Below are 72,089 nucleotides of genomic sequence, written 5' to 3'. Positions count from 1 at the left end.
TCCACCCATCTGTGCAAATTGTGGTAGCCCGACTTTCAATTCTCCATTGATGAAAGCTCAAAGAGCTAAGAATAGCTAAGAATAGTTTGGACATGATGGTGGTTCTAACTTCTGAAACCATGAAATCCATCGATTTGGCAATATTTAACGGTACTTTTTGGGCTTCAGTCCCTTGACATGGGGAAGATGGGATCTCCGTTTCTTCAATAGGGTCAGGTAATCCCTATGTAAACAATCTCTCCAACAAGAAGGGAGTACGCCCACTTTACCATGATTTAAAGTCACTTTCTTCTTGGATGACACTAGGTATGGCTAGTGGTCTATGGTCTTTGTGAGGTTGATTTCTTGCAGGGAACATTGTGTCAGTAATCTAGATTTGCCTAGGTGCTGGCTCTAGATCTCTTAGGGTCTCTTCTACCAAACTCCTTAATTGCTTGACTCGCTCGACCTCCTCTGTAGGGTTTGGGTAAGTTACTATCTTCTTCTTGGGTCCTGGCCGCTGTGGCTCATGATGATCTTCCTTGTTTTTTTTCTTTTCTAGTGGTCGTTTTAGTCTCCATGGTTTCACCTAAATCAGAATCCTCCTTAACATCGTTCATATATATGGGGTCGTCACCAATCCCTATGTTGGTCTTCGAACTGGGGTTTGACTTCGCATCTTTTTGTGATCTCTTTCTTTGTGTTTTCTGAGATTGGGCAATTGATGTTGTGTCTCTTTCTTCAAGAATATAATTTTGGTTTTAGTGCATCGATCGTGTGAGTACATTTACTAGTACCACATGCGTACTTTGTGTTGGCTCCTCAGAAACCTCAATTAAAATAAATGGTGTTATCTTTGGCGCATTTGGATTATTCAGACATTGGGAAATCAATGGTCTATGCCACATCGATTACACATGAGTATCGACATTGTAGACGTGCTCGCTTGATTGGTTTGCATTAGTGTTGCATTCTTTTGTAGTCTAATGGGACGTTCGGCTACACGATGTGAACCTCCACACTCATAGCATTGAAGAGGTGGCCTCTTGCTGCAAGAGCAGCTACTTGATAGATACGTTTGACTTATCTCCAATAGTCCTCCATGTAGTATTGTGGACTTTCTTCAAGTGCATCAATCCCATAGGCAATATTAGGGTCTATATCTTCCTACAAGCTTTCCAAACCAACGATAGATGACTCACAACCCACTTGATTCACAGAAGTGATTCTTGGATTTGGTGGTTGCGGTCCTAGCACTGGAGGTGGTAAGGGTGTTGTTTGAACAACATTTTGGGCCCTAGGGACCATGTGTTGTGATGTTTGTTCAAAAGGTGGGGGCGGCATCAATGCAGGCACTCGAGGTGTGCCCGTTCATGCTAAGGTTGGTCTATTGGCCATTGCACGTTTAAATATTATGCAATCCTTGGCTTGATGACCATACTTACCCCAAGCATTATAATTCCCATTAAATTTTGCTCTAAACGTAGGGCATTCACTGGTACTATGCGGACCATAGAAAACTGAGCACCATTGTTCCTCCCTTCTTGGATACATATGATTGTTTTGTGGAGCACAATTGTCTCTATGACTCTCTTGAATGGCCTTGGTGAGATCTGCTAAAGTCATCTTAGACATCTTTGGCTCTTTAGCAATAGGCTTTATGGTCACTGGCTCATGCCTCGATGCTTACGAGCCAGTAGATTTAGGCTCAACCGACACTCTTTCTCCTTGAATCATTAAATTATCCTCCAATTGGATCGCATTGGTGGTGACTGCTTCCCCCAAGTGGTGATACCTATAATGACTAGTCCATCGTAGATATCCTCATGTCATAATCCCCTAATGAATCTATTGAGCAATTGCTTATTATTGAAGTGCTCATTTGGATTACAAGAAGAATTCAAATGCTTCAAGCAACTAATAAAGTCTCTCACGGACTCTCCTTCCTCTCATTGGGCTTTTTGGAGCTGAGATGCTACACCCCAAAGTACTCCCTCTCATGTACTCTTTCAAGAACAGTCTCTTAAGAGTAGGGTAAATCATTTTCTCTTCCATCCTTAGGGTTCTATACCAATCCCCAGTCTTTCCATTCAAGGTCAGGCTTACAACATTACTCTTATGTAGGTCATTGTGTTCTCCTAGGGAATCACATATTTGTTCAAATACTTAGATATGCTTTCTCATGCTGGTGCAGCCAAAGTTGGTCCGAGCTAGAAAGTGGTCTATGCCTGGCAGAGGTTGCAGGCAAGTGCAGTGCAGAAGGCTAGGATAGGTACCAAAGTCCTGAGCAGCCAAAGGGTAGCGGAAATGTGTGCTCAATGCGGTTTTTTCGGCCAAAAGAGCTAAGGGTTGGCTCAATTGGGATAGCAAATGAAGGTGTCTGAAGTGCCAAGTGAGCGCTCTGGAATGTAGTGTTTGATGTGCTCTAGAAGCTGGTCCAGACGGCTCGTCAAACGGAGCTCTGATGTGCAAGTTATTGAAGTGCAAAGATAGAAAGTGTTGAAAATCCCCGACGGACAGGGAAAATGGGGACAGGTGGCCCAGGCTGGTGTTAGTGGATACATGTGTAGAGCTCAAATTATGGAGCGCGCCTGTTTTCTCGGATTGCGAATCGGAGCTCCGATTAGCAAGTCATGGCCATCAGAAGTTTTTTTGGGGACCAGTTATGGGCCAAGTCGATCGCACTGAAGGATGCACCATCTGCATCTTTTTGGCCTCGCTAAGGTTTCCGTGATAGTATGCTTTATGTGGAGATGATAGGAATTGACTGCGTATCGATTGGATTCCCGGTTAGCAGGCTATGACAGGTCAAAGTTGAAGGCTAGTGCCAAGCAGGTGAATGCAAATGTTTTTCCTAATTTTCAGGTTATTAGTTCAAGGCCACGGTGAAATCTAAAGATAACAAGATCTACGAAGGTTCAGAGCCAATGTGGTGAGATTTTGGTCCAGCTTTGCGGCTCAAAAAATCGGCCTCTGAGCAAGATATGGCGGAGCATCCAATGCAGGCAAAAAAAAAGTTTTTTTCAGTTAAAATGGGGGGAATTTTGAGGAGCTTGGAAGCCTTCAAAGGGCGAGGCTCCACAAGCTGCCACGTGGCGGGTCCGTTGAACCCACATGGGGGATGGCGTTAGCGAGTTTCAGACTATTTGGGTCAGGGCGTGAGCCCATTGGAGAAGTGTAAAGGGAGAGAAGCTCCCAGCGGGTGCGTGGCTATGGTGTGCGCTATGCTGAGTGCTGCTTGCGGTGGTGCGAGGCGGCCCATGGGCGCGCATGTGGCGGTTTTGGCCAGTGTAGTTGTCGGAGTCGGTGAGACGGCGCAAGGTGCTCGTGGGGTCAACTGATGATGTGGCTGCCCGAAGGGGCTGGTCTCGTGGCCCTTGGGGCCCCAACCCTTTTTGAAGAGAAACATTCCCCCCCCCCCCTCATTAGCGAGGTTGCCAATGCTTGAGGGCAGGGGATGGTTCACACAAAGACAAGGAGAAAGGGAGTGTAGCCAGCTGGGCCACTCCAATGCCGAGCCCAAAGGTGAGAAGGAGGGGTTAGAGAAGAGACCGTCAAAGCAAAGGCCGAGCAAAGGCAAAGACAAAGAGAAAGAGCCCGAAGGCCGCAATGTGAAAGCAAGGGCAAAGGCAAGGCTAGGACCAAAGAGAAGGAGAGGAGAGAGAAAAGAGAGAGAGAGAGGAGGCAGGTATGAACCGGACAAGAGGCGGTCAAAGGGTAAAAAGAGGTGCAGTGCAAAGTTAAGCTCCCTAGAAGGGGTAAAAAATGAGGGAAAAATAAAAAATAAAAAGAAGCCTAGGGGCAATAGCGACCTTGCTAATGCCCCCCCCCCCCGCCCCCCCCCAAGTGTAAAGAGAGAAAGAGAGTGCAGAGGAAAAAAGTAAAGCGGTTTCCCCCTTCCAAAGGATGCCAAATCAAGGTGCCAGATGGACCAATCAAAGTGTAAATTCCAAAATTAAAGCCCCCCCCCTATAAAAGTCAAATTTTAATCAATCAGGGGCTTTTTTCTGGGCTTTTTTGTGCCGTTTGAAGCTGCAAAGTGGAGCTCTCTGACAAAGGAGTGTGTCTGTCAAAGCCCTTTGTATTTTCTCGTGAAAATGGTCATGGTGATGGCAGTGTGAGCCTGTGTACATGTTTTGTGAAGTGCAATCAAGCCACCATTGCCCCCTCTTGCTGTTGTATCCCCTTCCCCCCTTCTCTTTCTCTTGCTTTCATGTTTCCCCTCGGTGCCGACAGTGTGAAAGTGTGTGCCCCCCCGTACCGACGGTATTTTGTGTGAGAGAGTGAGATTGAGCGTCTGTGTGCGTGTGTAAGGGTGGAGATAGACCTTAGCGGCAGATTTGTGTTGTGTGGTGGGTTCGTGGAGTGTGTGGGCAGTGGAAATTGGGCAGGCAGTGGCCTGCTAGTGTAAAGTGTGTTTTTGAAGGTGTTTTTGAGAGGATAGGGGTGTTGTGGATACCCCGAGCTATTGAGAGGCCCTTGTGTTTGTGCCGAGCGTGTTCCCCCATTCCCCCTCTCCATCTTCTCGTGTGCTGATGCTCCTAGTTGAAGTCAAAGCGGTGATTTCGGTGATGCCAAAGGTGCGGCCTTTGAAGAGCAGGTGCTGCTAGTGATGGCTTGGGCGGGATTTCCCATTTTCAATGGGGTTGAAGATGCGGAAACCTGGCTTCAAGACTATGGATTGTTCTTGTTGGAAAGCGGTCTATTGAGAGAAGACGGTGCAGTACAGGTGTTCCCGCTCTTGGTTCAGGATAAAGCGAGGCTATGGTTTGATAGCCTTGGTGATGAAGAAAAAGCAAATTGCAAAGCCCTGGAGGTGGCTTTTCGAAGAAGGTTCTTTGGCTACAAAGAGACAGGGTAGTTCCTATGCCGAAGATGCCGGCTAGAGCGGTTCCAAGGGTGGAAGAAGTGCAGGTGATTCCAGAGTGGACAAAGAGTGTAATGCCAATTTCGAGTGCGGTTGTTGAAGCTCCATTGAAGTGCGGTGAAGGCCAAAGAGTGCGGTTTGCAGACAAGGTTGAAGTGGTAAAGCTAGAGGAGATTCCCAAACTTGAAACAAAAGAGGAGACTGGGTCGAGTGACAATAGCTCAACGGATGCAGATACGAGCTGGGAGACCGAATCGTCTCAATCCAGGTATGATGAGATCGATCTCTTACATGTGAGTGGAGAAGCAGTGAATGTGTGCGAGAAGCAGCATGAAGTGCAAGCCGAAGTGCCTAGTGGAGATCAAGTGGAGCAGCCAAGGCCTACACGTGGTGAAGAGCAGGCAAAGCTGCTGTGTGGTGTGATCCTAATGGCCATGTTGATGAAGATAGCAGTAGAGGATGCCATAGTGGTGCAACAGGTGCAAAGTTTTGCTAAGAGGAAGAGCAGCCGTGCCCATGGAAGAAGATGAGGGTAATGCAATAGAGAATGAGTTTCTCTCTTCTTTAGTGGAGCTTGATGCAATGGTAGAAGGGCAGGTGATTGTAGCCGATAAGCAAATGGTGCTTATCGACCTTGAAGGGCCAGTTGAAGAAGAGGAGCTCGATGATGCTGGAATTGAGTGCATGGTAGGTGAGAAGGACAATGCGGAGTCAAAGATAGAGGTGCTTCCTATGCAATCGGTGCACTCTATGACAGGTGATACAGATTCCAAGGCGGTGTCCAAGATTTCTAAGGAGGTCTTTGAGTGGTGGTTGAAGGGGATGCTAATAAAGGCAGTTGTGCAGTATGCTGTTGAGCAGGTACATGATATGCTAGATGAGGATCTAGCTTTACATGGTTGGAAGGGTGGGTTAGGTATGTTAGATATGTTAGGTCTGTTTGGTACGAGTGATGGTGCAAGTACATCTTTGAATGGTGAGCATGATGGTGCTCTGTTTGGTGTTCTTGGAGGCACTTTATTGCGAGTGGGCAGTTTGCGAATAAGTGCTTGTAGTGGTGGAAATATGATGCTGGCAGTTTGGCTATGAAGTTGGTTGTGTGCCTTGGTGTGGCACTATGCAAAGTTGTTACAGGTGGATGGAAGAGACCAATACAAGGTGTTTGACCCAGGCAGTTGATGACAGATAAAGTAGGGGGTTGGGCAACCCGCATGAACAAAGACAGCGGGTTACAGGTGCCAGTTTTGTACATATGTTAGGTGTTTTTGTGGTGTACAGAGAGTGTTCTTTGGATGTGTGTTTTTTCAACGAGAGGGTGGGAAATGATGGTGTAGCCAAAGTTGGTCCGAGCTAGAAAGTGGTCTATACCAGGTAGAGGTTGCATGCAAGTGCAGTGCAGAAGGCTAGGATAGGTACCAAAGTCCTGGGCAGCCAAAGGGTAGCAGAAATGTGTGCTTAATGCGGTTTTTTAGGCCAAAAGAGCTAAGGGTTGGCTCAACTGGGATAGCAGATGAAGGTGTCTGAAGTGCCAAGTCAGTGCTCTGGAATGTAGTGTTTGATGTGCTCTAGAAGTTGGTCCCGACGGCTCGTCAAATGGAGCCCTGGTGTGCAAGTTATTGGACTGCAAAGATAGAAGGTGTTGCAGATCCCCGACTAACAGGGCAGATGGGGACAGGTGGCCAGGCTAATGTTAGTGGATGCATGTGTAGAGCTCAAATTATGGAGCGAGCCTGTTTTTTCGGGTTGCGAATCGAAGCTCTGGTTAGCAAGTTATGGCCATCAGAAGTTTTTCTAGGGGCCAGTTATGGGCCAAGTCGACCGCACTCGAGGATGCGCCATCTGGCATCTTTTTGGCCTCGCCAAGGTTTTTGTTGATAGTATGCTTCACGTGGAGCCGATAGGAATTGATTGCGTGTGGATCCGATTCCCGATTAGCAGGCTATGACGGGTCAAAGTTGAAGGCTAGTGCCAAGCAGGTGAATGCAGATGTTTTTCCTAATTTTTAGGTTGTTGGTTCGAGGCCACGGTGAAATCTAAAGACAACAAGATCTACGAAGGTTCAGAGCCAATGTGGTGAGATTTTGGTCCAGCTTTGCGACTCAGGAAACCGGCCTCTGAGCAAGATATGGCGGAGCATCCAATGCAGGCAAAAAAGTTTTTTTAGTTAAAATGGGGGGATTTTTGAGGAGCCTAGAAGCCTTCAAAGGGCGGCGAGGCTCCACAAGCTGCCACGTGGTGGGTTTGTTGAACCCACATGGGGGATGGCCTTAGCGAGTTTCAGACTATTTGGGTCAGGGCGTGAGCTCATTGGAGAAGTGTAAAGGGAGAGAAGCTCCCAGCGGGTGCGTGGCTATGGTGTACGCTATGCTGAGCGCTGCTTGGGGCGCGAGACGGCCCATGGGCGCACGTGTGGTGGTTTTGGCTGGTGCAATAGTCGGAGTCGATGGCGACAGCGCAAGGCGCCTGTGGGTTCAACTGATGACGTGGCCGCTCGAAGCGGCTGGTCCCGTGGCCCTTGTGGCCCCAACCCATTTTGAAGAGACCCCCCCCCCCCCATTAGCGAGGTCGCTAATGCTCGAGGGGTAGGGGATGGTTCCCACAGAGACAAGGATAAAGGGAGTGTAGCCGGCCGGCGGGCCACTCCAAAGCCGAGCCCAATGGTGAGAAGGAGGGGTTCGAGAAGAGGCCGTCAAAGCAAAGGCGGGCAAAGGCAAAGACAAAGAGAAAGAGCCTAAAGGCCGCAATGTACATGTTAGCAACAAGCTAACACGGATACCATTCTCTTTGTAAAACACTTATTATTTTGATAAATCGCGAATATTGTAAATCCTATTTTCTCGGATAAACTTTGTAATTAATGCGTAGGGACTACAAGCTTCCATATTGTATCAACCTCTCATTACCTAGCTGTGATAGAACTCCAGATTATTAGTTTTGACCACCCAAAAACCTTGACTAAGGTATAAAAGCCAATTTTTGTAAGTTTTTTTTAAGTTTTTGGACAAGAAATACACAGCGTGAGCTAACGGTGCTCACTCCTCTCCTTCTCGCTCTTCTTACTCCCTCCCCGGTTGTCACATTGCAGTCGTGTTTGTTGCATTGCAACCGCAGGTAAGAGCTCTACGCATTGACGTAAGCAATTCACAGTATTTCGTAGCTTTTGGCGTCGCCCACCCGCGGCCTAATTTCATCATAACTAAGGAATTTACACTTTCAAATAAAAAACTAAGCATAGGCGAGGTATTGGGACATCCTTGCTAAGCATTTAGATGCACTCTGGGTTGAAAACGACTATGTCAAAAATCCACTTTTGTTAATAATCACGATTTTGGAACTTGACCTAAAGTGGGGTTTGAAACCATAAGCATGTGTGCTTAGGTCTTATAAACACGTCCTAGAAGTTTCGCTACGTTTGGATGTCATTTGATGCTATAACGGATGTGATTTGTTTGTCGATGAGCGATTGGCTTTTGGTGAATTCAGTCACTTGAGTGTAGCTTGAGTTAGATGCGAGTGTTACTTGTTTTCTGAGAGATTGACATCCTCTTGGAGCGTCTATGTACTAGTCGAGGCAGCTTCGTCTCATGATTTGACAATTTAATCGTGGATCTCGCTACTACTGCAATATGATAGGATGGTGAGGCTAGACATGCGTTCCACATTCGGCGCCACTCCCGGGGATCGAAGAGACCTAAATTAGGAAAAAACATGAGCGTCTTGTGAAGTTATCCTTTAACTTCCTCTAGGTTCGCCTAGAGTTCAAAAATTTCTTTTAGCAACCGTCGCAGCTTAAGATTGTTGTATTTTGCTGTGTAGAGGTAGCTTGGAAGTAATCGTACTTGGTGAGTGCCTTTATGATTGTAGGATTGTAGAAATAGATTAGGATTTTGAGAATGATTGGTAGACGAAACAAGTCTTAAGATCAATGCTCAGAAAAACATAAAAGACAAGAAAACGAGTGTTTGTGGAGACTTTCCACAACCCCATTGCATGAGAATTTAGGAGTAGGGTAAGTAGGATCCGAGGTAGATTTCAGAACATTGCTCCCTCTGAAAGAATCAAGTGTGAGTTGTTATTGGAAGTTGCAAAATTTTAGGTCTACAGCTAGAAATAGCTCGAAAAGACTTGAAACCACTCAATCCGACTGGAGAGTAAGCTTAAGAGTTGTCTGAACCAGTTGGTAAGCTCAAAGACACTTCGAGGTAAAAATTTCAAGAGTTGGCCAAAACTCAGATTATTTACTTTTTCTTGACATTTTAGGACAAATTAAGTTTTAACTTGATTCATAGGCTTAAAATAGCTCAGATAAAGACTATCTTTGAAAAAATTGCAAAAAAATGTTCATTTCAAGGCTGAAGTTAATAATTGTGATTATCAACTTTCTGCTCTAAATTGACCAAGGTTCATACCATTGACTCATTGCATGTTTACAAACAACGTTTGTAAAGGTTCAAAAGATTTGGATCACCAAACTGACAAAAAACTATGTAAAAACTAAAGTTTGTTCTGACTTTTTGAATCTTGAGTGTAAATTGGGAAAAAATTTGTCCAAATTTGTTGAAACTTGATTCATAGGCTTATATTGATGTGACAAACATGTGTACATGCTTAGTTGACCAAGAAATTACAAAAAGTTATCATTTATAAATAATCGTAATTATTTACATTTGCCCGAATTTTCTACTTTTTTGACCAAGTCAGCATACCACTAGTTTTACCATGTTGTAATAAGCCCACAAACCAAATTTGGATCACTGGATTGAAAATTGTGACCAAATTTGCAAAGTTAGTCCGTGGACAAATAATTGATGACCATTTGACCAAAAATTGTCCAAACTTGATGAAACTTGGCTAGTGACCTTAACTTAAGGTGCTTAATAGATCTGTGTCTAAGTGGGTGCAAGAAGTCGCAAAAATATACCTGGAGTAAATAATCACGATTATTTACATCTGCTTCAAAACTTGATAATTTTACAAATGTGAGTATACCATGCACATCAAGTAGACTTCACAAATCAATTTTGGTGAAATTTGGATCTAAAAGTGAGACTTAAGCCAGATTCTCGAAATCAGAGTCTGTGGACACAAAACGGTTGATAAACTTGATCATATTTTGTCCAAACTTGTTGAAACTTGTCCAGGGACTTTAAGAAGTTATATACTTGCCAAACCAATCCAAAAAGTACAAAAAAACTTACAAAAGTAAATAATCGCGATTATATACTTCTGCTATCCAGAGACATCAATTTTGACTTTTGAACTTATATAGTGTTAGACCAGCATAATATAAAGCCACCGGGCAATTTTGGGTTCAATTGGATCAAACTTGGTATATGTTCACTCAGTTTTCAGGTTGCAGATTAGACCTTTGATTTTTTGCTAAAAGTCGAATCTGAAAGTCAAATTTTGATTTCCATAGCTCGGTTTGAAGTGATACACATAGACCAATCACGAGAGTTAGCAAAAACTCTACTGTCTTTATAGAAGAATAGCTAACTTGATTAAATTTGTACAGGAATCAGGTTGAAGACTAGGAATCAGTAACTTGACAGAAAGTTGCAATCGAATCAAGTGGAAATTGACGACAAGTCAATCCAAAGGTGAGTACTCTATCCATGGCTTCATAAGTCTATATGAACCTTATACACTACCGAAATGGAAACCACGGAAGAGGATGGCAAGGATGTAATGAGTGTTCCATCCCATTACAAAAAGTATACTCTCCAAGATCGAAAAATTATAGTCGAACAACCTGTTAGGGAACTACGAAAACAGGGCAAGTCTTACAAAGGGCCTGCAAATGCTAAAAAAATAGACTTGGCTGAACCAGGAGAAGAGCCTAGACCGGCTTACATTGCGAATGACCTAACAGAAGAAGAAGAAGAGCTCTTGCTGATCCAAAAATCTGTCAGCATACCATACCGATGAGAGATGATGCGAAACCAAGTAGACAAAAGCCATACACGTATAATGAAACATTTGCCAGGAAGATAAAAGAAGAGATCAAAAAACTAAAGGAAGCTGAATTCATTTACGAAATTGAACACACGGATTGGGCATCTCCAATTGTGATAGTACCCAAGAAGAATGGAAAATTACGAGTGTGTGTTAATCTCAAAAAAGTGAATGCAGCTACCATTAAGGACAACTTTCCTCTTCCAATCACGAAGCATGTTTTAGAACAAGTTGCAGGAAAAGAAGCTTACAGCTTCTTAGACGGCATTTCGGGATGCAATCAACTTTTGGTTGACCCAAAAGATCAGCATAAAATTGCTTTTGCTATATTTGCCTGTTGGGTTATGTCGTTTGGGTTAACTAATGCTCCAGCCACATTTCAAAGGTTGATGAGCCATGCTTTCAAGGAATATCTTAGGAAATTCTTAGAAGTATATATGGATGATCTATGCGTACATACGCCAATCTGGGATGATGATTTTGAACACGTCAAAAAGGTATTTGAAAAATGTAGGCTTTATAGGATTTGCTTAAATCCTGAAAAGTGCACATTCATGGGTAGACAAGGAAAAATTCTTGGACATATAATGTCTAAAAATGGCATTGCTACTGATATTGAAAAGATTCATGTCATTGCTGATTTGCCTAGACCAACAACAGTAAAGGGGCCTTCATGGGACATTGTGGATATTATCGACGGTTCATCTACATGTACGCTATAATTGCAAAATCCATGTATAGCTTGATTACACACTTTGAATGGACCGAGGCATGTGAAGAATCCTTCATGAAGCTTAAGCAAGCTCTCACCTCAGCTCCAATATTGAAAGCACCAGATTGGAATAAGGTATTGCACGTACATGTAGATGCTTCCAACTTTGCTATCGGTTGTATACTAGCTCAACCAGGAGACAAGAAAATTGACTTTCCTATTTCTTATGCTAGCCGACAGTTGAACATGGCAGAAAAGAATTACACCACCACCGAAATGGAAGGATTAGGATTTGGTCAACAAGCCATGCAACACAGGAAGAATAGTGAGATGGTTTATCATTCTTCTTGAATTTGATTTCACTGTGGTTGTAAAAAAGGGCACTACACATCAACAAGCAGATCATTTGTCAAGGATTGTTTCATGAGAATCACCTAAAGGGGTAGACGATGATTTACAAGATGCCTATTTGTTCTCCATGGAAATGATACCTAGGTGGTCAGAAAACATTGTGTCATTGATGACAATAGCCCAAGTGGATTCACAAATACCACTTCCTATTACGATCAGATGAATCGAGCAATCGGCTATGTATCAACTACTAACTGGAAGGCTATACAAAAGAAATCGAGACGGGATATTGCTCTTATACATTAATTCTGAAGAAAAATAACAGTACCTAAGTCAAGCACATGTTACCATAGTAGGACTTCACTTTGTGGAAGACCAAACTATGCAACGAATCTTGAGACTTGCAGTATTTTGGTCGACTATGAGGAGAGATGTTCATTTTTTTGTAAAGGATTGTCCTCAATGTCAAAAGAAAACACCCATACCTCATGTAACATTGTTTCAAATGTCACATGTTCCTAGGTGGAGCAACTATCTAGTTACTTACTTATCAAGCTGAACATTTCCTGAGGATATGAGTGAAGGCTGTCAAAGAGCAATTGAAACTCAAGCTAGAGACTATGATCTTATTGGGAACCAATTGTATCGGAGAGGTATAGATCAACATTTGCGTCACTGTGCAAATGAAAACGAGTATATTCCGATTATAAAACAAGCACATACTGGATTAGCTGGAGGTCACTTTTCTAGTGAGACCACCGCAAGAGCAATCTTGATGGTAGGCATATGGTGGCCAACACTTTTTGCAGATGCCAAAGAATATGTTCGAAGGCGTGATGCTTGTCAACGAGCAAAAATTCCAACACGTGTAGATAGCATGCCCTTAAGACCAATGATGGGGGCTAGAGCTTTCACAAAATGGGGTATAGATTTTGTTGGATTAATACAACCACCTGCTTATAGAACCCAAAATCAATATATCATTGTAGCTACGGACTATTTGACCAAGTGGGTTGAGGCTAAAGCAACTCAAAAGAATGATGCTAGAACCACTGCTGCATTCTTATATGAGTATGTGTTCACGAGATATGGACTACCAATAGAAATTGTCAGTGATCACGGAACTCATTTCCTCAATGAGGTAATCGAGTATGTGCTTAATGAGTTTATGGTCATCCATAACAAATCAGCTCCTTATCACCCACAAGCAAAGACAAGCTGAGCATACGAACAAAATTCTTAGCTCAGTGCTGACTAAAGTGGTTAGTTAAGGAAGAACATATTGGGAATTGAATCTCCATGCTGCTCTATGGGCTTATCGAGTTTCATTCAAAACAGCTTTAAATGCTACACCCTTTAACCTTGTTTATGGTCTTGATGTCATACTTCCAATAGAATTTCTATTGCTGACATTAAGGGTAGCACAGAATCTTGAGTGGACTAGATATGAATTGTCAGAAAGACTTGAAGATTTGGAAAAGGTAGATGAGCAAAGGCTAACTGCTGTAGCTCACATCTATGCACAAAAGCTGAAACAAAAACAGTTTTTGGATTCCTACTTAATCACCAAAATCTTCAAGAAAGGGGACTTAGTTTTAGTCTATTCCCTTAAGCAACACATTCCCAAGTTAAAAAAAAGGGAAACGGACCGTTTATCAATGAAGATGTATCTCCAAGTGCAGTAGTAAAATTGTCCACACTAGATGGTGAGCCAATGGCTAATTGGATTGGTGGATGTCGTTTAAAGAAATACAATTTGCCGCTAACCAATGAATTGCAAAGAATGCATGCAGCCAAGCAAAGGAAGATGAAACGACAGCAGATTATGGATGAAGCCCAAGAGGAAGCTCGGCTTCGGGTACTCAAGCAAAAAGCTGCTCTCAAGAATCAATAGATGCCGATTCCCATCAACATTCTGGAAATAGATGATCGACAATGGGAATTACCTAAAGACGAAGTTTCAACAGATGATGACCGGTTAGACAGAATGGACGTACACATCAAAGTACAGGTCAAAAATCATAGCACCAATGCTTTGGTCGACACAGGAGCTAGAGTAAATGCAGTAAGTTATTCCACGTACAAGAAGGCAACAAGTCAAGCATTAACAGGAGGAATAGCGACAATTAAAGGATGCAACAAGAACCCAACTCCAACATTGGGATGTTCATGTCCTCATCAATTTGTATGCTTACCAGATGAACACATGAATGAGACGATGATTCTTGGAATTCCCTGGATGCGGACATACAAAGCAGTACCAGATTGTATACAAATAAGCTAAAGCTATCACCTAAAGGAGGGCAACTCATTGTTCCAATTGCACTAAGCAAGGAAGAATGAAAAAGAAGCAATCAGCAGACCAAACCACAAAGTAGTCAATCTTCTCCATCCCCTCGACAAGCAAATGCTACAAGTAGCATGCAAGGAGTCGAGCAAATTTGGGTACCAAAAACACAGCTTAAGGATAAACTGATTCAGATCTGGGTGCCTAAAACTTCACCGACAAAAGAAAAGGAGGTTCCAAGGGTTGAGAAACAGAGACGAGTATCTCCAAACAAGGAACCTAACATGAAATTGGTTTGGAAGAGAAAAGAGCACTTATCTTCTCCACAAACCGTAAAATCAATCAAGCAATGGCGAATTAAGTTTCAAAAGACTTCACCACACCATACAGCACCAAGTAAACCAAGCTACCAATGCGAAAAAAAGCTCGACAACAATCAATAGTGCTACCAACATCTCAAGCAATTAGTGTGCTAAAGCATCCTGATGGTACAATCAAACAGAAAGCACACAAGCTACAAGATTTGCTCTTTGGAAGACATCAGTAGAAAACCTCGACATCAGAAACCCTTGAGTTAATTACTCATTACCCAACTGTTGCACAACATAATGGTTTGAATTGCATTGATCTTCAAAGCATGGTAGAGCCAACCACGGCTATGCATAGACACGATTGTTCAACCCATGCACGCAGTCATCTTGGAGTACGCCATCTAGGAGGGGTGGAAGGGCAATAAGTTCTAAGTAATTAAGGGTAATGTTTGAAGAGGGAGGAAAAAAGTTCGATGTTAATGTGTGATTTTTTTACAAAATTACCTAATAATGCCCTTATAATTCATCATCAAGGAAAAATTCACTGATAATATCTTCCCGATGAGTGTAAATAGTGTATATACTAGCAGAAAATCATCAAAAATAGTCCTTTTTTGGATATCTTTCATCATTTCTATTGATAATAAGGCTTAAAAATAGAAAAATCCAACAAAAAACAATAAAGTTGTGTTTTTCAATGGATTTTCTTAATTATTGGATTTTCAATTTACTGTTTTGGAGCATTTTGCTATTTTCTTTGATTTTTTCAAATAAACAGGTCAAAAATTTATTATAAATAGCATGGAAGCTCAGATGGAAAAATGAAAGACACGATGGTGATAAAAAAGACAAGGCAGACAAGCACAAAAATTTTCAATGAAATCAGAAGATGGAAGTGGGAAGCCTAAATCAGGCGGCCAAGCCTACTTTTGCAAAATGAGCTACAGGAATCCGATCAGGGAAATTTTTGAGTCTAACATAGATTTCATGGCCTAGTAGGACTAACGGGGGATTTTGAGGAAAATTGGTTCGGGAAGTCCGGGTATAGATATCCAGGGTATGATAGAACCACCTCATTTCCACTTGCAGCTTTTGCAGAGAGAGATTTTGACCTCTTTCGTGCGACTTTTTCGGAGCCCACAGTTGACCATTTTCAACGCCATCTCACACGAGATATGAGGGGTAAGTTCTTTACTCGTCAATGATCCATTTTGTACGGCCGGTAGCTAGTCTAAAGCCCTAGAAAAAACCCTAGAAACCGAGCAGTGCACGAAGACCTACGAACAAAAACTAACCACAGCGGCCTGTCAGCTCGACCAAATCAGATGGGATTTGAACCATAGCATGCCCTAACATAATAGAACCTTTCTATATCATCAGTTGACCTTTCGGCAGGGGTCGAGGGGGTCCCCAGTAGAAAAGCTAGGTTTTTGGCAAATGCCAGGATTCCGATCTGACTCCACAGATGGCTTGCGTATGAGGTCCATATACAATGTATATGATTGGTTTGGTGAAATCAATCAAGCAAAGCCCTCAAAAAGCAAAAAATAGCTCGAATGCTACAAAGCGTCAAATTCGACATACGAGGTCAACCTGACTCCAAATGAGCCAGAATTGAACAAGTTGCTTCATGACTATGTTGCGGACAAGTCCAAAGCCTCAAAGTTGACTGACCAACCCAACAGACAGTGTAGTCACAGAAAACGGTGATTTCAGAGTCGACAAAGCACAAAGTGATGCCGGCATGAACAAACTTGACTAAATTCAATTTAAGACTTGTTTTAGGTGTATAGAATATGTCTAGGTCAAAAGTTGTAAGTTTTGCAAAGAATTTGTCACTGTTGTAAATAATCGCGATTATTTACTTTTGCATTTTTCTTTTTTGCTTGAAAATTGTCATCTACCTCACCCATCATGTGTACACACCTATTACATGCCAAAAATCAAGTATGAGCCAAAATGAGCACCCATAACTTGGAAAATTGCCAAAAAGTGCAAAGAAGTCTGTGCAAACCAATTTTTGGGTTATGGTTAACAATTCTTGATCCAAATCACCTTATATCTCATACACAGGGTCTATACAATGCCTAGAACCAGTTTGTACCAAAAAATGTAAATTTTGGAAGAAAAATTAATAATTGCCATTATTTACTTTCTAGCCAAATTTGGTTTGTTTTGATATTTTGCCATCATACATCCAAAGTACATGATGTGTTAAGCCCACTAGTCAAGTTTGAACCAATTTGGAGCTCAAAATCTCAAATTTCCTTTATATCTACTGTTTCAGAGACCTTAAGCCAAAATCTGGTACCATTTTCACCCTCTGCATCCAATTGAGCCCATATTTCACTCAGAGCATGTATTTGGTATATACTTCAAGCCTATGAAGCCAAGTTTGCAAAAAGTTAAAAAATTTGCTCAGCTATAAATAATCGCGATTATTTACTTTGGTTGCACTTTACAGTTTTGTTCCTTGCAGGTTTTTTTGCATCTATGCTTGTTCAAAAATTGATTTGAAGCAAATTGGACCAAAATTGTCAGCATTACAGACTAAAGGACGTTTTAGAGAAAATTTCGACAAATCTGCTAACTTTGCACTCTATTCACTGAACAAGAGCCATGCAAGCACTAGAGAGGGCCAAGAAAAAGCTCAACCAAAAGGAAAAATTGCAAGAATTCCCCGCTTATCAACTAGACCCGGATTCAGTCAAAGCAACCAAGGCAGCATACCTTTCCAAAGAACAACTAGAAGAGCATCATACCACAGTCTTCACTGACAGATTCAAGAGTGAAGAGGGACATTAGGTGGAGTTGCAACTCCTACCTAAGGAAGTATATGATGTTGCCGCGACGCCAGAGACCAAAGAAGCTAACCGCAGGCTAGCACTCAGAGACTTCTACGAATAAGAGCCTTGCGGAGTGGATTTTCAGAAAGCTTACGAGCTTTTGTCCACAATTAAAGAGGATGGAATGGCCCAAATATTTGACTCTCCGGGAAACAAGGTCGAGGTGGTCATAACCAACGATATAGTGGTAGAGGCACTCAGACTGCCCACAGAAGGAATGACCATGAGAGCCAGGGACAGGAAAATAGTAGGGACTTGTACCAAAGAGACCGTCACGGCTACCTTTGCAGATTTGATTCACAAACAGGTGGAAGAGCCATCCAGATTATACCATCAACATCTTCATTTCTTGGCAAAAAGGCCACCAAGATACACCACGCCAAATCACGTGGTTCCCACTACTTTTACACATGTTCTCAAATCAACAACGAGGCAACCAGTGGACCATGCTCAGTATATCTGACCACCTTGAAGGGCACCAAGAAAGAAGGCAAGATCACTTACTTGGGTGCACCATAAGTTTTGACAAGGATAGCATACCATGCCATTGGCATGGCTGACAATCTACCACCTGCTCTTGATCACTGCTCTTGATCAAAATACATGGATATTGGCAGCACAACCGTCTCCGAGAGCTACAAGGTCAGGAAAAAGATCTTATAAATCAGATGAAGAATCAGCTGAAAGCTCGCTGGAAAGGCACAATAGCGAGAGCTCTGAAAACGAGGAGAAGAGAGCAAGAAGAGAAGAAATGAAGAGAAAAGCTGTGGTCACCCACCAAGAAGAGCCCGCACAGAAACAAGCTCACTTTGAAAGAGAAAAACACGCCTACCAGCGCAACAGACAAGCACAAGGGAAGGACCCAGAGAATTGGGTGCCTAGTGGACTTAAGGGCCCAAGAACGAAGCATCACACGAGAAAAGAGACTGAAGATCCGACAGAGACTTTGGAGAAGATGTACCAAGAAGCTGAAGCCCTCAAGCTGAAAGAAGCCGAAGAAGCGGCTAGAAAAGCCAAAGAGGCAGAGGAACAGAGACAAGCTGAAGAAACAGTAAGGGAAGAAGCCCAAGAACAAGGCTATGTGTCTCCCAGACCCACCTCACCACCTACACAACAACAGGACACAAGCCCACCACCATTACCAACTAAAGAAGCTGAACTTGAAAAAGAGAGAGCCAAGGAATCTGAGTCCACCAAAGAAATAGAATCTCCAAAAAAGGCTGACCAGCAAGAGAAAAAAAAGAGAAAGAAGCAGAGCCGGAAAAAGAGGCTACCACTGCGCAAGAGGCCACTGCTACACAAGAGCAGCAACAACGGAAAGAACTTGAGCCGGAAAAGGAAGTGAGCCCTGCAGCTGAAGAGACTATACAGTCTGAGCCAGCACCCTCTACTTCCACTCAACATGAAACGGCCGAGGCATCAAAGCCTCAGAAAGACAAAGAAAAAGAAGACCAACCTTCTACCTCCACACAAGAAGAACCAACAGCTATGACACAACAGAAGAACATACCAGAGGCTGCAGGTACATCAACCCAACTGGCAAGACAGGAGGATTGGCATTCAAATGACGAGGTAATATTGCAAGTAAACAAATATGCAAGGCATATGCAAGATATGACGGAGTGACTCCAATCAGTAGCACTTAGCCGCAACACAAAGGCTAAAGAGCTCGAGATGGTGATTGATGCTCTCCAAGGAGAGTTAGAAGACAGAATAACTGTCATCACCAATCTTCAGAGGCAAGTGCAGGAGATGAAAACCGAAGCTGAACAATATCAGCTAGCAAGAGATCGTCTGCAGAAAGAAATAGAGGAGTTAGGTGATCAGTCACCAAGTTATCTGATGCTTGCAAGGCAAAAGACGAACAATTGACAGAGGTTACAAATGAACTTCTTACGACATCCCTGTCAGCTCAAAAATTCAAGTGCAATTGGATGTTGCAAACGCTTCCTTACAATACTATGAACAAAGAATAAATGATCATGCAATCTTCTCTTGGCAAATAAGAGAAAATCCAGCCGTGGCCTTGATCAAAGGGACTGATAAAGTATACAAGGTACTAGAAAAGAAGAACAAGGACCTCGAGTTAGAATTAAAGCTGGAGCTATCACAGCGAAGGGACCTGGCATTGATGCGGGTCCAGAGAGAAAAATAGCTCCTCAAAGAAATAGCAGAGCTTAAAAGAGTTAATCAGCTCCTCAGAGAAGGAAAGCTAGAAACGCAGGAAGAGGCAGCACTTCAGAGTCGCTGCAGATAGACATACCCTTGGTCTCATTTGCTGAGTTTGAGACACAGTCCACGCAGAGCCGAGTGGTTAAGAGGATTTTTAGATTAACATCACAGATGCAGACATAATGCCTATGGTCCAGCTATCAAAAGCTGAGGAGGATGCACTGAAAGAGAAGATCACCCAAGAGGTGGATGAGCAGTGGAAAGCCACAACGGGTTGGGAGTTGAGAGTTCTACACTCTGTCAACGTCACTCAACTCACTCTCAATCAGATCAATGCTCAATGGCATCAACAATCCCTGCCATACCCTCTCATAAAAGTGGAATTACTCCAGGTAAAAGAGAGGCTCTACAAGGACATGCAAGAAGATGGCACAGATAAAGACCATTCAAAGTGGAGGTTAAGCTGGTTGAACAAGAATTCGTGGTATTTGATTCTATTCACAAGAGCACCTGCAGCCCTTCAAAGAGATCCAACATTTTGTCATGTACCAAGAGTAAGGACATGGCAAGATGGCTAAACAAGAATCCTAGATACCTGATTCTGTTCACAAGAGCACCTGCGGCACTTCAAAAGGATCCAACTTTTTGTCCTGTACCAAGAGTAAGGACATGGCAAGCACATGAGGCAATCACAAAAAAGCGGCCTACATGGCTAAATTATCCGAGATTGCCAGCTCTAGAAAAGGGAACGCCGACAGAGGACTACATGGTGAAAACCCTAATGGGGGCCATGTCATTCTTCAAAAGTCTACCTGATCTTTCATGTGCTATGATTTATAAAATTTGCCAAATGCTGCTCACCTGCATTGAAGTCTTTCATGAGCCAGAGCAAGCAGGAGCCACGTGGATGTCATTCCTCGAGGGCAATAAAGGTTTATGCTACAATCTTAGTGGCCAACCTTCCGAAGAAGTCCTCTATGGCTTCTAAGTCCGCTGCATGTTCTTACCTTCTCATAATATGTTGGTGTTTGAGGAAGTGTTCTACACAAGGTTTTTCACTTGGCAAACGAAGATTTTTGGGCGAGTGATCAACAACCTAACTTCAAGATTCGTTGGCTACTCCGGTGTCAAGCTTAAAAACAGAGTCACTATGCAATTTTTGCAGGTGCCACACAAAGAGAGAAAGATCATATATGAAAAGGCTCTGCATGCACTTAAAGACCGCCTCACTAGCTATCAACCCAAAGACTATTTCAGCCCATAAGCTGTGTCAAGGGATGACACAGGCGAGGAGGGGGGAATGTTAGCAAAAAGCTAACTCAGATACCATTTTTGGAGCTCTCATTGTAAAAACGCTTAATATTTTGATAAATCGAGAATATTGTAACTCCTATTTTACGGATAAACTTTGTAATTGATGAGCCGGGGCTATGTGCGCTCCTTGCCGCACTGTCGAAGCAAGGGACTTGCCAATACACCGTATGCGAGCCACAAACGGCTCCAAGCACACAACAAGCCTAAACTAGCAAGCTCAAGAGAACAAAGGGTGTGTCACTCACCGCTCTACGCTCGCCTTCGTGGTGGATTCCTCGCCGCGATGAAGAAGAAGCTGCAGTCGTGCCGCGCTCAACCGCTTCGCCGCCGTCGTGCCTTCGTAATGCTCGATCGCACACACACTCTCCCTCTCTCTCTCTCTCTCACACACACACACACACAAGGAGGTGAAGAAGAAGAAGATGGAGATGGAGCAAGAGCACTCTTCAATTGCACAAATGAGAGAATGAGTAAAAATTAGGTTTAGTTGGCTTTTATAGGAGCTCACCCCATTCACACTTGGGCGCCCATGCTTAACCAACTAATCCCTTGAATGTCCAAGTTAAAGTGCGCCTCTCATCGGCGATCACTCTACCTTTCCCTATTGGACCGACAAGCCCGGTACCTGACTCTACCAAATACATAATACACGTCCGTCGTAGGTGATGGGGTGTCCGTGAGCCATGAGGGTTAACATGCCCCCCTTCCTGATGTAGATTCCGTCCTCGGAAGCTATTGAGTTGAAGCTGGTTCGTCGAGGTGGAAGAGCATTTGAGATGAATGTCCTTAGCCTTCTTCAGTCACTGCAAAATCAAACAACATTGGCACAGTAATGGCATTCTCTTAAAAAGAATATGCAGTTTTAGGTAGAAAAATTGATTGGTAAAAGAATTTCAAACAATTTGTCAGCAATGAACATTAAATTGCAATGTAATCAAATGCATAAACAGATGTAAAGGTAAAAAATTAAACAAGTCTGGGTCGCTAATATGACGGTCAAAAGGCACTAGAGATCGAATATTAATACCATGGGTAAGCTTCTTAATTTTCTGTGGTCAATTAAGTTGTTTAATCGCGAGAGCCAAGTATTCATGTTCGAGGGCTGACTAGAGGCTATATCTAGAAAACCTTGTAGTTAAGCTACCATAAAAGGAATTTCTCATGAAATCATCGCCTGACTGATTACTTTTTCTTTGACCCCCCAAGGTCTTTTCACACTGATTCAATTTTGAAGTGGGTGCTTATTTTGTATGCCTTGGGTTTTTTGCTTTTCAAGAAAAAGCGCCCACGCTGGGAACCTCTAGGGCTCTAGTACCATAGGCGATACATGTGAGTGAAGTACCAAATCAAGCTGAGATTTCTCTTCCAGCTTAAAATTTTACATTGTGGCACTTTGATTTTTTGCTTGTTCATTTTCAGCATTTAAATTTTGTAACTTTGGGGGGTCATATAACATTGTTACCCTCCCCAGGCTCATCACATTAGTAAACTCCCTTTATAATACTTAAGCTAAAGGTCGATAGGGTTAAGCCCACTAGAAAGCCCTAGTACATTTCATACAATGCTGCCTAAATCGGATTAAGAACCTAAGTAACCATTGCTTATTAGGAAGGCATTCCCCATGGTATTAAGAGAAGATTTCTAATACCTAGCTTGGTCAAACTAGCTTAGTCGGACTGCTTGATTTTTAAACCTAAACAAGTGATTATGACAAAACATTACATTGAATTAAATGTTTGATACTAAGCAAATGCACTGAATATTATGCTACCAATCACAATCAAAGTAGACAATCATAGATGCAAAAAGATAAGGGCAATGCTAATGGACAAGAAACACCTGTTTGTGTTGATGGTCGCGCTTGATTTGAAGTGTGAACGAGAGAAAGATTCCATGAAGGTCCAAATCCTATCAATAGCAACACACTCCTGTACACACTATGAAACACAAACAATACCTCTAGGAGGCACATCAGTGGGAAAAGAGAACTTTTCTAATCACTCAACTCTAAAACAGAAACACTCCTATCGTACTAATCTTACCTACCCTCCATCACTCAAGTGATGAGGATCAAAGGTGTTTTATGGCATAGGTTTCTGCTTCACTGTACCAGATGTGACATGTGTAGGTCTGAGTCAATGTTTTGACTTTAATGTGCATACTCGTTTGCTAATTGCTCTTGCTCTTTATTTTTTGTTTTTGTGAGTATAAAGCTTTATATGTACATTCCCTAAGATTGGTGATTGAGAGGTCAGGGAAAAAGGTTGAGAGGGAAGCAAGTGAATGATGGATGTCAGCAAACACTCCCCCCCTTCCTTGGGTAGATCATACCGTTTGAAATGAGCTTGTCACCCTTTGAAACCAATTGTTCCAGTTGGTAATAGGTGAGGATTTTTGCCAGTAGTTTTCTATTACCCTAGGTGCCTTGTCAAGCTGCAAGGGTGGTAAGGTACTCTCCCAGGATCGAACTTGAAGTGGTTCATCAGGTGATTCTTGAACACTGAGAGGTGTGGATTCTTTTGTAGCTTCATGGAGGTCCACTACTATAGATGGAGGCTGTGTAGAAGCTTTTACCTCTATGGATGTATTACATGAGGAGCTAGAAGCTTCATGGGACTCCCCCCTTCCTGAGCTAGGTGGAACAAATCGTTCTTTCTTTGGTACCCAAACTAGCTCGGGAGCGGGTGTGTAGCATTCTGTGATTTTTTTCTTTCCACGATCATTGATTCGTTTTGGAGCTACAGGATTGGGCTCACTTGGGTCAGGTGATAGGTAAGAGCACAATCTACGTTTTGGCACCCAGATTTGATCATTTTCTTGATAGTAGCCTTGGGCTTCCAATAGTCGTTTAGGGATCCATCGCAACATTTTCTTACTTTTCTTGGAGCAAGTGGTACGTTTCTTACAAGGCTTCTGTTTTTTAGCACTAGCTATGGTTACTAAAGAAGCTTTAGGGACCCACTTGTATGTTTTCTTTGTTACATTAGGATGAGTCTTGTCGGAAGCGATATGCATTGCTTGTAGCATATTTAAGGGTACAGGAATTTCATCCCCCTCAGGTGTTACCCAGGTCGTCCCCCTATTTCCCCAAGTGTCTATGGTTGATGCTAGGTGGACCCAATCCACATTGTCTGATTCCGTCATACCCGGTAACACATCCATGTAAGGAGAATCTTGGCCAATGTCTGTATCCTTCTTACAAGTGTAACAATATTGTAGTGGGGCCGAGTGAACTGTGGTGTCAGAGCGATGATCAATAATGGTTTTACTCCCTAAGGGGTGTACCTTACCAGTCACCAAATCCACTCTAAGGACAGAGTCTTGGAATTGCAAATAGACATGATTTTTAGACCAATCATGAACCATTTGTGCTTCCCTCATGAATGGTCTTCCTAAAATCATTTCATATGACATAAGGTGTTTAGAGAAATCCATTACAATGAACGTATGTCGTACCTTGTGTCCTAGAACTTTGATCTTAAGATCCTTGAGCATCCCCATAGGTTTGGCTATGGTACCATTTGCCATCTTTACCACAATGTTAGTAACACTGAGGCGGGGTTTTCCCATGGATTCCCAACAATCTTTTGTAACTATGCTAACTCCCGCACCACCATCAAGAATTCCCTTTATAGTTAATCCCTTGGTAGTGATGGGTAGGGTCGCATTAGACTCGTCGCCTTCAAAATACTGCCCTAATTCGTTAATGGGTACCTCAATCACAGACTCGTGTCCATCTAAGTCAAGTGATTGCACATGATTTTCCTCATCAATCATAATCGAGTCAGGCCTATTTGGTTGCGCAAACTGCGGTAATCCCGTTCGTAGCTCTCCGTTAAGGAATGCTCGAAGTGCAAGGAATAACTCAGGATCTCCATACAGCTTTGCTATGATCGTGGTTCGGACCTCAGAAGACATGAAGTCCACTAGTTTGGCAACATTCATTGGCGTTTTGCAGGGTGTAGGTCCTTGACTAGGAACTGGTGAGGATGGAATCTCATATTCCTCAATGGGATCAGGTATTCCTTCGTTAAACATCCTTTCCAACAAGAAGGGTGTATGCTCACTTTCTGATGTCCCGTCCTCACTCCCTTCTTGGATGATACTAGATATGGCTAACGGTCTATGGTTCATGTGGGGTGGATGAACTTGCATGGGAAACACTGTGTCATGAATTTTGACCTGCATGGGTTCTGGTTCTAGTTTCCTTTGAGTCTCCTCCACTAAACCTCTTAGATGTTTCACCTGCTTAATCTCGTCTACAGGGTTTGGGTACGTCCCAATCTTCTTTTTACGATTCTTCCCTTTTTGCCCCTGTGGTTTATCTTGGGGGTCTTGGATTGGATTTGGAAACACTTGTGGTGTTTTCAGAGGCTCTTTATGGTTTTCTCTCATTCGGTTTTCATTTGGTTCCATGTTACGGTTTTCTTTGTCGGTCTTTCTCTTTGTGGTATTGGTTCTAGTCTCCATTGTCTCGACTGAATCTGAATCATCCTTGAGGTCATTCATATACACGGGGTCATCTCCTGTTCCTATGTTTGTTTTGGAACTTGGATTTGAATTTTCCGTATTCTGCGACTTCTTCCTTCGTGTCTTCTTTTTCTTTGCTTGGATAACTGACGCGGTATCTCTCTCTTCGAGGATATGTCCTGGCCCTTGAAGCATGGACCGTGTAATCGCATAAGCGGGTGCGACGGGTGGTATTGGCGATGTCACACTAGCAATTTCGACCAAATTTAGGGGTGTGATTTTAGGCGCATTTGGGTTATAGGGGAATTGGGCAATCAAGTGATCTATGCCACAACGATTACATGTGAGTATTGGCATTGCAGACGTGCTCCCTTGATTCACTTGCATCTGTGCAGCATTCTTTTGCAGCCTAATAGGGCACTCTGCTACTCGATGTGGTCCACCACACTCGTAGCATTGAAGAGGTGGCCTCCTAGCCTGGGTGTTGATATTTTGACCTCTGGATGCGAGAGCAGCAGCTTGATAAACCGGCTTGACTTGTCCCCAACAATCTTCCATGTAGTATATAGGACATTCTTCCAATGTATCAAGTCCGTAGGCAATACTAGTGTCTATTTCCTCCTCACAGCTATCTGCATAAGCATTAGATGGCTCGCAACCCACTTGGTTCATAGGGGCGACTCTTGGATGCGGGGGCTGCGGTCCTAGCACAGGAGGTGGTAGCGGTGTAGCTTGTACAACATTTTGAGATCTAGGGACCATGTGTTGCGGTAGTTGCTCAACAGGTGGAGTAGGCATCAATACACGAGCTCGAGGTGCATCCGTCCAGGCTACTGGTGGTCTATTTGCCATCATACGTTTGATCATTAAACAATCCTTAGCTTGGTGACCATACCTACCACATGCGTTGCAAGTTCCATTAAATTTTACTCTAAACGTAGGGCACTCACTAGTGCTATGTGGACCTAAGAAAATGGAACACCATTGTTGCTCCCTTCTTGGATACATGTGACTATTTTGAGGGGGTCGATTATCCTTAAGAGACTCTTGGATTGCCTTGGTGAGGTCTGTCAAGAATGTCTCAAATACCTTTGGCTCATTGGCAATGGGCTTTGCAGTCATGGGTTCATACTCAATGGCTTGTGAGCTAGTGGATCTCGTGTCAGTAGACACCCTCATGCCTGCTATCATCAAGTTGTCCTCTAATTGGATTGCATTGGCAGTGACATCTTCCCAGGTTGTGATACCTCTAATCACTAGTCCATTATAGATTCCTTCATTCCTCAACCCTCGAATGAATCGATCAAGCAGTTGGTTATTGTTGAAGCGCTCATTTACAGGGCAACGAGAGTTTAAGTGCTTTAGACGACTAATGAAGTCCCTTACTGACTCTCCTTCCTTACGTTCGGCCTTCTGTAGCTGAGATGCTACACCCCAAAGCACACCTTCTCGTATGTACTCCTTTAGAAACAACCTTCGAAGGGTAGGGTAGATTGTTTTCTCGTCCACCCTTAGGGTCCTATACCAATCTCCAGCCTTCCCACTTAATGTCAAGCTTAAGGCATTGCACTTATGTAGTTCGTTGCATTCCCCTAAGGAATCACATACTTGTTCAAACACTTCAATGTGTTTCCTAGCATCTTCGTCCCCATTGAATTTTTGCGTGAGTTTGGCAATTTGTACTGCCTTACTTCTAGGCTCTCTATCAGATGCGTGACGCATGTTTTCCGCGATAGATCGACCTATGGTTTGAGCAAACGCTGCCAAGTCACCTATGTGAGGAGGTAGGGCCGGTGGAGGTACGCTTGGAATCATATGTGGGAGAGGAACGGGTACTGGTCTTGGCATATGTGTGGATGATGCAGGATATGGAACATAACCGGGCATAGGTCCACTCGGATAAGAGCTAGGGAGCGGCACTCGAGGAGCATAAGCAAGTGGTACAATTGGAGGTGTGGGGGCCATGTGTGCATAAGGGGCTAGAGGCACATATGGTCGAGGCCCCATATTAGGTACTACAACACTAGGTAGTGGCACTGCGCTAACCGTAGATGTCATCGGTACATTCTCTGTCAGGCTTATCCCTGGAGTGAACACTGTGTTTTCCTTAATAGAGGATTGAGCCAAGTTAGGGAAGCTAAAGTTTTCGCTCGGAGGCTCAGATTGCATAGAGACCCCAGGTGAAATGACGTAAGATGGGTCCATGGGGCTCATTAGAGGAGTCTCCATTTGTGATAGAGTAGGCTGTTGAGCCTTGCTCGTATCCAAAAATCTCATGGGGCCAGTTGAGAGTATATTTACCCCTCGGTTTTGCCTTTCTGATTGAATAATGCCATGGATAACATTACAGATCATTTTCTGTTGATCTTCGATGCTCGTGGCACTAGAGGTGGATTGTACAATCTCTATCCATCCTACATGGTAGGCGTGGCCAGAGTGTAGATCCGTCAACACCTCAGTGTGGAGGTCGTATGTCCAATGATCATTAATGAACAATCCTTCTAGAGTCGACGTGTTAACGGTTTCTTGTGAGGTAGAAGCAATGTTGCTCCCCGTGGTTTTACTTGTCACCAACGGTACTCTAGAGGGAACTTCTGAAGGAGGCAGCTCAACAGGGCCTTCTTGGTAAGAAGTTGGCAGGATATCCACATGGACACTCTTTGGGGGTGTGGGGTCCACGTGCGATGTGAAAGGAGAGTCCACTTCCCCACCCCCTTCGTGTGCTTCATTTGCATCAGGTTCCGAGCGAGTAGCTCTACCTAATGTTTCCATGAAACGGCTAAACATACTAGTACTAGGCTATGGAGCTTCGGGAGGTGCATGGCCTTCTCTCTCAGTGTTTTGGGTAGGGTATTCTTCCATGATTTCTGAGTCGGAGGAGGAATCACTAGCAGCTATTTTAGGGTCTTGGGTGGTGCTACCTTGTGTCCCCGCTGAGGGTCTAGAGCTTATCGTGGATGGGTAATGGGTGTCCGTATGAACAGAGGCACCCTCAATATGCTCGTGTTCTAGCACCCGCCCAGAGCGTAAGTGCATGTGCTTTTGATACCCTAAGGTGTCAAAAAGCTGCTCTAGGAGGCCTTGTGACTAGTTTTTAGCGTGTTTTTTGTTTGTTTTTTTGCTAGATTTTTTAGAGCGTGTCGTGGAATGGGCCGTGTGATAGCTCGAAATGAGCGTATCGGTCAGAGGGTCGTGCCGTGCTTTACAGCCCTCCGTTTGGTCACTCTATGCCCTCGGAATCCCTAAAACTGTCAATTTCCAGTAGGGAACTAGGCCCAAACTAGAAAGTCTAAGGGTGCAAGTGGGAAGAGAAAGGAGGAGAGTGGAGGACTTGTCCCACATGCTCTCATTCTCTCTTGAGGGAGTAGGGTATATATATAAGAGTGAGTCTAGTATATATCATAAGACTGAGGACTGAGGCCTGGGCCTGGGCTTGGGCTTGGGCTTGGGCTTGGGAAAATGATCCCGATCTATCTTTTATACAAACCAACCCGTCCGTTTTAAGAGTCACGTTTTTTATTTTCAAAAAATTTAGCCGCCCGCTCGCTCGCGTTTTTATTTTTCGAATTTTTTTATTTTTTTATTTTTTTTAATAACTTTTTTTTTTCAGAATTTTTTTTTCTTGTTTTTCCCAAAAAAACTTTTTTTTTTTTTGGATGCAGAAAATACAGAAATTGAAAACGCAGAAATTAAAAATGCAGAAATGCAGAAACTTGAAAAAACGCAGAAATGCAGAAATTGAAAACGCCGAACTTGAAAATGCAGAAATTGCAGAAATTGAAAAAACGCAGACAATAGCAGAAATTGAAACTTGACAGCAAATGCAGAAAACGCAAAAAACAGAATTCTCCACACACTCCTTCCCTGCCTTTCCTATGATAGAAATTGCACCACAAGAAAGCGTAAAGTGCTAACCGAGCTTGGTGTAGGGCATCTCCCCGGCAGCGGCGCCAAAAATGTGCGCTCCTTGCCGCACTGTCGAAGCAAGGGACTTGCCAATACACCGTATGCGAGCCACAAACGGCTCCAAGCACACAACAAGCCTAAACTAGCAAGCTCAAGAGAACAAAGGGTGTGTCACTCACCGCTCTACGCTCGCCTTCGTGGTGGATTCCTCGCCGGGATGAAGAAGAAGCTGCAGTCGTGCCGCGCTCAACCGCTTCGCCGCCGTCGTGCCTTCGTAATGCTCGATCGCACACACACTCTCCCTCTCTCTCTCTCTCTCACACACACACACACAAGGAGGTGAAGAAGAAGAAGATGGAGATGGAGCAAGAGCACTCTTCAATTGCACAAATGAGAGAATGAGTAAAAATTAGGTTTAGTTGGCTTTTATAGGAGCTCACCCCATTCACACTTGGGCGCCCATGCTTAACCAACTAATCCCTTGAATGTCCAAGTTAAAGTGCGCCTCTCATCGGCGATCACTCTACCTTTCCCTATTGGACCGACAAGCCCGGTACCTGACTCTACCAAATACATAATACACGTCCGTCGTAGGTGATGGGGTGTCCGTGAGCCGTGAGGGTTAACAGGCTACAAGCTTCCAGATTGTATCAACCTGTCATTACTCATCTTTAGTTAGAGCTCACAGATTATTAGTTTTGACCACCAAAAACCTTGGCTGAGCTATAAAAGCCAATTTTTGTAAGTTATTTTGAGGTTTTGGATAATGAAATACACAGCATGAGCTAACGGCCCTCACTTCTCTCCTTCTCCGCTTCCTACTCCATCTTCGATTGTCACATTGTAGTCGCGTCTGTTGCGTTGCAACCGCAAGTAAGAGCTCTATGCATTGACGTAAGCATTTCATAGTATTTCATAGCTTTTGGTGCCACCGACCCGTGGCCTAATTTCATCATAAGTAGGAATTGACACTTAAAAATCAAAAACTAAGTATAGGCGGGGTATTGGGGCATCATTACTAAGCATTTAGTGCATTCTAGGTCGAAAACGACTAGGTCAAAAATCCACAGCTGTTAATAATTGCGATTTTCCTAAAGTGGGATTTGAGACCATAAGCATGTGTGCTTAGGTCTTATAAACATGTCGTAGAAGTTTCGTTACATTTGGAGCAATTACAAACATTACAAGTGACAATCCAGAATGACTATAGACTCTCAAGATTTGGCACCTTACACGACACTAAAGGAGCTTGGAACACCTTTGAGTTGGCACAGTAGCTTGAACCTTCAAATGGTAAAAAATGTGGCAACAATCAGTTGATTTCTCAAGAATTTGTGCAAACCATGAGTATAAAGGGTAACTGGGTGGATTCATGAATAGGTGGACCAAAAACCTTGTCCCGGACAGAGGTTTTATAACCGGTACATAAAACCATCTATATTAGTTCAATTCGATATATTTTTTTGAATAGCGTTTTAATTAATTATAGAATTTCCACAGCTTTTTGTTAAATATAGAAGACGGCTCTATACCTCTTCACTATGCACGTCAGCCAGCTCTTTACACCATTACTATTTCCACACCTCTTTTTCAAATATAGAAGACGGCTCTATAGCTCCTAACTATGCACGTCAGCCAACTCTTTGTCTTCCCACTCTCTCGTTTTCCTGTCTCTCTCTAACTCTCTGTGTAGGAGCACATATTGCTGTTTTACTTTGTAGGCCTATCACACATCTATTGATGTCATATACTGCTCTTGCTCTTTGTAGGCCTATCACCTCGCTCAATCTCTCCCTCTCTAGCATGGAGCAAGAATCTCACACTGTATGTGACTGCTCTCAGCCTCACTGTGAACTGTGTGCTAGGTATGCTGTTGATGCGGTCAAGGAATATCATGCTAGGAGAAAGAGGGAGCAGCGTGCTAAGAACAAGCTTGAGCAGGTAGCACGTGAGGAAGATAATGATCAAAATGGTGTTGATGATGCAAAGAGTCAAAGACTTTGCAATGAACTTGTTATGCTCTTCAATCGGTGTGCAAAGGCCCTCGATGTTGCATCACACTTAGATATTTTGTGCAAGTTTGTCAATCATCCTTCTCTTGGAGACCTTGAAATGCCCAGGGCACAAACAACCTTCGTTGAAGCCATACGCAACACAATAGATGCAATCAAACTACCCAAGAGTGGAAAGGAACTCTTTCTTAAAAGGTTCATCACCACAATTGTTGAGTGTACATCTACCTCAAAAGTGAATGTTTCAGCTGCATCTAAATTGCTAAATTTGCACAAGAGGAACTTCATAGCTGCAAAGAATCGATTGAGGGCAGTAGGTGATGGCAATTTGCCAATCTCTTTGTGTGCTTGACAGCCCATGGATCATGGTTTCATAACACCTGATGAGAAAGAGTTGATCTTCTCTTTTTGGATGTCTCACACTCGTGTTTCACCCAATAAGAAGGATGTGTGCAGAAAGCGTATTGGAAGAAATTCATATGTCAAACATCTTGTGCATCTTCTTGAACAATCTCAGGTAATAACTTGCTTCACTATATCCATTTTTGTTTTCTAATATTTGCATTCATGACCTATATTCACTATAATTGGGTTGATAAGAGTAGATATGAAATCGGATATGAAGGAAGTTATAAATGGAAATAAGGGGAAGCTGTATTCGGTCCTAGACTAAGAGTAGATAAATATTGGATGTGAAGGAGAATATAAACGGAAACATAGTTTTTATCATACGTGTATGTTTGCTGAAACATACGTTTGCAGACGCATACTTTCACATGCGTATGATATGTATAAACAAACGGGACTAAAATTAAAAACCCCAAATTTCCTAGCGATTGTACTATGCAAGTCTCTTCCTGCCTGCATAGCGTTCATAGTATGCCCTTCCTTGCTTTGCAGCCTTGCCTCATCTCTTCCACATGGTAGTTGCTCCCCAATTGACAGGTCCGAGTCAGCACTAGTGACGAATTCAGTATGCAGGTTTGTGATAGGTTCTCTGTGCTAGGTTAACCTAACCAGTTATGTAATAACTAATACCTATTTTAAATGAAAAAACTGGTTTACATAGCCAGTAGATTAATTTTAGCTGGTTAACACTTTTTTCCCACCCAGTATAGAACTTGGTCAAGTGTATATATGTGGTATGTGAAAGATGTACTAGTTAACCCAACCAATTATGCACTTACTAATACCAATTTGAAATGAAAAGACCGGTTATATAACGAGTAAATTAATTTCAAATGCTTAAGACATTTTCACAGTAGTTTACAGCTCGGTCAAGTGTATATGTGGTATGTAGTAGACATACTACAGAACCAGTTATATAAAAACTAATAGCGGTTTGATATTACAATACCGGCTTACATAACCAGTAAATAGATTTCAAACCGTTTACACATTTTATGCCAGTAAACATCTTGGTCGAGTGTTCACATGTACTGTTTGTCATACTAGTTAGGTAAAAAACTGGTTTACATAACCAATGAAAAACTTTTAACACTTATTTCTCACTAGTATATATCGTGGTTAAGTGTTCACATGTACTGGTCGAGTGTTCACATGTACTATTTGTCATGTCTGATAGGTAAAAAACATATCGGTTTGAAAGGAAAATAGTGGTTTACACATCCAGTACACTTATTTATCACTGGTATACATCGTGGTTAAGTGCTCACATGTACTGGTTAGGTAAATAGCATACCGGTTTTAAATGAAAAGACTGGTTTACATTAGCAGTAAGAACATTTGAACTGGTTGACACTTATATACCACTGGTACGTACTAAGGACATGTGTTCAATTTTTTTAACACTTATTTCTCAGTGGTATACATCGTGGTTAAGTGCTCACATGTATTGGTTAGGTAGATAACATACCGGTTTTAAATGAAAAGATTGGTTTACATCAGTAGTAAGAACATTTGAACTGGTTGACACTTATATACCACTGGTACGTACCAAGGACATGTGTTCAATTTTTTTAACACTTATTTCTCACTGGTATACATTGTGGTTAAGTGCTCACATGTACTAGTTAGGTAGATAACATACCGGTTTTAAATGAAAAGACTGGTTTACATCAGCAGTAAGAACATTTGAACTGGTTGACACTTATATACCACTGGTACGTACCAAGGACATGTGTTCAATTTTTTTAACACTTATTTCTCACTGGTATACATCGTGGTTAAGTGATCACATGTACTGGTTAGGTAAATAACATACCGGTTTTAAATGAAAAGATTGGTTTACATCAGCAGTAAGAACATTTGAACTGGTTGACACTTATATACCACTGGTACGTACCAAGGACATGTGTTCATATGTACTAGTTTGCCTAACCAATTAAGTGAAAAAACATTCTGGTTTGAAATAAAAATACTGGTTTATAGTAATGTAACAGTTTTCTTCAAAGATAATGAAAACCTACAGTTTTCTTAAATGTTCTTTTACCATATATGTCTTTCATTGTAGGTGGAGCTCTTTCTCAACTTCAAAGAACAATACCCTGAAATTGTAATAAGGCAGCGTGCGTTTGAGTACATGAAGCCATATTTTGTGCGGAAATTGAGAGACCGATATACTTGCTTCTGCATTTCACATGTTCAAATGTCCTTCCTAAAGGATGCCATAAATCACATGCGAAGTGAAAAAACATTCTGGTTTGAAATAAAAATACTGGTTTATAGTAATGTAACAGTTTTCTTCAAAGATAATGAAAACGTGCAGTTTTCTTAAATGTTCTTTGACCATATATGTCTTTCATTGTAGGTGGAGCTCTTTCTCAACTTCAAAGAACAATACCCTGAAATTGTAATAAGGCAGCGTGCGTTTGAGTACATGAAGCCATATTTTGTGCGGAAATTGAGAGACCGATATACTTGCTTCTGCATTTCACATGTTCAAATGTCCTTCCTAAAGGATGCCATAAATCACATGCGAAGTTCTGTATTCGGTCTGCATGGAAAAGCTTGCCAATGTCAATGCAACATATGCAAAGACAATGGTGGATGCAAGGCACCAAAAAACCCTATCAAGAGTGTAACAGCCTTATTGGACTCTAAACTGTGTCCAAAATCAGATACGTCCACCTTCCATGCCCTTGCCTGCTTGAGTGGTCAATGTAAAAGGTGTGGCCCGGATAAGTTAGATTTTTGTGCTGCAGAGGCTGCATTTATTGCTAAAAAGATTGTGGTGAAGATTTTTGAGGACCTAGAAGTAGGAACTGCACGTGACGGTCAGAAGAAGAAAAGGAAAGTCTTGTCGCATAAGGAAATATCATGACATGATCTCTCAGTCATGTTCAAAGACCATCTTAAGAAATACATAATGCATAATTTTGGGTATAGATGGCAAGCAGAACAATATAAGGAATGTAGACAAAGCTTTCCAGAAGATGTTGTTGTGTCAGTTGTTGACTTTGCTGAAAATTATAGTTTCAAATAACAAAATGAGATTCAATCCATGCACTGGTATTTAAATCAAGTAACTATTTTTGTGCACATAACATATTTCCGAATTGCAGGTAACGACATCGCCCTAGATCAATATTATTTCTTTTGTATTAAGCCTTCAATAATTTATGATTTTTATATTATGCAGGTGACATCCACAAGACAATTCACTTCTTCATTTCAGATGACAAGCAACATGACACACATTTTGTTCAACACTGTTTTCTGAAACATGCGGAATGGCTAAAGAAATTTGGTCTAAACATAAGGCGTCATTGGGTATAGTCTGATGGAGCAGCTTCACAATTCAAAGCAAGAAGACCATTCTATTTCCTTGCCAGGTATACCATGTTCTAACAAACATTATCTGAAGGTGGTTTTAATATAGAGACCTATAATATTGGAATTAATGTTGTAATAAAATTCTTTTCTAACATCAGTAATATTATAATACGTGTTTTTTTTGGTAATTTTATCGTGCCAAGAGTATATTAATCTTCTTCTATCCATTGAATAAAATGCAGATACAGTGTTTTTACGGGATGGAAAATGTCGTGGAACTTTTTTGGATCCGGCCATGGTAAGGGAGAACACGACGGTGCGGGAGCAGTGATAAAAATGTCTTTAACTCAATACCAATTGCAACCAAACTGCCCAAAGATAGACTGTGCTGCAGATGTTGTGGAATTATTGATACGGACCTTGTCAAATGGTGCTACAGCCACCTATGTGTAAGAAGGATTTTTTGGGTGATTGAATTGGGGGATGTCGAAAGGGGAAAAAATTGGGATGTGAAGGCTGTAAAAAATACCCGCTCAATGCACTCTGTTTCTGCATATTCAGAGCATGATACAACTGCTTTGAGAACACGTTCACTGTCTTGTTTCTGTAGTGCATGTAAACAGGAAAAGTGGAGGAGATGTGTGAGAAAGTCACACGTTCCTTTCTGGACATACCTTATTTTGGAGCCTACAAAAGAAGGGGAAGACGATGACGACGAAATAAATGAGGATGCAACGTATGAAGGACACTATGACACCCTCAGTCAAGCTCTTATTGTTGGTGATAATTTTTTTGTTCCCGCACCAAATGACAATGAAGAAAAAGTGGATCTCTATATAGTGAAATACACTACAGCTATTCAGGAGTTTCATTCAGACGTTGAAGATGACTGGGGCAATATCATTGGGCGAGGATCCTATGCTATCAAAGGGTTTTACTATCGTATGGTAAATGAGCAGACCTACGAGCTTTTGAACAAAAAGCAAGAGGTGTTCATATATTCACATCTTGTTTGGGCAATCAAAATCCCCATGATACCCCATCCCAGCAACTCAAAATTATATACAATATCACTTGATGTCAGTGAGTCTATCTACAATAGTATGCCTTTTGAGCTCTGACCATCTTAAGAAATACATATTGCATAATTTTGTGTATATATGCCTTTAATTGTAAACTGAACTGTGTTTGAAACCATTCACTTCTCAGTATCATACCGGTATCATACAAGTCCCTCTCCCTCTCCCTCTCCCTCTGTCTCTCTCTCTCTCTCTCTCTCTCTCTCTCTCTCTCTTTGTCACTTCTCAGCCACTTCTCAATATCATACCAGTATCATACCAGTCACTTCTCAGTATCATACCGGTATGATACCGGTATCATACATTCCCTCTCTCTCTCTCTCTCTCTCTCTCTCTCTCTCTCTCTCTCTCTTTGTCACTTCTTAGTATCATACCAGTCACTTCTCAGTATCATACCGGTATTATACCAGTCACTCCTTAGTATCATACCGGTATCATACAAGTCCTCTCTCTCTCTCTCTCTCTCTCTCTCTCTCTCTCTCTCTCTCTCTCTCTCTCTCTCTGCTACAGAGACAACTTACACAACACCCCACCTAGATAGGGCCATGGCTACAACCATTGAAGTGTTTCCTTGCTGCCACAGGTCTCTCTCTGTCTTTGTCACTTCTCAATATTATACCAGTCACTTCTCAGTATCATAACGGTATCATACCAGTCACTCCTTAGTATCATACCGGTATCATACAAGTCCCTCTCCCTCTCCCCCTCCCCCCCCCCCCCCCCCCCCCCCCCCTCTCTCTCTCTCTCTCTCTCTCTCTCTCTCTCTCTCTCTCTCTCTCTCTCTCTCTCTCTCTCTCTCTCTCACTGTCACTTCTCAATATCATACCGATCACTTCTCAGTATCATACCGATATCATACCAGTCACTTCACAGTATCATACCGCTATCATACCAATCACTTCACAGTATCATACCAGTCACTTCTCAGTATCAGACTCTCTCTCTCTCTCTCTCTCTCTCTCTCTCTCACTTCTCAGTATCATAATGGTATCATATCTGTCACTGCTCAGTATCATACCGGTATCATACCAGTCACTTCTCAGTATCAGACTCTCTCTCTCTCTCTCTCTCTCTCTCTCTCTCTCTCTCTCTCTCTCTCTCTCTCTCACTTCTCAGTATCATAATGGTATCATATCTGTCACTGCTCAGTATCATACCGGTATTATACCAGTCACTTCTCAGTATCAGACTCTCTCTCTCTCTCTCTCTCTCTCTCTCTCTCTCTCTCTCTCTCTCCTTCCTTTTATTTGCAAGATACTTCAAATATAGAATACAATGTATTTCCATGCAACTTGCTTGTAAATGTATTATACATGAATTCTGTTACATTGATTGACAAGAAGGCTGAGTAATTCTCCATTTACATCCATCGACCAAAAAATACATCGACAAAAGTCGCCCACTTCACAGAATTTATGAAGCTTTTTTTTAATTAAAAAAATCTGCTCCTTTTTTCTGGAAAAATTCAATCCGCCATTTCCAATCAAAACAACGCACATAGGTGTCGTCAGGTTGTCCGTCTGCACAAATTACAGTCCTCTTTGTATACTCAATTCTGTCCTTAGAGTACAACCAGTGTGCCAACCAGTTTATGACAGTGGTTGATAGAAAACAGGCGCGCACTACTTTAGATTGCTTTTCTAGCTTGGGAAAAACAAGAAATGACCCCAATGGATTAAACATTAGCTTATATCCAGAATCATCAAAGATAAGTATGTCAGGTGGTAGGTCAGGAAAATTTTTGAGATTCTTATGGAACACCAGTTTATCTGTCGCGCCCAATTTAAAAGGGCCCTTGTGCACTGCGCCTGACTTACCACTCTATTGAATCTTTTGTGGTGGTTAGGGAACACTGCCGCGCTAGCATGCGTTTGAGCTTCTCAAACTCGCAGTTTCTCCATATCCACACTTCGAACCATCTGAAACAAAAACTCAGAAACACTTATGCATCGGGCCTTACCCAAAACTGTGTATCCCCTTCAACAACATACCGCATTTCTGGCCAGTAGGGCAATTCTTCACCATATTTTTCATCAAATTTCTTGAGCAGTAATCCGTTAAGGTCCAAAATGAGAACCCTACGCTGGACGCTCAACAGAGGTGGTGGCCTTGGGCATATCAGTGGGATTGTTTTAATTAGTCTATACCATAGAGGAAACACGAGCAACACACAATTCCATATTGCACGAATGTTAGCCCCTGCCATTCTGCTTGTCAGCCCTGAACCTATCTGCAAGGCGCCATTCTTCAACTGAAAACATATTTGCAGATGCAAAATTACACAAGACTCAAATTTAAATATGCAACTAGGACATATCTATAGATTAAAATCATACAATAAAAATACACAATGTTCAAAAATTAGGCACAAGATGAAAGAGACGTCGAATGGGAAAGAAAGTTATATTAATTTCAGAAGTGGTTACATAAAAAGAAACATAGGGGGGGCAAACTATAATCTTTTGCAGGCTCTAGGTTTAGGGTCAGAACTTGTGCCGGTATTCTGCATCTCCTTAGTGTCTTCTATGTCCATCTCCTCTTCTGGTTGCCCCTAGGTCTCTTCATCTTCCTTGCTTTTTTGCTCCATTTCAGGCTTCTCATCTGCAGTCTTCTCGATTTATTTATTTTTTGCCTTTCTTATATGCTGAGCAAGGGTCTCCTCGGGACTTCCCTCCAGCCTAACATCTACATGACCACCAGCTTTAGAAAGTTGTGCAGCAAAAGATCACTTATTGGAGCCTTAATCAATGAAAAAACTTACTCTTGCCACGTTGGCCTCATTTTCTCGGGGTCTTTGATCTTGTCACCCGCACGCCAGTGTCTAGCAACACAGCGTCTTCCTCATTCTGGGTTTTCCCTTCAGCACCAGTCGTACTCTGCTCCTTTACCTCAAAGTTTTGTTCTTCTTCTGTTGATTCCGAAACAGGTTTCTCAGCATTACCAGGGACACTTTCATCAAGCAAAACCTCCATAGGTGTCTTTATGCAGGCGTCACTGCATCTTTCCCTGTGTCTTTACTGGCAGTAGTTCTGAAGCAGCTTGACTCTGAAAAAACATCAGAGAAGACAAAAATCAACCACCTGATCAAAACAATGGTGTGTTTCTTACCCATTGAAATAATTTTCTCACCTATTTTTGGGCATGGTTCAACTGGCTTCCTCTTTAGAAGGGATTGGTCTTCTGCAGAAATAACTCTGGGCAATCCTTAAGCATGCACTTTCCTTTCTCAGCCAAGTGAGCATAGCAGAATGCATGGTATGCATGAGAACAAGGCAATAGAACAACATGGCTTGAGCGTTTGTGATCATGAATTTTTACACCACAAGAATTGCACACATCATTTAGAACAACACTATGTCCAGGAGCTGAAACTCGTGCAGGCAAGACTATGGTTTGAGGTAGCATTGGTTGACTAATTCATGTCTGTCACAAACGTGACACAGAGACCAAAGGTTTCCTCATGCTCCAAGCATTTGGATAATTCTTCCTGTAGGCAAGAGACCTCTGTTATCAGACAATGTCAAACATGTATAAAATCGGTATGAATGCTTGAAGATCGGTATAATGATGTTATCATACCGGTATGATTACATCCTGCCGGTATGATGTTATCCCACCGGTATGATGTTATTATACTGGATAGTATAACATCATACCGGTAGGATAACATCCGGTAACATTATACCGGTAGGATAACATTATACAAAAAGCATAACATCAAACCGGTTGGATTTTATCATACCGGTCAGATGTAACCATACCGGTAAGATGTAATCATATCGGTAGGATATAATCATACCAGTAGGATGTAATTATACCGGTAGGATATAATCCTACTGGTATGATAACATCCTACCGGTATGAAAAATCATACCGTATGGTACTTTGCAGGTATTATACTACAATCAGATGGAGTTAAAAGCATACCTATGCCTGCTGTAGGGTGGCTTTTGCTTGGTCAAATTTTTCTTGGAGGCTGTCAAGCAAGCCTGTTGGTACATTGGCATCGTCAAGGAAGTGCATTCGGATGGTGTCAAGGGCACCCTCACAACGGTGCACATCAGCAACAGATTTGACCACAGAATCCTTAGCCTTCTGACACTCGGCTGATACATTGTCATGAGATTTTCTAACCTCAACAAGAAGTTCTTGCAAGGAAGTGGATACTTCAACACTAAACGCAGACTGAGTAGTCGCAAAAAGCCCACTTTCAGCTGGTGTACTTTCGTATGGGGTATTTACTAAGAAGATGGCAGAACCACTTGGGGTTCCTGTGGATACTTGGGAAGTCTATAACTTCCATTGTTCTCTTTTCCTATCTAAGTGACCTTCATTGGTCACATTCTTCACCACCTCAGATGCAAACTCAGCCCACTTTATCGGACCTGCACACATACGAAATAAACATATCCGCGTGCAAACTTGACTCCCAGCAGATAGTTTTGTGGTTTGGATTGGTACACCTGCTTGTAGAGCTGATAGAGTGCCTTGTAGTGATCCGGCCTTGCTGTTTTTATCGGCACGTTTTTCTCCTTCACTGGAAGACATGTGAAAACTTTCATCCAGTCGGATATAGGCACATCTGCATCTGTCAATTTCCTAACATATTTCCCCTCAAGACTTAACCCATATTCCCTGTGAAAATCCTCCTTTGTCGTGCAGAATGCCTTTAATGGCACCTCCACATCCTTGGGGTGAACAAAGAGTGTCTGATTTTGGGAGGAGGCTATAATTTCTGTCTCTAAAAGGAATAAATCCATATTCATTACTCAATGTATCCACACCTCAATACTCTACTACACATACATGTCCGTTGTACACAACACAGAGAGAGACAGAGAGAGGCGACATACCTTCGTGGGAGAATGTCGGGTCTTTGTGGGGGAGACCTATCGGGATGCATTCCTTGGGCTCTTTCTTAGGTTTCTATCCATAGCGAAGGATAAGAAGCGTGCACAGGGGGCTATAGAGTGAGCTGAGAAAGGCGTCGAAGGAGAAAGGCACAGATATATGGAGAAGTACATTCATGAAAACATTCGACTGAACATTCGTCTGACGTGGGCTCCACACGTGTTTTTGAATCCTCCACATGATTTTTAAGATTTTGTATCCCCACACGAGTATTTAATTCAAACAATTCTTGCCCATAACACCAGTTTCATACCCCCTAAATTTTAAGCCTCCAAAAGCAACTTTCAACCGGTTAAAACCGGGCCACCTATTCATGCATCCACCGAACTTGTAAAATGTGAACGTCACACTTTTTGAGAGCTAATAGATAAGAGAGTTTGGAGAGGATTTGGCTATGAAGTCTCCTTCTTCTTCTTCTTCACTAACCACTTTCCTAACTAACTATTGCTATGTTTGTGTGTGTTGCTAGTTTAGCCAAAGAATTAACGTGCTTGATTTTTTGCTTATAAATTTAAGGGATTCATCCCAAGCATGTGTATGTGTAGAGTAGAGTATTGTGTACACATTGTTTCCCTTGGCATTGCTTGCACCTCCTTCTCTATTCCATGCATGTGTGGTTATATTAGAGAGTGTATGTGTAGGTGCAGTAGCAAGATATCTCACTTCTTGCCATGTGTGTGTGTGTGTGTGTGTGTGTATTGAGGTGAATAGGGAAGGAACCCCATATCATGGCTTGTCTTCTACCTTCTTCTTTGCTCACAAATTCCTCTTCTCATTCCCATTGATGATGCTCTCTGACTCTCATGAGATGTTTCCATACCCTAGCCGGGGTCATGGTGTTCCTTGGATTGACAAGTTAAGGTATTTTTTGATCTAGTATATCTTGCTTATGACCACGTGTCATTGCCCTTCGCTTCAGAAGCTACATCCACATACCTTAGAGCTGTTGATCTGGGGAGAGGTGATTGTGCCCTTAAAATTGGAGTGGGATAAGTTGTTGAGCTCTCCCCTGTTGATCGATCATTCTACTCATTGCAAGTGATTGATCAGATCTCCTTCTAAGGTCATTACGTGCTCATTCTTAAAGAAGTAATTATATATATGTGTTGTGATTACCCATTTTTCTATATATTTCACACCATAACATACTAGTAGCTCACCTTGAGTAATATTGGTACCTCTTTGGCAACTCCTTCATGGGGTGGTTACTTGTGAGAGGCGGAAGTGAAAAAAAATAGACCCGGTGGCCTCTACACCAAGACTATGCACAATGGCCTCATCATGGGGAATACACAATAGGGGCACCACCTAGCAAGATATGCGGCTAGGACGCATACATATACACAATGAATCATGCCATGGAAAACAATTTCAAGATCCACGCCCAAATGTGGAATGGGGTGGTCGGAGAATAAGGTGAGAGGAGTGGTGAATGAGTGAGAATGGGCTTGCTACTCGTGCATGTTAGTAAGGAAGATAATGAGGTAGGGGAAACTTGCGAGTATGCTCACTTATCATACAAGAGGTGGCGAATCCGCACACCTCAAGATGGAAGTAGCAAGATGATAGGAATATGAGAGGGAGAGAGAGATTGTGTGTGTATGGTGGCGAATCCGCACACCTTTACATAAGCAGAAAAAAAAAGGCAAGGAACAAGCATATACCATACTCACAATGAGATGTATCCAAAGCGACACAAAGTATGGCACCAAGATGGAGTGTGTTGATTGCTTGCAAAAGATGAATACAATAGGTAGTGTATGGCAGGAAAATGAGAAGGGAACAAAATCGTAGGAGGCATAATGGAGAGATGGGAGTTGATGGCGAGGAATATCATGAGTGTGTCCACCCTTCTTCTTCTTGAAATTGTGCCTTCAACCCTTAATTACAAGTGGTGTGGAGGTGTGGTGCTCATCTTTTGTGCATGGTGATGGTGATGATGATGGTGTTGTGATTATGTGATTAGGGTTCATGCTACAAGCATGTAGCACAAGAGTGTGTATGGATAGGTGTGTGTGTGTGTGTGTGTGTTCTCCCCAAGTGAGCTCTCATGGCCTCCTTATATAGGGAAGGAGGGAAGGATTTAGCAATATTTCTATTTGAGGTGAGTGTCCCACTTTGGTGACTAGGAAAATGGGGTGCATGTGACTGTGGCTCCCATCTTGTCTCCTCATTATTTAAAATACCAGATTCAATAGAGAGAGAAGAGAGAATGTGGGTAGGATGTGGAGGATAGGAAATATTTACAATACTCTAGCTTTGGATAGACATAAGCTTATTAGGGAGAGAAGAGAGAGGTAAGAAAATTATAAGAGAGGTTATCGAAGGTGGATATTTGTTGATGAGGATGGATCCTCCAAAAATGGTGATAGAATTACTCTAGACTAGCCAAGATCTCATGAAAAGAGCCTTGTCTCTTGTAATCATGCTTGAAGACTCATAGCCATTCTAGAAGGAAGAAAAGTGGGGATGGCCTGTGTCACCATTACACGAGAAAACTGGGGTCCACTACAAAAATCATATCTCCATGTTTATAACTCCAAAAATTCTGAAAAAAATTGAGCTAAAAGTTGAGATCACGAGCTACATCTTTCATGTTGAACGCTCCTTCAGATTCGGGGTTCTTCTTTACTTAAAAAATTCAGCCAAATAATGTATTATTTGTGGCTGCAAAAGTCTTTTGGTGGTCCCCTTTGAGTGGACTTCTCTCTTGCCTTTAAGTGTAAGCTCCTTCATGTGTATGAAAACATGACCTAGAGTGTTGAAAAGATTGGCAATCATCTAGATGGAGGTATTATTGAAATTTGAAAGTGGGGTTGAGGTTTGAAAATGAAAACTAGTGAATAAAATATTTGGTAGAGTGGAATAATATACATACATGAAAAAAATATATTAGAAAATACTAGAATATATATATTTAATATTTTTAAGGTCAAAAGAGAGATCAACAAAGAAAGCTTACTTATTATGCTACATCGTGATTGATTAGCATAAGTATTATTTATTTAATAAAGGCTAAAACGTTTGTGAAAAAGGAAGAAAAAATCAAAAGTAACTTATATAATGGGAAATATTTTGATAAAAGGGCAAAAATATATGGGGGGGTTCCCATTCATGGAAAAGCTTTCCTCATTAGCCCTCCCCCTAAGGCTAGAGGTATTCATGCCTCTAGCTCTTCTTCTGGAGCATGTTGAAATAGAGTACGATTTCTCCTTGGTGGTTGGTAGATCCTTGTATGGAATAATGGATCCCTTGGAAGCATGAGGCTCCCCAAAGTTCTTTTCGGTGTCCACCTGGGTCCCACACTAAGCGTAAATCCATTCATTGTATGCAATAATGCCCTCTTCAGAAGATCACACTTATAATGATTCTTGAGTCACCAAACTGCACAAGAATTAACTCTTCCATAAGTGATAGAAGGTATGAACAGAACTTGATCAGTCCTTGAAAGTATTCCAAAGTGGGACCATGCATGGCTTCCTTGTCTAGACACATAGCCAAAAGGGAGTAAGAAACCATAATCCTCATATCTTGCTTGTCCTTCTTCATGCCAAATTGATAGAGACCTGTTGCCCACATGGATAGATTGCATGGTTGATGCCTGTTGCACAAGAGAGCCCACCATGTACAAAAGATAAACTGCAAACCACATTTTGAAAAATGACTCCATGTATCCACTAGTATGCAAAACCATTCTTCCTTGATTGGTGCGTCCTAGATTGATTCCACTGGTTGTTGATGTCAATCCTTCCACTCTTGTCGCAACCCAACTTAAAGAGCTTCCCAAATTAATGTTACACACAATGTTCATAGTTAGAAAGGAAAACCTAAAGTGCCAGTAGACCTCAATTGCATTTCTCTGCATGAGTCTTTCACCAATCTCGTGCCATAGGGGTAGTTGAAGTGTCTTCACCACTTTCACATGTGGTTGCAAATTTGAAGGGTCCACCTTGTTATGGTTGAATGTGAGGCCCATTACCTCAATGGAGCTATCACTTCCTTCATTCCTTGTTGACTCCTCCTCTAAAGTGGTTGAAGAGTCACCACTAGAAAACTCATCCTCGGAGGTTTCTAGATCCAAGTCGCGTTGTTGACCTATCTTCATGTCGTAAAGTATTGGCCTTCCTTTTGCATCCTTCATCTAGATTATGCCGGTGTCCCAGTCCTGCTTAGCTCTCATAGCCATAATCCAAGGCCTCCTTAGAATGATAGGATAGCCCTCCCCTTTGTGTGGCATGACAAAGATGTCCACATCTACCTCGGTGTTGAATGCCTTTATCCTAATTGCATTTATGACACCAACACATTGAACTTTTAAATTATTTGCCATTTTGGCTCGGCATGGTGCCGGCCGACTCACCTCTAAACCCAAACGGTGCATCATTTTTTCACTCATGACGCATATTTGTGCGCCACCATCGATGTAGATATTGGAGATGTGTTGCCCTTTTATGTAAGCATCCATCACTGGTAGTATGTCGTCTAGATTCCTCCCAGAGATAGCCCCAGCTATCTTTGGCTTTGGTCGCCTCGTGTTAACCATCTTTGTCCATTGTCTCCTCACCCTAGGTGCTAGGTGGAGTAACTGGGGCCAGGTGATTTTTGGGCCCTGCACAGAAACATCTTGAACCAAATCATATGGTTTAGAACATTCACCCAAAGAGAAATCTACAATGTCAATTTTACATCGTGACTTGGACGACTTTTTGCTAGATTCCCCTTTAGTCTTCATCTTTTCTTCCTTTTGAGAAGACTCACCATGCCTAGCGCGTTTTACCCCAATGGCATCTACTCCTTTAACCTTGGTCTTATCCTCCTCCACTTTCTCCTTTCCCTTACCTTCAAGACTGATGACGCTTACTGTTTGATTGCCAACTGGTGGTGGGGGTAAGGGTGGAATGAGAAGTTGTGGTGGTGGTTGTGGTTGAATCGGTGGTGGTTGTGGTTGAATCGGTGGTTGTAAGATTTGCACAGGTGGTGCTTGTCGTGGTGCCCTCGGTGGTGGTGGTCTTGCTCTTGGTGGTGAAACCTGGTTTTGTCTGGCTCCTCTGTTGAAATTCTGCCTCCTTGGTTGTGGACAGTAGTACATGCCATGACCATCCTCCCCACAATTGTAGCAGTGGTATTCTTGGTTTTGCCTTCGTTGTCCTCTCCCTTGCTCTTGGTTGCGATTGTGTGCATGCCCTTGTTGTATCAAATGGACTGAGAGACTCTCAAGTTGATTGGTGATTCGGTTGAGCAAGTCTTGCTGATCTTCAATTGGTTCTTGTGGTTGAATCCTCTGGGCGACTGTTGTAGGTGGTGCTAGAGGTGGTGGGGTCCTAACGGCTTCCTCTCCATCGATATTCCTGGCTTGTAGGCGCAACTTCTTGTCTTTAAGGCGGGTCACTTCAACTACTAGCTCATACATAGCACGAAACCTTCCCTTCACCTTCTCTTTAAGAGTTGGCCATAACCCAGCCACAAACCGATCCTTCTTTAGGAAATCAGGTGCCCCCTCATCCTCTCTTAGCGATGCAACCCATCGCCCCCATAAATCTACAAACATTGACTCATATGATGCGTATTCCAGTATACTGCCCTCCTTCAACTCTGTTAACAATTGCCATAGCTTCTCTGATGTTGTGCCCTCTCCAAAACGCTTGACAAAGGCTGCCCTTAATAAGTCCCACTGTTCCTTGGTTTCTTGTGCCAAGGCATTGTACCATGATCTTGCCTCCACCTTCATTAGAAGTGGGAAGATGCGCAAGCGCGAAGCATCATCATCTCTCGTAGAGATGACACATGCTATTTCCAAGTTGTCTAGAAAGTCTGTAGCATCCTCGCCCACCTTACCAGTAAAGGTTGGAAATGCTACACTTGCCATGATTACTGAGAGAAAGCTAGAAAGACACACTTCTTAACTTGCAAAATTTTTTTCTTCTTTACAAGGAGGCGTGTATACCCTATTATACTAGGACATAGATTAAAACTTCAAACGGTACATTGCCTTGTACCAAAGGTAAAACAAATGGCTGATCTGATGCCAGAACCTCAAAAAACCGCTCCCCACCCGGCATGGTGTCAATGACGTGCTGGTAGTGAATCTTCAAATCCAATATTACCTTGATTGAGCGTACACGTGTTGGTATGTGTGATCTGTCTTGAGGTAGGTTGTCCTGATTCATGTGAAGCTTAGAGGTGCTTAGTCACTGTCCAAGCTTGTAGGAGAGGGTGGTGTTCTTTCCTGAAACAAACTCAGTAGATCCCTAGTTTCTCTAGTGAGAGTGTGAGCCAATGCTTCTGTTATCTGTGCTGCAGCATCAGGTGCGACTTGAAAACTGACTATGATAATTACCTCGGTGACTTGAGTTACCCGATTCTCAAAGTAGAATAGTGTTGATTCTCTATTGTGCAGAGTTCCTTCCATTTTGTTGTTGTTGGTTGGTTGTAGGTTGCGGACATGGTTTCCACCTTCTCCTTCTTCTTCTTGGCCCTTGGCCTATGTATATCCACTGGGTTTGGCGCGTTGGTTGACACTCCCACTTCAAATCGATTACCGTTACGCCTGGCACTCGAGCTTCGATGGAGATGTGGAGTTCGTCTAGTTGTGCTTGGAGCTCTTCTTCTCCTGTCGTCCAGTTAGAAAATCCTTCATACTCATTCATCCATTCACAATAGTTTAGGGTTTTCAGTCTTGTAAACTGAAGGGTTTCAAAAGCCCTCCTCAGTGGGGGCACCAAATGAGAGGCGGAAGTGAAAAAAAATAGACCCGGTGGCCTCTACACCAAGACTATGCACAATGGCCTCATCATGGGGAATACACAATAGGGGCACCACCTAGCAAGATATGCGGCTAGGACGCATACATATACACAATGAATCATGCCATGGAAAACAATTTCAAGATCCACGCCCAAATGTGGAATGGGGTGGTCGGAGAATAAGGTGAGAGGAGTGGTGAATGAGTGAGAATGGGCTTGCTACTCGTGCATGTTAGTAAGGAAGATAATGAGGTAGGGAAAACTTGCGAGTATGCTCACTTATCATACAAGAGGTGGCGAATCCGCACACCTCAAGATGGAAGTAGCAAGATGATAGGAATATGAGAGGGAGAGAGAGATTGTGTGTGTATGGTGGCGAATCCGCACACCTTTACATAAGCAGAAAAAAAAAGGCAAGGAACAAGCATATACCATACTCACAATGAGATGTATCCAAAGCGACACAAAGTATGGCACCAAGATGGAGTGTGTTGATTGCTTGCAAAAGATGAATACAATAGGTAGTGTATGGCAGGAAAATGAGAAGGGAACAAAATCGTAGGAGGCATAATGGAGAGATGGGAGTTGATGGCGAGGAATATCATGAGTGTGTCCACCCTTCTTCTTCTTGAAATTGTGCCTTCAACCCTTAATTACAAGTGGTGTGGAGGTGTGGTGCTCATCTTTTGTGCATGGTGATGGTGATGATGATGGTGTTGTGATTATGTGATTAGGGTTCATGCTACAAGCATGTAGCACAAGAGTGTGTATGGATAGGTGTGTGTGTGTGTGTGTGTGTTCTCCCCAAGTGAGCTCTCATGGCCTCCTTATATAGGGAAGGAGGGAAGGATTTAGCAATATTTCTATTTGAGGTGAGTGTCCCACTTTGGTGACTAGGAAAATGGGGTGCATGTGACTGTGGCTCCCATCTTGTCTCCTCATTATTTAAAATACCAGATTCAATAGAGAGAGAAGAGAGAATGTGGGTAGGATGTGGAGGATAGGAAATATTTACAATAGTCTAGCTTTGGATAGACATAAGCTTATTAGGGAGAGAAGAGAGAGGTAAGAAAATTATAAGCGAGGTTGTCGAAGGTGGATATTTGTTGATGAGGATGGATCCTCCAAAAATGGTGATAGAATTACTTTAGACTAGCCAAGACCTCATTAAAAGAGCCTTGTCTCTTGAAATCATGCTTGAAGACTCATAGCCATTCTAGAAGGAAGAAAAGTGGGGATGGCCTGTGTCACCATTACACGAGAAAACTGGGGTCCACTACAAAAATCATATCTCCGTGTTTATAACTCCAAAAATTCTGAAAAAAATTGAGCTAAAAGTTGAGATCACGAGCTACATCTTTCATGTTGAACGCTCCTTCAGATTCGGGGTTCTTCTTTACTTAAAAAATTCAGCCAAATAATGTATTATTTGTGGCTGCAAAAGTCTTTTGGTGGTCCCCTTTGAGTGGACTTCTCTCTTGCCTTCAAGTGTAAGCTCCTTCATGTGTATGAAAACATGACCTAGAGTGTTGAAAAGATTGGCAATCATCTAGATGGAGGTATTATTGAAATTTGAAAGTGGGGTTGAGGTTTGAAAATGAAAACTAGTGAATAAAATATTTGGTAGAGTGGAATAATATACATACATGAAAAAAATATATTAGAAAATACTAGAATATATATATTTAATATTTTTAAGGTCAAAAGAGAGATCAAAAAAGAAAGCTTACTTATTATGCTACATCGTGATTGATTAGCATAAGTATTATTTATTTAATAAAGGCTAAAACGTTTGTGAAAAAGGAAGAAAAAATCAAAAGTAACTTATATAATGGGAAATATTTTGATAAAAGGGCAAAAATATATGGGGGGGTTCCCATGCATGGAAAAGCTTTCCTCACTTGTACAGATTCCACATACGTATGCTCTTGGGTATGAGGGCTGATTCCTCATATAATAATTCCGTCCCCTAGTTTACTGTCACATTCACCGCAACACTTGATCCACTATAGCTTACGAGCTGACATGTTGTGAAGTGGCACTAGAGGATTCAGAGGTGTTGTTAGCTACATCCATAGCAACCCTAGGTTGCAATAATTTACATAGAGAAAATCATCTCTGTAGCATTCGTTCAATGTGGAGTGATGCTTACCAATAAATTGTATGTATAAGGTTTTGTTCTTGAGTCCCTCTAGGAAGCAAGAGATCAATTATTCCTCTAATGGCTTCTCAGAAGTAGGACACCTTGAAATATACGACTTTAGCCTATTGATTTCATTGCGCACACTCTCCTTTGAATCTTGCTTGGAACTCAAGATTCGAGGTAGCATGTAACAGAATTGGACTAATAACATTGAGAGTAGTGGAGTTAAGATGATTGTGGTGAACATTTCTTTAAGAGAATTCATCATGAGCATAAGAAGAGTACTTGATGGTAGATAGCAAAATAACCATGATACCTGGTTAACTTGGCATGAACAATACTTGTAAAAGACAGAGAGAATTGGAGAAATTGCACCAAGATTATGCTCGTATCTACCTTGCAAAAACATTAGCTTGTCCCCGACCTCAAACCCAAGACCTCAAACACCTTCAAAGTTGGAGAGAGATAGCAAGGAATGAGAGAGGGGAAGAGGAAGAAGGAGTAGCATATGAGAAAGAAATATTTTGCTCACTTATCATTACTCTTAGAGCATAGCATATCATAGTAATGGAGATGAAGAAGATGGCACAAGCATTGCTTTGAAGCATGACTCTCGGTTGGATTTGCATTCCATAGCCAAGAGGTGTGGTGTAGGCTCTCAACTTCCCAAGCTTCGAGAAGGAGATTAAGTTCTTGTTCATCACTCAGTGACAATGTGTGTGAGTGTGTGAGGGAGAGTCTATGCCCAAGCAAGCCCCCTCCTAGCTTTGGTTGACCCCTCTTCCTAGCTCATGCTTAATCCTCATTGGCTCTTCCCAAGCCTAGTCAATCACAAGCTGAGGTGTTAACTAGCAATAGGGGTAGCATTTGGACAAGTGTCCTCCTTTCCCCTTTGAGAGAGAGGTCTTGAATAATGATTGAATAATTAATTAATTAAACTCAATTCTCATTGGACCTTTATCATTGGACCTTTATCAAGGCCATCCAATAGGCTTTTAGCACACTATGAGGGAAACCTTGCTACGGGCTTGACATGTGTCATATATGCCTCTTGTGGAAAGGGCTTGCCTGGAGAGAGATTGTGTGTGTGTGTGTGTGTGTGTGTTCTCTCTCATGCCCCTAGCTTTAGGGCTCGCCCCCTCCTTTGTGGTTGACTTGCACACCTCAAGCACCTTGGCCTTCAAGCATGACAAGCACCCCAAGCACCTTAGTCATCAAGCATGACAAGCACCTCAAACATCCTTGGTCATCAAGCACGACAAGCACCTCAAGCACCATAGTCATCTCAAGCACAACAAGCACAACAAGCACCTCAAGCACCATAGTCATCTCAAGCACAACAAGCATCTCAAGCACAAGCACAGGCCTAGCTTACCCTATCTGAGGACTTTTAACATTAACCTTTAGAGGTCTTTAATGAATCTAACCCTAAGGTCTTTTAAGCTCCATTTTTTACACATTTTCCTTCAGTAGACCATCTCCTTTTGAACCCTTGTCAAGATATATCCATCTCTCATTTTGGCCCAGTGCGAGCTAGGTCTAACAACACATATCTATGTTCTAGCTCTTGTTTCCCTTTTACCTTTCCATATTGAATGATCACTTTAACATGAGAAAATCATTTGAGTAAAGCTAGATATTAGATTTTATGACATTACCTCTCCCTTGAAATCATAGTCGTCCTCGACTATGAGGTAGAGAAGGTAAAATTCTTAATCATTAGTCTATGTTTCTTAGCGAGTAGAGGATTCCTTTTTACCCTACAACATCATTCCAAAATGGATGACAAATCCATTCGGTGCTTGGGAGACTCAACTGCCACAAGTATGTCTACTCTTTAGTCCCTATTATAGTTCAAAGTAGAGTGACAAATTTTACTTGGTGTTTGAGAGACGTCATCATCATAAACATGATTCTGAGCATGCATACTACTTAAATTTGTGCACAATAAAAAGAAAAGAACTAGTCTTATAAGACAAAAACATTGTTCATTCAAAAAGCATTTACATTTGCATACTCTAATGTAGCATTGTAAGCATTGACAAGGTTCATACTATCCTTAAGCTTTGTTCCTTGCATCCATCTAGCATCTGCAAAAGATAATTTTTGAACTTAATAAGATACCGTCGGATAATCCTACCATGCCTTGCTACCTTGTCTTCATGTGGAAGGATGGATTCGGACTGGAGCACCCGTTCTTGATCCTCGATCTCGTGCAGGTCCTTAATTATTGGTTCTCTTGGTGACTGATCTCCTTTGTAAGGCTTGAGTAGGCTTACATTAAAAGCATTGTGTATGAGCCAATGATTGGGAAACTTTACTTAATAGGCCGTCTTGTTGATTGGTTTTAGGATCTGAAATGGACCATAGTATCTTTTTGCTAGCTTAGCATAATACTTTTGGTGGCCGTAGGATTTTTTCATGTCATTTGCCTCAATCAAGCCTTGGGAAACTTGAGTAGGACCCAATCATTTTCCTTGGAAGTTAAGGCCCTTTTGTGCTTGTTAGCATCAGCTTTTTGCCTTTATTGAGAGATGGATATAGCCTTCTTTATATTTTGAAAAGATTCTTGTAGGTCTCGACTATAGTCATCGGCCAACGAAGATCTTCCAATGCACTTTAAGTAGGAAGGGACTTTTAGGTCTTCCCTCAATGATTTCGAAGGGTGCCTTCCCTCTAGTAGTATGGACAAATTATTGTACGTATACTCTATAAGAGGTAGATACTTCTTTCATTGTGAGCGTTGATCTACTTCCGTAACATAGGTCTTGAGTAGATCTAGAATCATAAGGTTAGCTATCTCACTTTGGCCATCCGTTTGTGGGTGACAGGCTGAAGAGAAATTTAGCCTTGTACCCAGATTCTCAAAGAGTTCCATAAATTACTGGTCATTCAAGGATCTCTATCTAACACTATGGATGTTGGCAAGCCATGGTGTTTGAAAATCTGTGATATGAAGAGGGTGGCCATTTTCCTTAATAGTATTTTTGACATGTATGAAATGTTCTTGCTTACTAAACCTGTCGACTATTGTGCATATTCCCATATTCCCATGGATAGACTTGGGTAATCCAAAGGTAAAATCCATGGATAAACTCTCCCATGGTGAATCAAGAATTAGCAATGTCTGGAGTAATCGAGGTTGCTTCTCTCTATCATACTTGGTCTTTTGGGAGTCTTACCGTTTGGCGAGCGAGATTTTTCGAGCGAAGGAAAATCCGAGCAAATGAATAAGGAAACCAAATGGGCTTTGATAAGAAAGATGAATGAAGATCCTACTTTAATAATAGTAGGATCTTGAATCCCTAAGTAATCGTAGCAATATGATTGTTCAAAATTAGACTCTAGATTCTTTTGCACAGTTGATACTTGATGTCGAGCAATGAGAAATCCAAGCTAGTAGCAAAGCTATTACAAACCATGCAATGATCCACAACTACATTCAACACCATAATTTTTATTTTAACTTTAAATTTTACGGAGCAATCTAATGCAAGTCAACAATGCTCATACATCTACAAAGTTTCTACAACTGTACTAAGAGAGAATTGCCATATCTTATACAAAAAAAATAGAGATTTCTTCAGATTTGTAAGATAACAAGTGGAATATTTAGTGGAATATAGAGAACAGCATGTCGTGCCTCTGCACTCTAATGACAACAAGAAATGCTATGGTTTTATCTCGTGACTATGAAGAGTCACACTCGTCATCAATAAAGACATTGCGTCTCTGACACTTCTTGTGGGTGTCAAAATCGTATCGTATATCAGCAGCCATGGTTTTTGCAATCCCCTCAGCATAAACTGGCAACACACTTCCACACAAAAAGAAAAAGATAAGTCTCACAATCCAAATGCAAGCAATACAAAATCTACATCCTAAAAGCACAAGAAATCTCAAATTGTTGTTTGAATCATTATCCATAATTTTCAAATACTAAACAATGATACAAAAAAGTGACAAAATAGCATAAAAGTATGATGGAAACATAAAATAGGTGGGGGAAATGAAGTGTAAGGTGGACTCTCACTAGTCATCAAAGGGGTTGACACGCGAAGGCATGTCACCCACATCATCAACATCAAGAGAGGTGGAGGCTCCCTCTCTGCTTCGCTTTTTAGGGCGAAATAATGGTTGCACATAATCTGAAATCAAAGTGTCATCAATGTCGACTGTTGCACACACCCACCCTGTGCCTAAGAATACTGCCAATACGGGCGCTGTACCACATCCCAACTCCAAACAAAGACCTCCAGGCCTACAAAGAAGCTCCACAAAACATGCAATAAAATAGTGACTTTGTTGCAAGACACCACGCCATGGCTCCCCTGATGATGATCTGGCTAAAAAGACTCTGGAAGATGGTGCATCATGTAAGAATCCAAAGGCTGCATGCCAAGCCGATTGAATACTGGGGTGCTCTCAACCACAAAGCAAGGTGGTTGCATGCCAACCCTATGCACCATGAGTAAGAAAGAACAATGACACTACACCACCACATAGACAATTATAGGACAATCACAATAATAATAACATACCAAAATGAGAAACAAACAAGTTAATATGTAGAAGAGCATTACCTCAATCCGACCACCAAAGCTATTACCATAACCATAAGCTCCATGATGGAGGACCACAATGCGACGATGAATAGCCATCTCTGATGCACGACAAAATCTCTCAACCCAACCAATGGTATCTTCTGCAAGAGGTTTCAAAAGTCACAATAGAAAACACACAACAAAAATCAACAAGTAGTGTATAAAATTATGAATGAAGCAAAAACCTGCCATAGAGACCATGATCAACAACCACCCTAAGTCTGACAAACTCGAATATGCAAGTTGCATGCATGCACGAACATGATCCTCGCTGCAAACATCCCAAAGGGGTACAACAGGGGAGGCTAATGGGGAACCACCAAAAGGAAGATCCAAAAAAATAAAATCAGTAGCCCATGCGACTGTTCTTCCACCACGCACGCACAAGGTCCCATCGAGGCGTGCACATCCCATGTGCTCATGAACACGAATCCATGCCGGATGTCGAACATCGGCCCTAAAATCAACAGCAATGGCTATGTAGTCCCTAGAAATGGCCATGCATCGTGAGTCAGGCAATGAGGACAGAGAAGACAAGGGAGTATCAACGATGTAGACAAAAGAAATGGTTTTCTTTGCAACAATCTTCCCAAGAGGTACTGCGATACAAGAGATAGTACAAAGTGACTTAACTCCAATAAACGAACAAAACAAACAATTGCATCGCAAGTGAAAGCTCACCATGCTCTCCCTCCATGTTTGCATCCACCCTAGTCTCAACAATCACCTCCTTTCCCTTGCGAGAAGTATTTGTAGCTTGAAAAAAGCAAAGAAACACAATATTACCGGTATGTATAACAAATAACTTTAGGAAAAAGAGAATTTAAAGCTCTTAGACAAATTATGTTTGAGGCTATTTTGAGTAGCCATTTACCGGATATAACCTCGTCCACTCTAAGAGGGAGAGGCACATTGACAGATGTGCCACCAACTCTCATAGTATCATGAATCTCTCTCTCTCTCGCCAATACATGCCCAGAAGCCATCTCTATCCACCATGGACATGCCTCCATCTCCCAAGTAGTGAGCTTATGCATGGAAGGGGAGTACATGCATCCTTCCCCAGTAGATAGTTGTGCCCACTGCTTAGCTAAGAATGGAATCCCTGGTAGAAAGCCTTTTCCAACCAAGAATAATAGAAATCTAAAACAAAATAACAAAATAACATCACTACACACTTCGTAATTATGGGAAGCTTGAAATAAAAGTATGATGAGCTTGACCTGTAGGCTAGCCGCTAAGATGCCATGCGTACCGTGTCCACTTTCTTCATAGTTTGCTTGTCAACATCTTTTGTCTTAGCTTCAAGAAAGGTCTCCAAAGGATAAAGATAGGGTCGTGCTTCAAACTTGAGCTCCTCAAAGTAAGAGGCCCGGGGAGGTCACCTAATATAAATGTAACCTATCACGTGAGTTCAACATAAGGGTATTTAAAGTTCTTGAAACTTATAGCAATATATATACAGAAGGGCATTATTTTTTCAAATTTGAAAAAACCTTACAGATTTTAAAAGAAAAGTGTACATTATATTCTTAACAAAATTCACAGATAAGGGGTTTTACAAACATGTCTTGAACGCACGTGATATGGTAGTTTTACACATAGTGAACCCCCCGAGGTAAGAGGCAAGAGAACAATCATGAGGCAACAAAATACCACCAGCAATGTTGCTCAAGTCCTCCACAAAATTTGTGGCCCTATCAAAAATCCTTTGTAGAAGGCCCTCTCTATGGATCCAACTACATAACAAGGAAGTTGAGAAAAAACTAAAATAATCACAAAAACTAGAAAATCTACATCAAAGATTCTTGAAAGTCAAAAGAAACTTTACTCACATGCGATACACATGATCTCCTTTCTTTAAACCATAAGAGGATCTAGTAATTTTATCTGCCTCAAGCAAGGAAACCCATAACAGTTTTGCTCAAGACAGGAGCATCATGCATAGCAATCAAGTTCAGTTTCTCAAGCGTAGCCCAACTATTAGGACCCCATTTGAGAGCAAGAACTCGAACCATCCAATCCGGTCCAAGATTTGGATCAACAATATTTAGCAACTGCAGTTTTTGAGGAACGAATAGAAAACCAAGTTTAACCAGCTATTACACTATGTGCAAAACACCCAAAAAAAAAATAATTCAACCACCTTCCCAACGCGCTCTCCATATTTGAGTGCTAAATCATTCAATATTTTCTCCTCCTCTTTTATTAGTTCTTCGTTTGTCATTGTGTGCCTAGCTTGCTCTATTCTTTGGCTCAATTCCTTGGACATTTGAACCTTCAACACATACTTAAAAATAAATAATTTGCAAAAAACAAGCACATACTCTTTGGCTCAATTACTTGCATATTTTATCCTTCAATACATAATTTAATATATGTAATTTTCACAAACAGAAAATATAAGATCGTTCCAAAAAAGCAAGCCAAAGATACTCACATCGTATAAGAGCTTTCCCAAGTATCGACGAGTAAGTGGATACCAAGGCTCCACACCCTTCGAGTATTTCTTACGGACTGCAACAATCAACTTTTGATCTTTTTCTGGTAGCCCTGTTACATAGGCTTCATGATCTGCTGCACAAATGTGGGAGCAGTTGACAAGCTCATCCCTAAGATGCGTGACTACAAGGGCATGTGTATTCATGCTACAAGGTCATATACAATATATACAAAGTCAGAAACAAAGCATAGAAAATTTCTACTAAAATATATAAAAAGTCATGAAGCTTACAAATTCATTCTTTGCAAGCTACTAAGCAGAGCTATCTCTGGCACTCGAGTAGGATCAATAACTGTACAAATAACACTACAATGTTTCTCTCGATCAACGGAGAATCTCTCTTTAATAGCAGCCATCCAAGCGACCGTTCTATGATTACCCTCCCAAACATAGAACATTTTATTAGAGAGAACTTGAAGATTTGGTCGTTTAGAAAGCTCAATTTCAAACTCTTTATGTATATCAACCCATATTGGGTCCCATGAAGAAAGAAGGTCCTCTGCAAAAAAGATAATCATAGGCAGAAAAGCACACTCAACTACTATTTATGAGAAAAACAAAAAACAACATAGAAACAAAGAGTAGGAAAGACCAAAGCAGAGAAATGAAATACCTGTCACATAAGCTTCCTCCTTGCAATTCCAAACTGAAACAATAAAAGCTCCCTTTTCTTGCATGTAGCCCTCCTTTGCAAAAGCAGCTTTCAATCCACTAACATCATCTCGTAAGCCTCTCACCCTTGCATAAGGGATCAATCGACATAAAGGAATTGGTGGACAGTCAAAACAACTGAACATGCGAGTACATTGAAGAATATTTTTCCCTCTATGCATGTAAAATTTGTGCTCTTCCCCTGTCTTAGTCTCTACTGCTACTTCATCTCTTATGACATAAGGCACTATTTGAAAACATGCCTCTTGTGGGGCAAGAGATTCATCAACTTCATTTATGGAGCCAAGTCCCAAGTCCTGACTTTGCATCTCCTCCTCCTGTGTCTCCAAACCATCTGTCATATCTGTGACAGAGGCTGCACTTATTTGATCACTGCTCTCTAAGATACTGGAAGCTTGAGTTGAAGAAAGTCGTCTCCCTATGCGACCTCGTCCACGAATTGAAGGACTTGCAAAACAAAACCAAAAACAATTTAATTACTTCACTAAAATTCCCTCTAGGCGTCCATGCCGACGCGGATACCTAGAGGCAATTCAAAAATCAAAACTTTATCTTATTGATCTCCACCTAAGCATCCATGTCGGCTTGGATTGATAGAGGGGAGCTAACAATTTCAAAAAAGTATGGTCAATTATAAAAATTAATCTCGAGAAATTCCCTCTAGACATCCATGTTGGCGTGGATAGCTTGACTGAGCTTACTTAGCTTAATAAAACATGATTAAATTCAATGCAAAAATGAATCACTACCGCTAAACAAATGTTGCAAGAAACTACTTCTAGCCATCCACGCCCGCGTGGATGGCTTCAGGTAGTTTTAAGATAAGCTATACAGATCTGAAGATTCTCAGAGAGAGCTTATAAACAGGTAGATTTTCACATCCAAAACTCCTTCTAGCCATCCACGCCGGCGTGGATGGCTATAGGTAGTTAGGCTTAGAATCATAATGATAAGGAAGCTACACAGAAGTCCTGGAAGAGCCTTGGCAATTTATCCCAACACAAGCGCTTTGGTTTGAGTTTCCGCCATGATTCTCCTATACACTGGCTAGAAGGTCTCTCTCTCTCTCTCTCTCTCTCTCTCTCTCTCTCTCTCTCTCTCTCTCTCTCTCTCTCTCTCTCTCTCTCTCTCTCTCTCTCTCTCTCTCTCTCTCTCTCTCTTTGCGGGGGGTGCACTACCCCTCCAACATCTCTCTTGGGCTTTACAGAGAGCGTTATAGTTACAGAAAGGTTCAAATTCCAATTGAAGAGTGAAGAGTTACAGTTACACAGAAGGCTTCTCTTTTTAATTAAAACATAAGCCTTAGAAACATAGCTTTAAAACATTGAAAAAAAAACTACCTGTAGCCATCCACGCCGTCGTGGATGGCTACAGGTAGTTTACAAATCTACCTGGCAGGAGGTTTTCGGGCCGACGTAGACTCCCTTCTCCCCATGGCCGAGTTAGACTCCTAGCAGGTTCTCCCTTCTCCGAGCGAGCTCCGAACTTGACTCCCAACAGGTTCTCCATTCTCTGAATGTTATCAGCTTGAGAGCTTAACTCATTAGTTAGTGCACTCAATTAGCGCATGCTAAATTCCCTCAAGTGGGCGCAAGCAAGCCGCTTGGTGGCGAGCAGGTGGAGGGGAGAGGCGAGAGGGAACCTGAGGCGAGTTGAGAACTTGAGGCTTGGCGTGAAAGGCTTGGCAAAGCAGCAAGCGGCATCAGACAACAGAGAAAGCGCAAAGAGAGATGAGAGAGAGCGCTGCAGGAACGTTAAGGCTATACCTGTGAATTTCTTTAAAGCTATACCTGTCAATTGCTATAAAAAACTATAGTAGGGGCCTACAGGGCCCCTTTCATATTATGATCGTTCCCTATGTTTCTTTCTTTCTCTCTCTCTCTCTCTCTCTCTCTCTCTCTCTCTCTCTCTCTCTCTCTCTCTCTCTCTCTCTCTCTCTCTCTCTCTCTCTCTCAGGAGATAATAATTAGTGCATGGAGTATAGTTAATGATCATGGAGTTGCTCGCGTACAGCTAATGATCACAATGCTTGAAAAAAACTTTTTTTCGAAAACTTGGCAAACCTACATATGTGGAACAATGGAAATTACACTAATTTTTTCTAAATTTTACGGGTAATTTACACCAAATTACACTATATCTTTTCTTAATTTTACGGGTTTTTTAACCAAATTACACTATATCTTTTCTAAATTTTACATATGTGGAACAACGGAAATTTTGCATGGTAATTTATACCAAATAAAACTAATTTTTTCTAAATTTTACGGGTTTTTTAACCTTCAAATATAAAATTTAAAGGTAAATTTCAAAATTTGTAGTTGGGATTACACTATATCTAGGTTTTTTCCGAGCTTGATTAAAGAATATGAAACCATGACTCCGTTTTTAATTTCTTAGCATGTAATTTGGCGCAAATTACAATGCAAAATTATAACTAAAAATAATAAATCAATTACTCGTATTAATAGACAGTCAGTCTTCTTATGAAAAGCTACAATTTTTCTGCCTTTCAAGAAATTCAATCTCACGACAAAAAGGTACTTTGGGAATTTTGAAAAACTTGAAGAGCATTTTAGAAATTTGTGACCAAAAACACTCAGCATGGGGTAAACACCCTTAACTTCGGCATGGGATATTGTGCATGGGACATTTAACTGGGTAGGTGAAGCTCGATTGTCATTAATATGCTTGATTGACTGAAAATCATAAAACTCAAAGAACTAAAAGCAGGGTCGTTTTTTAGTGTTTTAAAAATTAAAAGCAGGTTCGTTTTTTTAGTGTTTTTAAAACTAAAACAAGTCCTTTTAAAGTGTTTTAACACTAAAAGCAGGCTCGTTTTTTGAACACTTTATATTTCATGTTTTGACTATGTTATATAGTGAATTATTATTTCTAATATATATTTTATAAAACAATAATTAATGTTCGTGTGAACACAAACGTGCAATATTGCTGGTGGCTTGTGCTTATGGATAGAATTTTAAAGATATCACTCTATTCTATTTACACTCGCTGTATCAAAAACAACCATGCCACTGCTCTTTGATATTCTTACCTTCTGCTAAACACACTATTAACCCATGGGGAGATGCATTACAGTTTTTGGTCCAGGGCGTGGACAGAAGCGAGTGCTTATGTTCGATACCAGAATTTATTCTTTGACAGTTGCTTCTTTGCAAGAACATTTTGAGCTTCGTGATGCTAATTTCTATCTTCGTCCACTAACATTATCTGGACCGCAAGTCAAGGTAGAAGCTACTGTATCATCAGATGGTGAGTAAACGTTTATGCTTGATCATGAACAACACCAGTTCTACAAGGTGGATATGAGAAGTGAGGATCAGATTGATGCTGGCATTGGCAGAGTTTCTCAAGACATGAAAGACAAGAAAGTACCTCTCTTTGAGATCAATGCGAGTGTTATTGACATGATTAAGTGCATGCCATTGCAAAGCAATTTATATATTGCCCTCCATCAATCCAAGGAAGTGGTTTGTACTGATGAGCTACCAGCTCATTATGATGGGTATATTGCTTTTGAATTAACGCCATCTGGTAATTCTTCAGGTATGAGTGGTATGGAGCAAAGACATGATAGTCACATGTGGACAGAGTATGTCACTTGTAGCAGTGATATTTTTAATGGCATTGTCAGATTTAGTAGATGCTCTGGGCATTTGCGCTGCATCAACATTGATTGTCCATTTTATTTGCGCTCAAATATGTTCAATGAGTCTCAATGGCGAGGTCGGCTTGTTAAATCCAGTCCTAAAGGATTGATCTCTTCTCAATATGGCACACTGGTATGCACTCATTGTGGAAAGATTCTCGAATGTGTATCTACATGTCCTGCAGTAATTTACTATTGTTTGCCTAGAGATAAGCATAATTGTACTAGGTGTGCTTTGCATCTTGAAGAACATAATCATCCATGTGTAGAAGGGAGGAGTCGGATGGTTGAAAGTCACACAGATGAAATGTTGCTTGATCGAGAAAGTCGGGACCCTATGGTGATTGCGAAACAATTGGAGAGGGCCACCACTAATGATCTTATCATGGAAAAGCTTATTGGAGCAGGTTCAACTGCAAGTGCTATGATTGAAGATTTGGAATTTGCTGACAGTATGACTCCCCTATCAAATAAAAGGAGAGTCGAATGAAGTTTGGAGTCTGCAAAAAGATCAAAGAATATCACTTCAAAAGGTCTTGAGGCAGTGCTTGACTTGAAAAGCAAGTGCAGATATCCTTTTATCCATAGTATCCTTTTTCCAGGCCAATTGGGTGATAAAGTACAACCTCATGTATTTAAAATGTCAATTAAGGGACCGGGCAGTGGAGTTGATTTGGTGAATCACATGCATCCTGGAGGTAATTTGGAGCAAATGTGGGTGCACTTTGATCATGTTCACCATGTTCAAGGATGGCCGACTATGTCAGCGCATGTCTACAACCCTTACGTACAAGAGCTACTCACCATTGCAACTGCTGAGTTTAGCGTGGAAAATAAATATGCAGAGAATGAAGTTTGGAAGATGCTGAACAATGTGGTTAAGCAACAGGGTTTTGATAATCCAAAGTTTAGGGGATTTATGGCAGATGAAGCCAGTGCCAATTGGATTGCTGTGCGTACTGTTTATTTTGGGGGAGCAAAGAAGTCTACTCCAGACAAAGAGAGATCATGTTTGTTTCATTGGGAGCAAAGTATGGTTCGACATACTGTCAAGTGCATCCGTCCAGCATTTCAAGAGGAGCACAAGATTTTGTGTCGCAAGTGGATAACTGCACCTATAGAGAATGCGGCTGAGCATTGTAAGGGAGACCTTAGAAGATTTTGGAAAACAAGAATGGCCATTGAAGGGGAGATTTATTCATTGGAGACATGGTTGGCTTGGTGGAATGTACGAGTGCCTCATTGGGGGGAAAGATTTGTATCACAAGATGCTGCAGGTATCTTTGTTCCTAACAAAAACTTGTCTGAGTCAAAACATGCTAGTATGCGTGCCTCGGTTGGTTACAAGGATCACATAAGTTTGTATGAGGCAGCATGTGCAGATATGGCTTTAGCTGTGCTTCAAAGTGTGAAATATAATGCCTATTTGAAAGGTGTTGGGAGCTCCGCCGGTCCCGACATTAAAGATTTGGCAGATCGCTTCATGAATCGACCCTTCATCTGCTTCCGCGGCAGCTGGAAAGAAACTAGTTGACCTCACACATTCTTCAATGCATGAAATGGCTGTCAATAGTCCATAAATGAATAGAAATATACTCCAAGAGAAGAGTATTAGAAAAAAGAGGCCAATTTTTGCTGATTCAAATATTGTCTTGGACGAGGATAGCCACAGGCCAGAGTATGTTACACTGACAACTTCAATTGGTGGGCTTCAACACCCAAAAAAAGCTTCAAAGGATGTCCCATATCCCGAAGTAAATGTAGCAAAGTCAGTTTGGGCAATAAGGAGAACAGAACCTAGGCGAAAGATGACTTGTTTTGGTGTAGTGTCAAAAGATGGAGATCGATGTGGGTGGTTCATTAATTCCTGTTCAACGGATGCCAAAATAGGGGTGCCAGATCCTTGTTTTTGGGGTCGCAGGAAATATCCTCCATCTGGTTCACAATTGGGAAGCCTTGTGGAAGGGTTCATTTGGTTTTGTAATTCCAATAACATGCACACCTAGAAGGTTCACAGCATAGTCGAAGGGCCACCAGGTCTAGCTCCCGGTGTTTGGGTGGTCGCAGAGGGCACAAATTTGCAACCTCAAGAGGTAACGCAACTGCAAGCCAATGGTTTTGTTTTAGGAGCAGGAGTTGCATCAACATCAAGAATGCATGAAACAGTTCCATTGAACCAAAGATTTGCTAGCAGCATCCATCCCAAATTTAGAGATGGAAAGATTGTGAAATGGAGATCACGATTAACAAAGGAGTTTCATGGCAAGATTGAAGTGGGTAGAACCATGGCAACAGAGTTGGTGCGAGAGGTCATTGTGGTTTGCAATGAAACACATGTTTTCTATGTTAATATTGTGGGGTCAAGTGCAAAGGGAGTGACATACTCTGTGACAATGTCAGATTTTCCTAGATGTACTTGCGAGGATTTTCAAAACCGAGAAAGCAAGCACCTTGTGTATATGCCATGTAAGCACATTTACTTCATATTTCTGCAAGTACTTGGCCTTGACCCTCATGCTCATGAGTTCATGCATCAGGCGGCTTTAATGAAATTGGAGTTAGTCCAAGCACTTGGAGGTTCACGGGTGCTGATGTAGCCTTAAAGGCTTGTGGACCTTGCTATGATTTTATAGCAGTAGTTTTTTCGGTGATATGTGCTTATGTCTATTAACTTTTGCCCCAAATATTCCAGTGCGGCAGTATTTTTTTTTGTTGCACACTCCATTTTGATATGTAGATGCAATACACCTTTTTGGTTAATTTCAATGTTGATGGAAGGTTTTTGGCATGTGTTAGAGATAGAACAATTTAAAATTACTTTTTTATGTTAAGAAACTAGGTAGGGAGTATCTCTAACCAACAAAAATCCAAGATATTGTGGTGTGTTGTCGACTCTGCCTACACGTCCAAACCAAGTGTGCCTCTCTCTCATCCGGCACCTCCTTATATTACCTTCAAGCATTTACAACCATAACATGTCTGACCACACTAGGTGGCCGCACTCCACCTTCACAACCACACACCACAATATATACAACTAATATATTGCACAAGGATATAAAAAAACATTGTAAGTTTTGCAAAGTTTAAGGTTTGCATAATTTTGTATTACAAGGATATCAAGAAAAAGTTTGCGGTTTGCGTAATTTTGTATTACAAGGATATCAAAAAAAAATTATGGTTTGCGTAATTTTGTATTGCAACTAATATATTGCACAAGGATATCAGAAAAAATTGTCTTGCAAAGATATAAAAAAAAAAGTTTATGGTTTGCGTAATTTTGTATTGCAACTAATATATTGCACAAGGATATCTAAAAATTGTTAGTTTTGCTCGGTTTATGGTTTGCTCACTTTTATTGGCTCGGATTTGGGATTCCTCGTCTTTTGGCATACCACGCATTTTGAAACATACTCTTGTATGTCTACTTTCATGGCAGGCCAATAAAAATACATCTCTACTCCTCAAAGAGTAGGTTGAATCCCTTTATGCCCCACATAGGGAGGAGCATGGGATTCATACATTACTTTCTCACGAAGGGAGTTAGTAGCACATAACATATTTCCATGGAGAAGATAACCATCATGCAAGGTGAACGGTTCTTATTTCTTCCCTAATGCATTGGCTGACATTATATTCTTAAAATCAGGGTCGGTAGCATACTCATCTATCATAGAAGATAGATCATTGTGAGTTGCTATAGACACTACATTTACTTTTGGTCACTGATACTGCATCGGCCATGTAAATTGTGCTTACTAGCAATATGAGCGTATGAAAATTAAATTGTGAAAGAAAATTTTCCCACCTCATTTGTTTGTCAAAAGGCTTGGTTTGCATCATGAAGTACTTTAAACTTTGGTGATGCTTTTGTAGGATGAATGGAGTCCCCAAAAGATAATGCTTCCATGTGTCAAGGGCATGTAGAACAGCTAGAATCCTTCTCATATATGCCCAACACTGGCTCATTGAAATTGAGTCTTCGACCCTCGTATGATATGGCATGCCCTTCTTGAATCAAAACTACTCCAATGCAATCTCCACAAGCATCACATTGGACCTCAAATGGTTTTGAGAGATCCGGTAGTGTAAGTACAGGTTGAGAGGTAAGCTTCTCTTTGGGCTTCTCAAAAGCATTTTACTCTTTTGCAGTCCATGAATACTTAACATTTTTATTTGTTAAGTCATGTAAAGGTCCTGCTATTTATGAGAATTGTTCTATGAAGCGTCGATAGTATACAGACATACCAATAAAGCTTTGTAGCTCATGTAGATTCCTTGGATTAGGCCATCCTTTTATTACCTCTAAATTTGTTAGATCCATATGGATACCATCTTGAGAGATAATTTGACCTAAGTATTGAATCTCTTGAAGGAAAAATTCACTCTTCTTTTGATTAATGAAAAGTTATTCTCCCTCAATGTTTGAAAGATTACCTGGAGATGTTGCTTATGCTCCTTGAGAGAATTGGAGTAGATAATGATATCATCAAAGAACACTGCAGTAAACTTGCAAAATGTGGCCTAAAATTTTTCTCCATTAGGTGGTTGAATGTGGCCGGAGCATTGGTCAAACCAAAAGGCATGACAAGATATTCATAAAGTCCAACTGTTGTGCGGAAAGCGGTTTTTACAATATCTTCATTCACTATCCTTATTTGATGATAGCCACTTCTAAGGTCAATCCTACTAAAGTAGGTAAAACCTTGTAGCTTATCAAAAAAATCTTCAACCCGCGGTACGCGAAATCATCCTTGATAGTAATCCTATTTAGTACTCTATAGTCGACACACATACGATATGCGCCGTCTTTCTTTTGCACTAAAAGAACTGGTGAACAAAAGGGGGTGCAATTTTTGGGCGAGCAATTTTTGACGGGCGCTTTTTAAGAATCGGGCGAGAGGATTCCCAAAAGAAGGGATAATCTACCCATCTTTCTCTCTCTCTCTCTCTCTCTCTCTCTCCAACTAAAATTTGAGTGTAGGTTCACGGCCAACTTACATTCAATCAAAAACCACCATGGATGCATTCAATACACTATTGATAAGACAAACAAAAGTTCCTTACACACAATTATGGTCTATTTCATATAGAAAATCCCAAATCTATGTGTTCCATTGCATCAAAAGTAAACACATATGGGGGGGATACATCATGGGTGAAGTGGATGAAAGAAGGTCGGTGGGGGGCCATAAGCTCCGAGAGGAAACAAAGATCGTGCCAACGGGGGTAGTGCACCAAATGGTGGGGGAACTCCTCCAAATGGTAGAGGGTACGAACCATATGTGGGGGGGGGGGGGGGGGGGGGGCTGTAGGTAGTGAAAGAGGCAATGGATCAACTCCGGGCGGGGCCTCAGATGTGGAGGCAATGAATGCACTGGGAGATGGTCCAATTGCATGCCATGCCAAAACTGGGGCCGTGAAAGTAGTATACGGAGCTGCTACTGCCCCGTCCTGACTGTTGAGTGGTGTCGGCAAAGGTGGCTCCAACAGATGAAGCTGCTCTGTCACCTGCTTCAAATGCTCAGTTACCTGAGCTCTGTCACTCCTACAAAACATCAATGTCGAGCCTAAATCGAAAGGTAGCGTTGAGCTGGCTCTAGACAAGCATTGAAAACTGACCAATCCTTCTCACAACTGATGCAATGCCTGCGTAGTAGTAAACATTGTGCTGCCAATGTCCCCACTCCTGCAAAACAATCCAACACAGCATCTCCCATCCTTGTGAAGGTACCTAGTAGCCATCTACAAAACAACAGAAATCTTTAGATTTGTTTTACCTCTAATTTTATAGGAAGATGAAGAAAAAACGTCCAATAAGTTTCTAGTACCTGGCAAACGCTGGACTCCTCTCAACACTTCTACGATAAGGCCTGGCCATACGACCAAGCATCCATTGTGTGGAATATGTACATGGTAGCTTCTCCCACAACATTTTGTCATCTGCAGAGAAGCCACGTACATTTGCTGCAATCTCTCCATCCACTCGATCATACCTCGGAAGCCAACACCCACAGGTTCTAGGGGGTGAAAAAATGACTAGCAACAAAGTACCAACCTACAAATAATAGTAAAATGTTCATATTTTGAAATGTGAACATCAAACATACTATTCAATGTCAAAAAAAAAAAAAACATACCCCCTCTACATAGTCCTGAACAATCGTGCAACTAAACTCCGGCAGCCGTATGTACAATATCCTCAACAACTGGAAATGAGCTCCCTCTGCCTCCGAAGTGATAATGGATAGATGTTCTGCACGACATTTTGCCACAACCATGCCCTCAACCAAAAGAAACTTGGTTGCCAGAAGGAATGCAGCATCCACAAGCTCACTATCCCATTGGTTCCATAAAGGAACCCCACCCGTGCTAGCTGCATGTGGCCTAGTGTGTAAGGGAAAGGCCATGTACATCAAACGTATGCCACCCAATCTTAAGTTGGGGTTCATCTTCCTTGTTTCTGCTAGAGAGCCCAAGAATCTACGTAGTGATTGCATAGAACTGCATGCAATCTTTGTTAGCACTAAAATTGTGGACATAACTACGAAGGTAAATTAGTGTGGCTTACCTGTCATTGCACAACACATCTGGAATAGCTTTTGCCAAGAACTTGACACTAGCATGCACTGCAAGGTGGCGTGGCTCTACATGCATATCTGTATGCTCAACATAAGCTCAAATATATCTTTCAAGCAATGCTAAAGAGAACAACACAACATTAACCATTTTCACGTACTTGGAGGGTTTTCTCTGACCACTCTGGGCATGTCTGATAGGTCCTCTGTAGCCCTGCCATGTGATGGTGAACATGGAGGGGACTCCTGGATGCCCCCTACTGGTCTTGGAGTGAAGGAAAGTGTTGGTACACTATGGCTCATAGCACCAAGTCTATGAGCACTATCACTGACTTCTACAGAATACTCCTCAACCACATGCTCGCTTTCACTATCACTGGAAGCAACAGCTCTCTTCTTTCGCTTCCCACGTTTTCGGTCAACCAATGGTGCTTGTGGGGCCGATGTACAGCCAATCTTTGGGTCTTTCTTTTAGGCTTGTTTCTTTTTGTCCAGTTTCTTTGTTGTGTTTGGAAATAGTGCATTCTCTATCACAACGACTTTATTCTGTGAAGCAGTATGCTCCGCTCTTAATTAAAAAAGAACAATGATTGTGCCCATGTCGTATTGCATGGCAAAGGTAAAATCTTTATAGTATAATACCTATGTATAGTGCTTCCTATTTCGGTGGGCACTCCTTGTACGGGTAATCCAGCCACCAAGGACACTTGAGCCACGCTCCCTTTGGCTGCAAGTCTTCTATCCACGCGTCAAGATATAAACCCGTCTCCTCTCTCTCCAACCGCTCGGGAATGGGGAAGACAAGAGCATCTCTCCACCATCTACAAGACAGACCACAATGTTTTGAGCCACCGAGAACAACATTAGTGTATCCTACTACATTCTTAATGTGTTAATAAAGATGTCAAACCTGTAGAACATACATCGTGCCGTGCAAGCAAAGTGGGGTTGCTCTTCGGGGATCTTGTGTGGACTTGATCCGTGCACTCCACTTCTTGAAGGATTTTTCAAAGTGGTTCTGTCTGTATGTCTGTAATGTGTGTGCAAGTGTGCAACCATGCCTCTCTTCAGCCTTCTCGTGCTGGATAGAAACATGCTGATTCTTGCCCTCAATTTTCTCGGCCATCTCAAGCACTCTCCAATAGCAAATAATAGGTCACAAGTTAGATTATCAACAAATTGATTCGAGGACATAATCACTTGATTTAACCTTTCCAATTTCCACCAATACACGTGATATTTAATCCACTGGATCCATGCCTTCTCCATCAACCCTATGCCATTCTCTTTCAAGTATGCATCACCACCTTGGAGCAAATCAATTAAGCGGCACTTCCTAGCAAAGGAAAAGCGAGACCAATTTTTCATTGCAACATAATCAAAAGAGAAATATATCGAATGATTTAAATGACATTTACTTACTCTTTTGGGTTAATGCATGCACGTGCAACCTTTGCCAATTTTGGTGGTCTTCATGTCCCAACCTGTAAATGATATACATTTTTGGAAAAAATCAATGCCATTCTCTGGATTTGCAATGGTTGCTATCTCAAGCCCTTTGCACGTGAAATATTGCTCTGTTTGAGATAGTGCTAGATTGATGCTTTGCTTGTATGCGTCAGGTGCCAACTCGTAGTCAAAACTCCCTTTTGATGGCAGCCCTTCCATTTCACTACTATACATAGCATCGAACTCTTTCTATCATTTGCCAAGGACAAAATCAAAATACACATAATAAGATTTCTCAATCAAAACATATTCTCATTTAACATTGGTTTCAAACATACCTTCCAAATGAGTTGCGCAAGGACAACCATTGGCAATTTTAGCCACTTTGATTTGGTTGGACCCCTAAAATTCAAAGCCCTTTCTAATGCTAAACGTGGTCTTTCCGGAAATTTTTGCAGGAGTAAAGTAGGGTCCGCCAACCCTAGCTTTCTCATCATGAATATATCATGCGCAATTGTGTGAGCGAATGTAATTTACATTGTCAAAAAAATAAGATGCATTTACATTCGCAAAAAAATAGTTGGACCTACCTATTGATCATTCCCAAAACCAATAGAAACTCCGTTGTCTCATGGGGTTGAAAATCAACAAGAACGCACTCCACCTTTGGTGCCTTCTCAATTGGGATGTCGTTTTCGTTCATCCACCGCATCCATGCCTCCAATCTGTGATTTCTATCCCAAACCACAAAGTACCTCTTAACCATGTGACTAAGCTCAGGGATTAGACGAACCTCCTCATCCAAGTCATATGACATTGCAAGATCTCTCAAAGTGTGACCACGACGAGAAAATTGCTTATGATCATCCCAAGGAATCCGTTCACTAACAATAAATCTTGCCATGGTTGGTTGGTAGCTTTTGATTGCAATGGAGAGTTGCAAATCCACCACATGGTCATCATGCGTGCGGATGGCGGGGTTTGAAAGAAGTGGACATAGAGGCAAGCGTGGAACTTTGCCATCGTATGGAGCTCTATGAGAATCCACCCAACCCAAAGAAATATGCTTGTCGATCACATTTCCAAATGCTTTATCTCTTACATCTTCAGTTGTGGTAGCAGTTTCCACACGATGACTCAATCCTCCACTTGATTGTGTTGTTCCATTCACACTGGTTACGATGGACACAATCCGATTTAGAGAACTTAAGGCTTGAGATTGTTCGCTCTGTTTAGTGCATCGTGGAGGGACTTCTTGTGATGTAGTAACATAAACCTCATCCACGGCACCATTATTTTTGGATTTATTTCTTGTTCTCATACTTGGGCTAAAGAATTAGAGAAGATAGATATAAGTATGGCTTATGAGAAATTATAGCTAAGAGCTTGAGAAAGAAAAGTGAGCAAAAGAGAACTTGAAAGAGAGAAATTTGTGTAATATAAGAAAGTAGAGATGAGGAGAGATAGAGAAATGAAAAGAGCTTCTAAATGCTCTTTATAAAGGTTCTAAATTTTATTAATTTAATTTATTTTTAATTTAATTTCAATTGAAATGTGTTGTGTGTGTGAGAGAGGTGTGTGTGTGTGTGTGTGTGATGGATGTGTGTGTGTGCACACACGTGTGTGTTCACCCGCATGTGTGTGTGCGTGTGTGTGTGTGCCACACACAACATGCACACACACGCTAGCGTGTGTGTGTGTGTCCAGTGCGTGACGCCAGCGCATGTGTGTGTGTGTACACACACCAGCGCGTGACACCAACGCATGTGTGTGTGTACACATACACACATGCACGCCAGTGCGTGCGCCAGTGACAGTCCATGTGGTCGCGCAGCGACCACATGGTCCGCCACGTGGGTTTTCCACGTGTATGTTGATTGACGACGATACACGTGGCAAATCCACGTGGCCACGAGGCGGCCTGAGTGGCCGTTGTGTGTCCACGTGGACTACCGCTGGCCACGCGTTGGCCAGGGGCGGACACACGCCTCCGCGTGGGACGTGTGGCCGTCCATGGCCAACTTTGACGCGCTGGCCAAGGGCGCGTGGGGGCGTGTGGCCATCCACACACACACCCCCTCCTTACTAGCCGCCCGCATACACCGGGCCCGTGTGTATGGGGAGCGGGGTGTGCTGTCAATTGCATGCCCCCCCCCCCCCCCCCCCCCCCCCCCCCCCCCCCCCCCTCGATAGTGCCCGCACACACCGCCCCTCCCCCTTCTTCACACACGTCCCCCCCCCCCCCCCCCCCTTCCTCGCCGCTCGTATACACCGAGTCTCGCACACAGGTCCCCGCCCCCTGTAGCGCCCGCACACACGTCCCCCCCGGTAGCACCTGCACACACGTCCCCCCCTTCCTCGCCGACCACATACACCGGGCCTCGCACACAAGCCCCCGTCCCTGGTAGCGCACGCACACACGTCCCCGTCCCCGGTAACCCCCGCACACACATCCCCCCCTTCCTTGCCGCTCGCATGGGGGGGCGGGGTGTGCTGTTGGCCGCACACCCCTGCCCCCTGATAGCCCGCCCACACGACCCCGCCTCCCAATATCCCGCCCACAAGCCCCTGCCTCCCGGTATCCCGCCCACACACGTCCCCCCCCAACCCTGCTTGGCCGCCCGCATACACCCCCCCTCCCCCCCCCCCCAATTACCGACAACACTTCTTGTCCCCCCACCAGCACACCTAGCTCCCCCCACGGTCGCCAGCACACCCGACCGCTCACACGTCCCCCCTACACAGAAACCTTCAAAAGAAAAATTTTTAAGACTTATTTGGACGGAATTTTTCCTTTTATCCATTGCATTAGACTAA

The 72,089-nt window shown here is 42.0% G+C and overlaps 2 protein-coding genes across 2 annotated transcripts; both read right to left on the bottom strand.

Annotated features, from left to right (window-relative positions):
- Positions 1 to 54,139: 54,139 nt before the first annotated feature.
- LOC147457662 (uncharacterized) lies at positions 54,140 to 55,335 on the bottom strand. Its single transcript, XM_086513348.1, has 4 exons — positions 55,272 to 55,335; positions 55,079 to 55,153; positions 54,377 to 54,498; positions 54,140 to 54,283 (listed from the first exon to the last, which is right to left on the bottom strand). The coding sequence occupies exons 1-4, from the start codon at positions 55,333 to 55,335 to the stop codon at positions 54,140 to 54,142; spliced, it is 405 nt and encodes a 134-aa protein (XP_086369474.1).
- Positions 55,336 to 56,292: 957 nt separating this feature from the next.
- Positions 56,293 to 59,007, bottom strand: LOC147457661 (uncharacterized). The gene is made up of 6 exons (XM_086513346.1): positions 58,964 to 59,007; positions 57,514 to 58,019; positions 57,132 to 57,192; positions 56,838 to 57,045; positions 56,544 to 56,675; positions 56,293 to 56,454 (listed from the first exon to the last, which is right to left on the bottom strand). The coding sequence occupies exons 1-6, from the start codon at positions 59,005 to 59,007 to the stop codon at positions 56,293 to 56,295; spliced, it is 1,113 nt and encodes a 370-aa protein (XP_086369472.1).
- Between the last annotated feature and the right edge of the window lie 13,082 nt (positions 59,008 to 72,089).

The sequence above is a fragment of the Adiantum capillus-veneris genome, chromosome 5 (genome assembly GCF_014529385.1).
Source record: "Adiantum capillus-veneris isolate H3 chromosome 5, ASM1452938v2, whole genome shotgun sequence".
Classification (NCBI taxonomy): Eukaryota; Viridiplantae; Streptophyta; class Polypodiopsida; order Polypodiales; family Pteridaceae; genus Adiantum; species Adiantum capillus-veneris.
The sequence above is the reverse complement of the archived record's forward strand: the minus strand, read 5'-3'. Positions and strand labels throughout refer to the sequence as shown.

Coding starts and splice junctions, on each gene's coding strand:
- LOC147457662 (XM_086513348.1), bottom strand. CDS start 55,335: ATGAGAGTTGGTGGCACATCTGTCAATGTGCCTCTCCCTCTTAGAGTG. Junction 54,499..55,078: donor AAACATGGAGGGAGAGCATG/GTGAGCTTTCAC, acceptor AACCTCTTGCAG/AAGATACCATTGGTTGGGTT. Junction 54,284..54,376: donor GCTTTGGTGGTCGGATTGAG/GTAATGCTCTTC, acceptor GTGGTGGTGTAG/TGTCATTGTTCTTTCTTACT.
- LOC147457661 (XM_086513346.1), bottom strand. CDS start 59,007: ATGGGGAGAAGGGAGTCTACGTCGGCCCGAAAACCTCCTGCCAG. Junction 57,193..57,513: donor GGAGGAAGCTTATGTGACAG/GTATTTCATTTC, acceptor TTATTTGTACAG/TTATTGATCCTACTCGAGTG. Junction 57,046..57,131: donor AGCTTGCAAAGAATGAATTT/GTAAGCTTCATG, acceptor ATGACCTTGTAG/CATGAATACACATGCCCTTG.